Here is a 72,089-nt window from a genome sequence, read left to right as displayed (position 1 = left end):
CAGCATATTAGAATAACTGCAGGAATAAATTTCATTTTATTTAAACAGAAAACAGTTATTTTAAATTGTTGTAATATTTCACAAATGCATGAGATAAAAAAAAGAAAAGAAAAACTTATTGACCCCAAACTTTTGAACAGCTGTGGGAATTCTGTATACGGCCCTGTTGGTCTATACACAGTAGCCAGAGCAAGAGATACATTAGATTTCTTTTGCATGTCTGACAGTGTAACATTTAGCAGAGGTATTTCAAAAGAGTTAAACCTGTATCCTGTTTTCTGGGTAACATTGAGAATATCACTATATATTGTTGCAACACCTCCGCCACGACCATTCTGACAGGGCTCATGCTTACAAAGCTTTACAAAGCTTTCTCACTTCTCAAGACATCCACCGTCAATCACATATTGCACAGCACAAACCGCGCTCTAACTACGCACATCTTAACATGTTAGGCAAATAGGCTACCATGTTATGACATAAAATATTTTAATAAGACTAAATTTGTATTTAATTATAAGGCTGCATGTCCACCATTATTCAATCAATGAACAAATTATATAGCGAGCATTTAGCCTACATTATGAAAGAATGTCACTGAATTCAATCCAGCATAAGAGTAAGCACTCTAAAAAAGCTATAAGTTATAATCAATGATGTTGTCTGCAGTGTATAATGAATTCATCTCATATTAACATTGCATGCACATCTGCAGTTTGCTGTTTCTGATGAGAGAATTCGCCAAAGTGCACTGACCAAAACTTTTGCTTATCAGCTATGTTAAAGGGGTCATATGATGTTGCTAAACAGAACATTATTTTGTATATTTGGACTAATGCAATGTATTTATGCGGTTTAACGTAAAATAAATTACATTATTTTCCACATACTGTACATTATTGTATCTCTTCTTTCTAAAACACCTTGATTTTTGAAACAGGCGTATCGCGCTGCATAAACATAAAACCATGTCTGCATTTGTGATTGGAGAAACAACAAGCGCTACTCTACACTGCTCAAAACTTGTGTTTGAAACATCAGTGACAAATTCTTTACATATATATATAAAAAACTTACTTACAGGCTGTGAGTCAGAAATCCTAGACTGTCCTTGCAAAATTGCAACTGCCCCACTTTATAGAAACAGCCTTTGTGCCACAGACATTTTGTAGGCTACTGCTTCAGGAAACAGTTCTCATCCTCTATAAAATGCTCTGCACACATTTGTATATTTGGGTTGAACTGTTCTGGAACAGTGTTGTAAATACAACTTAACCACTGATTTCTAGTTGTGTACTCTTTTGGAAGGCCAAACAAAGTAGTTTTGCTTTCACAATAAAACACACGGTTCGTGAACAAATCATTCGATGTAACAGCTTAAGTCATTTGTGGATTAATGCGTATTGGAGACGAGAACCGTTTAAAACGATTCAGTTCGATTTGGTGAACTGGTTCAAAAAGATCCGGTTACAACGAATGATTCGTTTATATCACAAACTGCTTTGTTTTGAACTTCACTCACAACAGATACAGAAGAGAAGACAATGTTGAATAAAGTCATAATTTTTGCTATTTTTGGACCAAAATGTATTTTCGATGCTTCAAAAAATTCTAACTGACCCTCTGATGTCACATGGACTACTCTGATGATGTTTTTCTTACCTTTCTGGACATGGACAGTGTACCGTTCACACTGTCTAAATGGAAGGACTGAGAGTTCTCAGACTAAATCTAAAATATCTTAAACTCCAAAGATATCAAAGACTCCAAAGTTCCAAAGATAAACGGAGGTCTTACGGGTTTGGAACAACATGACATAATTTTGCTATTTGGGTGAACCAACCCTTTAACTTTTATAAAGAATATCTCTTTGGATTTGAGACTTTAGTCTTTGCAACTTTACAGATCTTCTTTATAAACCAAGAGCTGATATCACTTCAAGGAGAAAGGAAAAATTTCAAGGAGAAAGGAAAAATTTCAATCGCAGCAATTGAGTTTTACTGTTTCAAATTACATTCAGTCGATCTTTGGCAGTAGCTTTTTTAGCTTAGCTTAGCATAGATCATTGAATCTGATTAGACCGATTGCAATTTACTCAAAAAAGTTTCAATATTTTTTCCTATTTAAAACTTGACTCTTCTGTAGATACATCGTGTACTAAGAGTGACAGAAAATGAAAAGTTTTCTAGGCCGATATGGCTAGGAACTATACTCTCATTCCAGCGAAATGATCAAGGAACTTTTCTGCCGTACCATGGGTGTAGCAGGCGCAGTGATATTACGCAGCAACTCTGCTATTGCTACAACTACACAAACTAGTTGGGAACTATTTTCAGGTCCTGCGTAATATCACTGCGCCTACTGCACCTATGGCAGCAAAGTTACTTGATTATTACGCCATGCCAAGTTAAGATAAGGTTTAGGTAGAAGTAGTAGACTAATAGTGTGAGATTTATCTGGTTCAAGGTACAGTTAGTTACATGTGTTATATCCTCTACATTAGGCAGTACTCGATCATTGCAGGATAACAGCCCTCAGCCAGGAGAGGGTCCAGTCATTCAGGTCACCGAGAGTGTGAAGGAATGAAAATGCACTGTCCACACTCAAGGCACACGAAGCTAGATTTTCATCGAGCTCTTTGGTCCACAGTGAGGAGCCCATAATTATCTTCGACAAAACTCATTAGCAAGGTCCTTGTAGCATCATCGGCAACCAGGAATTCCATGAGGAGAGACATGTACAGAAACAAAGCCCTGAACTCATTTCACTGCGCCCTTTGACAAAATTTAATGAAGTGTGTTCATTGTCCCCTCATCAATATTTAAAACCTAAGCCATCATTACCGAGACCCTCTCTCATATGCCCTCTGTGTGGGACACTTCAAAAGGTGCCTTCGCTTTAGCTCTTTTGTCTGAATTTGGGCACATTGTTTAAAGAGATGTTGTTGTTGTTGTTGTTGTTGTTGTTGTTGTTATCATCATGGGTCCTATTAGTATACATTGACCATTGCTATTCTGTCAGAACCAGTTAGCTGGTTTAACATCACAATCATATGCTCTGCAAGCAAACAGTCTGAGGTGAGAGCAAAAATCATAACGTAATGTTCAATTGTTAACCCTCCTCTGACCTTTAACACAAATAATTGCGGTGTTGTCAATTATAGTCAGGTTCCTCACTGACTAGCAGAGAATATGATATATCAGTGGTTCTTGAGTACTGGGACTGGAAAGAAAAGTATATGTATCAAGGAATTAGTTTAGACTTATCTGTTCAATATGTTTATGGTTGGTTGCAATCTCCTGCTGCTTTGATTTTCTCAAACAAAAACAAACATTTCCCCCCCTTTTGCCTATTACATAGTATTAGTCAACAACCATAAGATACAAAAATAATGTCCCAAATATTATGTATAGTACCAAATCTAGCATTCATTTCAGTGAATTGATGTTGGCACTGACAGCTTATTTTGTATGTCACACATGTATGAAATGCTGTAGACTTTTAAATGGTTAGTTCACTCAAAACTGAAAATTCTGTCAGTAATTACTCACCGTCATGTCGTTCCAAACCTGTAAGACCTTCATTCATCTTCAGAACACAAATTAAGATTTTTTTTTTTTTCAGCAAGGAAACTATACAACGATCAAGGCCCAGAAAGTTAGTAAGGACATCATTAAAATACTCCATGTGACCTCAGTGGTTCAACCTTAATTTTATGAAACTACGAGGATAGTTTTAGAAAACTAAAATAATGATTTCATTCAATAATTTATTCTCTTCCATGTCAGGGAACCTGCTGGTTGATGTGGGAATGTAGCTGCATTAAAACGTAGCAGGTAGATAAAGTTGTGCCAGTTAAATCAGTGATTGAATCATTTGACAAGTCTTGCTCCTACATTAAACCAAAAAAATAATTCTGTGGGTCACAGCAGCTGTGCCCCTTAGTTACTAAATATTTTTCTTTTGGTCCTCTACATCAAAATACTTTGCTTCACATATGTTTCAAGATACAGTTATTTGCCAGATCCCATCTTGACTGTGGATATCACCTGCTCAATGCACTTTTAAATCGACTTTATTCCTTGAATTAAGGTTCGAAAGATTAATGTTGACTAATCAGTCATCTTTCAGAGTCATTCACGGGTCATACAATGAATACTGACAACCTTAAAATTATGTGCAAGTGACAATAAACGTTTAAAAAAACAAGTCTCAGTTGCAGTGTTGCTCTAAACGTAAGTTTGTGACTATAAAGGCTTATTGCAGATTTACAATTTGATTGGAATAGATTTTACACAGATTTGATCATTTGAATGTTTTATAAAAGGCCAATTAAAAACACTATGGTGGACTAATTGTTATGCATCTCTTAATTTCTCAACATTAAGTACGTAATGATGTAAACAAAGATTCCTTTTATGCTGCAGTGTTGAGCCTTTTTTTATTAGAATGGAAGCGTTGCTGTTTTGTCGCGTCGCTACACGATGCGAGCGGGACTGAGCTGGAACACAGCTGAAGAGCAGTAGAGCAGAAGAAAGACTGTCAGCGGGAGGTTTGACGTCACACTTGCGGATCAGAGCTGTGTGTATCAGGCCCGGTCATGACAAGAGGACGTGCCTCATCCACAAACTAAAGCGCTCGCCCATTCTCCTGTCACTGTCGGCCATTCCATTGACTTATTGTTTTGTAATGATCCACGGACATTTTTCTATTCCTTAACCTTTACACAAACCTTTCTGCAAGACATTAAGATGTTTTCCCCCTTAGGTTCTTAGACTGGTCTGATGCGTAGTAAAGCAAAACCTTACCCAAACATATTTCATCTCAACGATTCAAGTGACCAGATTTAGTGCCCCGTTAAAAATGACACTTGATGGCCTAGTCCTTCAGCTTTTTTGTTTATCCGTCATGCAGTGTTGTTTATTTCTTGCGTCTTTATTATTGGAGATTACCGGAAATCTGTTTTGGATTAGGCTGCTATCAACAGCCCGTGATTAAACTATAGCGCAACGCAGTGAGATGACATAGCCATGACACTGTTTATCTATCTATCTATCTATCTATCTATCTATCTATCTATCTATCTATCTATCTATCTATCTATCTATCTATCTATCTATCTATCTATCTATCTATCTATCTATCTATCTATCTATCTATCTATCTATCTATCTATCTATCTATCCTCCCTCAGATTAAAATATGATCAACAATTTAAATGTTTGGTGTATTCGGCGTTTTCAGGATCATTATTATAATGCCATTTACATTTAATGCACTCTGCATAATGCATAGCATGTGTCCCCATGCACCCATCCATTAGACTAATGCACAGTCTGAACAACAGACACGTAGGCTACTCACAGATTCAGGGATGCAGTTCTTTGAAGGGAATAACACATTGTATGACAGGACACATTTCCACTTTCCCCACTTTAAAGCGAAAGCACATTTTAGTCTTATTCTGTCCTCGTTGGTCTAGATTTAAATTGCTGTAAACCAGTTGTAAGACATGCTCTTAATTGATCTATTAGTTGCAGTATGAGCCTGATGCTTTGTGGCAGGAATCCATGCTATTATTTCCGGCTCCCTCAGGTATAGCGCTGCCGCACTAATCCCATTGCACATGCATCATTACCTTCAATAATGTTTGGCAGCTCTTCTTTACAGCTCCCTTTTTAATTACCTTTGCTTTAAATATTTAACACGCGGGAAGCGTCTTTATCCGGCCGGCGCACAAGCTGTGTGGCTCTTGTCAATTCAAAACCAGTGTATAATTCACTTTTTTTTCATGTGTGATTTTGTGTTGCAGGTAAAGTGATTGATCATATGTGGGATAGCAAGCTGAACTTTGCTATTACTATGCATTACACAATGGTTTTTCGAATCTTTCAAGTTTCTCTCATCATGCAAATCTCACTCCTTGTTTTTTTTTTTTTTTTCTTTTTTTTTAATCAAAACAGTATTCAGAATATGATTTTGAGAGATTATATTTAGGGAGATTTGTAGAAATAGATCTCGCCTGTTGGACAGATTGCTTGGTAGTGGAGATCCTGAGGGATAATCCAAACGATAGTCCATTGACCTTTAATAAACAAATATATTGGACTTAGAGGCAAAGCATGCCTGTGTCAGGCCTCTTGATATATATATTTTTTGTCTGTATTTTTTTTTTTTAGTAATACATCTGTTCTACAGCTTTAAATATCCCCCAAAATGTATTCTTACAAGGAATGAAATGTAAGCATTTATGTCACCATATTAAGACGTATTTGACGATTATTATTAATATCATTGTTGTTGTTGTGTAAATTTTAAAACGTATGGACTGGATCATTGTTTATAACTACATTGTTTAATGGCATTTGCTGACGCATTTTTTCCCCATAAGTAAAATCGTGTTAACTCTTATTAGCCTATTAATTATTGCGATATCATGACCCTCTTTGTCAACCTAAATTTCCACTGAGGAATTCTGCGCCGCAAAAAGTGACATCAACAGCCTGCTCGACCCCTTTTCAGTTCGACCACAAATTGACCACAGCGCCTTTGAATAAACCTAATACTCTTATTACATGCCTTAATCTTTCAATCCGTCCTGAAATAATGTCTCTTTCGACGGCTTAATTTAATGAACCCTGACCAGCAGGTAATCGCTTCAGTCTAGTTCTTTTTATTTTTTTTATTTTTTTTTTTTTACTTTTGCGTGATTGATCGCGTTTTTCTTTAACCAAAACGTTTGAAGAACATAGAGCTTCTTTAGCTACTTTTTCGCTAAAGCAACTACACGCCATCAATATTGACATATGAATTAGAAGCGTGATATTATGATTATTTATTTATTTTATTATTATTTTTTTTTTTTTCATGCGTTTAAATATTAAACATTCTGCCAAAGTAATTTGTCTGCTCCACAGGGAAATGGCCTAACACTGTAAATAAGTGAAACATGTTTTTCTCTGTGGTTTTGAACCAGCCCAGCCATTGCTTTACAAGTTTAATTGTGTGCTTAAAGATCTCCTGGGATGCCGGTTCGAGCAATTGACTGATCATCATCAAAACACCTGATGCGCGTTTCATGGAATGGATGCTCGCGTGTAACCTCGGTGTTAACGTCGATCTGGATGATGAAGAACCTGCTCGCCCGCGGTGGAGACAAAGCTGCATTCATAACTAGTTCCTTCTCTCTCTGAGCTTGAACAGTAACAGTGTTGAATGCCAATTCCGATTAAATAATGACAGTGTGGAACTGATGTACCCTTTCTTCAGACCCTTGCTGATTCCATTCACGTCGGTGTCTGAATGTATGACCTTCCAGCAATGCCCCGGTTTAAGGCATGGAGTCAAGAGGATAAACTGAACTGTATATAGCTATCTGATTGATTTGTAAACAGAAATCATTAAACAAAAATGTAAAAATTTGTTCTCAGAAAATATTTTATAAATAACAAAACATTTATTCACAGTTTCTTTATATAAACATAGCATACTCCTCAGGAGCACAGTATCGCACCGCATTTATTGTTAATAGGTAAATAAAAGTAAAAAGACTGACTGCAAAAAAGTAAATCACACAACAATAAGCACATGACCACAGAGAAATAAATGAAACACACAACAAAACCTTGAAAGGACACATGGTAACAGATAAATAAACCAGATGGATAACCAAACAATAAATAGATAAATAGAATTACTAAACTACGATTGCCAATGCAAACATACAAAATCACAATTTATTCCCAGACATACACAAAACATTGCATAAAGTTATTGACACCATCAAATCATATTGTGCAAAATTATGGCTGCCTCCAGTTTTCACAGTTCCAGAAAGAGCACACATTTTCGTTGCGCTATTATTTCAAGTGTCTGCTGCCATGGGCTTATAGTTCTTCATTGACTCTGTTCCATAGTGCATAATGATGTAGATCATAAAAATGTCCCCGTGTTTATTGGCATTTCCACAGTCCTAATTCAGAGAGAGAAGGACAATGTATTAGCACAAGGTGATATTGTGAAAGTTGGACTTGGTGAAAATGACAGGCATGATGAAATTGTTTGTTATACAAAATTACAGAACACAGAGGACATGCAAACCTCATTACCTCAAATCACACACACAAACAGATACTAAATGGAAAGATACATTTTGTGTGTGTGTGTGTGTGTGTGTGTGTGTGTGCAATAGCTGAATTAACCAAAACAATGAATGGCTGTTGGGTGACAGATATTATGTAATTCTTCATGATTAGATTTATTTTGAGATAACCTGTAACCATACACAATAACTTGGAGATACATTTACATGTTCTGTGCAGATCTTTCTTATTTTGTTTCATATTAAGTATGAAATGTGCATAATCAATGTTATTCTGTTCATAATGGGATCAATAAAATACTTTTGTGTGTGTGTGTGTGTGTGTGTGTGTTTGCTCATGCTCACCTGCCTCACCTCTTCATCACAGGTCTGAATGCAGTGGTTTTGACATCCTGGATTGTTGGACAATTGTCGTTGAGCTCACTGGATTCTGTCTCTGTCTTTCCTGCACTGGTGAAGCCTGTAATACATAAACACAAAAGTTCACAACTGTCAGTAAACTACACAAACAGCACTCAAAACAATTACAAAAGTTGCATTTAATATTTGTTATTTTGCATGTCTGTATGTAATTATTATTATTATTTTTTTAAATAAGGTATTTAGAAAAATTTAAATATAGCATTTAGAATTCCAAACAGGTTATAACTTAGCCTTGCATAACTGTGATTGCTACATGGTCCTGTTACAAAGCGCTGTAAACATGTATATGTATATGTACAGGCATTTATGCATTTTAAATTAATATTACAATAAGTAAAATAAGGTATAGGAACTTTTATTGTTTATTTAGTTATATATGTATATTTGTTGATATGTATATTGTCTGTTTGTTTTTTTTTGGTTTGTATTTGTTTATGTTTGGGACTACGGATGGAAATTAGCATTGTGCTAAATCCGGCGTATTTACGTTCAACTTTGATTGTACGTTCATGAATATGCACTGTCCCATTTAAATAAATAAATTGAAATTGAAACATAGAAAGGATGTACCTTCCATTGAGGAATACTGGCAGGATTCGGTCAGTCCAGGATAGGCGGAAGAGTGGAGTTGGAGGGACTTGTAGCTCCCACTACTGTATGCCTTGTGTAACCCCTGCAGTCCTTCTTGGTAAAGGCTTTCCATATTGCTTAGGCTGGTAGGGTCCTGAAGGCCCTTTAGCTGTCCACACTGCACTCCTACAACAGTTGGCAACCTGACTCCCTGCATCTGACAGTCCACAGGCCCAGTCCTTACATCCCCACCATGTTGCGTGCCTAATACAACCCCTGTAGCTGTACGTGCCAGCGACCAGATCCGGGGCTTCTCTGATGACTCAAAGTGAGAGAGTGCCACAGTGTTGATAGAGGTGGACTGAGGTGAGGGCTGATGTGGTTTGGAGCCCAGAGAATCCAGGTAGTCAGGGTTTAGAGCCCCCAAACTCTTTAGACCACAGGTAAAAGATGGAAAGTTCGAGTGGAGAGGAAGGTCAGAGTTACAGTCCCTCTTTGGAAGGGAGGAAGTCGAGAGGTCATCTTGACCTGATTTCTCACAGTCACTGTCCAGCTTGTCACAGTCCTCGTCCTCTATGTCATCCAGGTCACTGAACTGCAGGTCCCGCTCATCCTTACCGTCTTTGGAGTCTGTGCAAGAGCAGTAAAAGTTACTGAGTGTGCGTGCACATGCATTTACACACAACAAACACAGTCAAATACGTTTTTAATCTACAGAATTTAATTTAGCTGAGAAGCGTGATGACTTACCTTTGGTAATACTGTCTGGGTCACTCTTATTGAGATCTTCCTTTCTGTCATCGCCCACTTTGTTTTTGGGGGACCAGGTCATTTTGTTTTCTTTTTTTAGTCTCCTTCTAGCATTGGCAAACCAGGTAGACACTTGCGTGAGAGTCATTTTGGTGATAATGGCCAGCATGATCTTTTCACCCTTTGTAGGATATGGGTTCTTCCGATGTTCATAAAGCCATGTTTTAAGAGTACTTGTTGTCTCCCGCGTGGCATTTTTTCTCCGGGTTGACCCATTAAAATCAACGGTCCCATACCTGAATCAAATTAAAATATGACATCTTTAATATGGTTAACAGAATTTGTATTTAAAGCAATATATTTTATATATCAAAATATCATATTAGAGGTGGGACAGATACAAATCTGACCTGTCATACTGGTACTGGCCCAGTGAGTGGTCATATGGATAGAAGGCAGCAGGCTGGTTTATAGTGCCATGAAGACTGCTTGACCCCTCTTTGATTTCATATTGTGGGTTCTAAATAAAAAAGGAAGAAGAAAAAAATCACATTTTAAAATGCGATATAGCTGTCATAAATTACTGGCACTAAGCTAATGACATTTATTATTTACAGTGGAAACAACACTTTATCTCCTTAGCTCCTTAAGGCACTAACTTTATTTTAGACACACATTTGTCTTTATTTATTCCAAACTCAACCAAGTAGGGCTTTTTACAGCAAGCATATGACATACTGTATATGTCGCTTCATTCTCTGTTTATTTCTTCTGATTATTCAAAGTTATTACACCCGACAGCTAGACAGCATGGTCCTCTTAACAAGGCAAAATAATCAATAACAAGCCGTGACTTTAATGAGTCAGTCGATTGAACGGAGGACCCGCGCTAAATCTAATGAGAGGGCTACACGTACCAGGCTGGAGTAGATGGCAGAGGGCTCGGCGCTGTACGGAAAGTAATTGGCGTAGTTCTGACCGGCTGCGGCCGCTGCTGCTGCGTAGGGAGAGCCGTACATCCCGAGCGCGGCGTTGAGCTCGGTCCGCGTGCTAGCCAGCAGCCGGTTCTCATAGGAGGGACAGCAGAAGGAGGCTGCGGTCTGAGACGCGCTCGATCCTTCCGTCACCGACCTGGAAATCGTATCGCAGCAAGTCGTACTGGGGTTTGCCGACACGAAAAACTGCATGAAGGAAATAAACGATAGGCATGGCATTTTATATTTGCGTTACAACACATGCGCACAGTTTCCTTAGTAAAACAGAAAATGAAGGTAAGATTAAGTTAAGAAGCTTTATGTAGAACTGAACTCGCTTGAAACCGCTTGTATTTTATTCTCATCCATGCGTTTTATTCACAAAGATAAGAAGTGTAATTGAGACATTTATTGCAGCCTACAAATGATCGAAATATCCATAAACATTCACAAAAAAATTAGGAGACCATTATTTTTTTGTGAGTTGATTTATATGTTCGGTGTAAAAAAAAAAAAAAAAAAAAAAAAATCAAAGCTGAAAGTAGAACTTCTGTTAAGTTTTGAGTCAGTAACAAAGTAACCAGCAGCAAGCGCGGCTTCTTTGAACTATATATATATATATATATATATATATATATATATATATATATATATATATATATATATATATATATATATATATATATTAGGTATAACTATAATTGATTGGAAGTTATGTTGTCACCATTATCTATCCGTTATCTGTAATCAGAAGGCAAAGGCTACCGGCAAAGGGAGGAGTCTCGCGCTCACTCTAAACAATTACACCGTAAAGGTAATTTACACGTTTACAACAACACGTGAGGTCATTTATAATTCAAATAACCCATTACTATAAATATTGACAAACCCCACGATATCGCCTATAACTTTACTTTAGGATTTAGTGACAGAACAATCTGCTGCTACCAGTAGCCTAGTGTTAGTTACGGGAGTCCAGAGATCATGACAGAATGTGGGGGGAAAAGCACCCTATGGTGTGCACGCTCGTTAAGTATCTACTTGAGAAAAATATACAATTGTCATGCTTACCTGAGAAGTTGCATTGTAAGGATATCCAAACTGAGAGAAAGACATAGCTGCTTCTTTTGTTACCATAAGCAATATCCTTCTCCTGCTGATCGATTGAAACCAAATCTACTTCAAATCCACCGTCTTACACATATTTCCACACTCGGCCTTTCGCTCAATAATAGATGACTGCACTTATCTGGGAAGCACTGAGGATGTTTACGCCAGCCCTAGTTTTATATGTATAGATAATCTCCTTAAGGAAATGAAAAAATTAGAGTTAAGCTTCATCAAGTACAAAAACTGTTGTTGTTAAACAGCTGTAGAAAGCTTAAAGGATAACGTGAGACTTGCAAGATATGAACTTGTGGTTGTGCTATTATTTGTGCCTCTATAGTTCTTTAGAATTCATCCATGGACGGGTATCGGTGTGACGTCATTCTAATCCCGGGACGGCGAGGATAGAATGATGTCTTTGCCAATCACGTCATGCTTCGCGCTTTTCTTGAGGTGTGTTTTGCACACCCCTGTCCCCTCTGTGTTTTTTCCTTTTCTTTTTAAATAGTGTATTCCAAGGTTTAGAGCGCAAAATCTATTACTGGGCTTGCTAAAAGCGATAGAATGAATATAAACAATAAATCATTCTTCTTCTTTTTCATAATAGTGTGTGTGTGTGTGTATATGTATATATATATATATATATATATATATATATATATATATATATATATATATATATATATATATATATATATATATATAAATATATATATGTATATAATTGTAATAATTATTCTCCTTCTTTTGGAATGTTTTTAATATTCACATGAAAATGAGGCTATAATGTCAAATAACGTTTTATTAACTGTTAGATAGTATCTGTGCTCTCCTTAATGTCCCTGTCATTATGTTTATTATTGTACAATAATGTCAGGTTCATAAAGATGTAATCATATAATTTCTTTTCATCGATATATTCTTCTTATCTAACAATATCTTTCTTTCCTAGATAAGATTATGGTCTCGATTCCTCTCTCTTTTTTTAATACATATCAGACACTGTGAGCAAATGAACTGAGGAGGGATCTGCAGGACCCTTGCTCGCATCTGTGTGACCGATCAGAGGTCCGACCTGATGTTAATTGCGATGATGTTTCCATCTCTCTCTATTAGAGAGAGGGCCAGTCCCGGCAGACGTGAAGAGAACCTCTGGCAGGTCAACAGAAAACTGATTGATGCGTGTCTCGGGACCTACGCGACCATTACGAGCAATGCGTAATTGCATCAATTAACAAATGGATATGGCCTTGTTTAACCAGCGAGTTACACCGTAAAAATATGCCTTTGAGGTGAAATTAGACGATCAGAATGGAACTGAGAAACAGACAGAGAGAGAGAGAAATGAGCTGAATCTCTCAAGTCTAATTATATGGCAGCAGTGGGAGGCGACGGGAACAGCATTCTAATTGAAGGATGCATACTTGAAAGGGATGGAGGGAATAACGCTCCCTCACGCGGAATAAGTCTGTAAAGGGTAATACAATTCGTTTTATTAAATGTTTAAGACAATATAATTAGAAGAATCTCTCTCTCTCTCTCTCTCTCTCTCTCTCTCACACACACACACACACACACACACACAGGCACACACCTTTGTCTTGTAGGGGACATGGTTTCTAGTCTATTTTTTTTATTCTTGAGCGAATGATCAGATGGTTATTGTAGCACCAACCCTCACGTAAACCTTTTTAGCATTTTAGATTTTCATGAACACATAATTTATCATGTTTGTTTATCAGATTTCTAGTAGCCCAAATAAAGTTTGATTTTATTTCAACCTTACTGGGACATGTGGTTCTAACAGTGAAGGTAAATTAGCCAATTTCATGAACCAGTGAAAAACTAATTTAATTAACATCAGAACTAAAAGAAGCAAATAGTGCTCGCGCATCATCATCATCCCTCACGCGCAGCTGTCACAGCACTCACGCGGTCACTACAAAGCGCGTCTCAACCCGCGATGATCTACTCTCATTTTATAATTTTCAGGGATAATATAAGATGAATATTCCAATGACCTTGCTTAAAAAGGATGAGAGCCTTGTCCACGATGATATCTTTGCTATTACAAACACACTCTTCGAGAGGCGCCAGAGAGCTGTGATGACGGGAGCGAGCAGTGCAGGCCCTTCAAGTGCCACGTCCAAGTCACCGAAGTATTAACACGTTCTGTGTGGAGCATTTGGAAAATAAAGTAATATAAATAGGAACTTTTTTTTATTTTTGCAGATATGTTTTATTGTCACGAAGGAGATGTCAATGAACTGTCAATGGAAGGGATTATTCACCCAAAAATGACCCCCCAAAACATCTGTCATCATTTACTCTCTCTTATGTCGTCCCAAAACCTGTATGACTTTCTTTTTCTGTAGAAAATAAAAACACATAAGAAGATATTTTAAACAATTTGGGAGTCAGACAGTTTTGGTGAACATTGACTTCCATTGTATTGGGGGGAAACATTGAGACATAAATCAGAAAAAGTCATACAAATTTGGAATGGCATGAGGGTGAGTAAATGTTTAAAGAAATTTCATTTTTGGGCGATCTCTTTAACCTTCCTATAGGATATTTTGTGTCTTGAAATGATATACAGGTGGGATACTACTGTGAAATGATAGGCTATATACATTTATGTAGGTTAGTTGTAACAATTTTCTTTTAGAAATGTTTCTTTTCTTTTAGAGTACACCTTTTATTAGTTTAAAATAGATTATTTTGAATAGGGCATAAAGTCACTTTACATGATTAGGTTGACACAATGGAACCTGCCATAACAGTGTTTTGGCAAATTGAATGTTTTGACAAAAAGTAAAAACACACACTCATGAAACAGCAAAATGTAAAGGTTAATGCTTATAAAACTATTTTGCCCCAAAGTATTATAAGTAAATTTTTATAAACACACAAACCTGACACAGTAAAATTGTGACAGCTTTTCCTGACTGACATTTATTAAAATTACATTTATTTGAACCTTTTGGTTAAAAAAAAAAGTACCTTCATTTGTTTCATGCAAACCAATTGTTGTTGTGTTCACTCAGTAGTCAATGAAGAAAAAAAGAATATAATTTTTTTTATTGTCTGAAGATCTGAAAATAATTCTAATTTAAAATGTTTCTTGATGTTTGAAACCAACATATACAAATCCACTATTAGAGAAAACATGTGCAATTTAGTCAAAACCTTCCTTACTTTAATGCTGCCCATGTAACAACTAGCTTGGGTCTCTCATATACATGGTTAATACTGTACATTACCTTGCTGGTTAGTCATCAAAAAGGTAAACAAATATGTCTGATTATAGAAGATTTCCAAAAATCTCCACATCCCCATCTCAATATGTTATAGATCAGTGTTCCGTCCCACAAACTTCTCCTGTTACGAGAGCACAATTACAGAAAGAGGAACCAGTTGAGAGGAAGGTCAGAATATTCTATGCAATAGTTTACTGTGCTTTCTTTAAAGCCTTGTGCAAGGGCACGCATGATAGCCCAAGTGCATATGTGCAGCCTCATCCATAATGTGTGTGGATCAGCGCCTGCTGAGGGGTGGAGGGGGTTCGTAAGTTAAATCAACCTTAATTAAAGAGGTAGAGTGTGCTGACCACTCCTACACACCTATCACTTTTCATCCCTATCACTTTCAATGCTTTCAGGATCTTGTGAGCTACAGAGCTAGTTCCTGATGATACCATCACATCCATTCCTAGGAATGTGTATGTTCCGCAAATCTTCTAAAATGGGTAGATGGATGGAAAGATGGATAGATTTGATGTTTTCCAAACTTTGAATTCTAGCATTCTCTGTGACAAGGGAATTTGAATGGTCTCTTCGTTTACATTTGTGTCTGTGTGTGTGTGGGCCTCTGTTAGCCTTGGAGAGGAATTATGGAGACTCAAAGCCTCACAGCAGAAAGGTTAAACCAACAGCCAGCTTCACCTTCTCATTTAATACATTTCTCAGGCGGCTTTAATGAATTTCACAAAGCTTTTCTGCTTTTTCATAAGACAGATCAGAGCTTTTTTTATGAAATAATAATAAGGCACTGCTCAGAGAGGGGCAGAGCGAAGGGGAGGGGACACTCAGGATCGAAGCAGAGTGATATCTCATTAAACAAGCTGGATATTCCTGATATATTCAGATGAATCCCAGACATACGAGATCCTGAATTATTGCTCACTGTTTCTTCTCGCTTCATTTCTGGCCAGGTATTAACACTTCTAAATTATCCAAAAATTGAAAAGAAGGTAATAAATATTCTAATGAAAAAACCCTCACATTATAATGGATGTGGTCATAACAGTGCCCAGCAAAATCCAAAACAAACTTCATCTAAGTAGATGGATAAATTGACAATAGTCAGGAAGACTTTTTATTCTTCAATTATCTTTGTCTACTAGAGAAGTAATAAAGTTACCATTCTGGTTATGTTAATAAAAGCTTTGCATTTCATGCAATGAAATAGGAATGTTTTGGAATGCTTTGATGTCTGTTCCTCAATGTCAAGTCTGAAATCATATATAATGCTCCATCTTCTGTAAATGAATAATTACACATGTATTTGCTGATTAGATATATTGTTTTAAAAGACTGTCCATATGCCTAAACTACAGAGTTATTTTTCAGGAGTATTTTACATGAATCTTTTAATCAGTACCCTTGTGAAAAAGATGTGCCCTTAATTTGTATTGAATGTGCACTTGTATTGTACTTCAAATCAGTATATAAAAAAAAGAAGAAAAAAAAGATAATATCATTCTAATGTAATAAAATGCAATGCAAGTGTACTTGAGTATAGTTTCGTGACAGTTTCTTAGCACACATACAGTATTCTTTTAAAAATTGCACCTTGTAAAAATTATATCAAATTAAATTGTTGACTATCATTATAAAGCACATGCAAAATTCTTGCAATTTAACATAATAATCATAAATGATCATAATTTAATCATAATTTAACTGTAGTGTGTTATACGTTTAATATAGTTAAAATGTACTACGTTTTATAACTGCAGGTAGCATTCTTGCGGTCAGCACATACTGTATATGAGCTGTTGACTCATGGGGACCAGGGTTCGAAACTAGCATGGGTCTTGTCCTGATCTTCTTTTTTTCCATCTCTCTTCCTATATTGTATTATAAGAGGAAAAAAAATGATAAAATATTTTAGAAAATACATAAATTAATAGATGATTGGCAGTACCATTCAACCATTCTCCTATAATAGAAGTAATTAGTAATTTAATTATGTAATTGCATACAACGATGTATTCAAGTCTTACTTGTAAGTGGGTCAAAAAAGCACTCTTAAGTTCAACTTATTGTATTTAATATAAATTGAAACTATTATATACATTTTCATTTTATTGCAGTTAACAAGTGTCTGACAAAAATTACATTCAACTCCCATTTATTATTATTATTATTATTATTATTATTATTAATTAATAAATTTTTAATTTACAACACTGAAAACCTGCCATTTATTCTATTTGCTCAACTCAGCAAAAAAATGACTGAACACGGGTGAAATTGTGAGTTCATTCTAGTTTATAATGTACATTTAGATTAGTTCTTCACTGTTTTGTTGAGTTTGTGTGAACAGGACTGTTTAGCTGGCAGCAGCTCTAAATGCCCCAGTGTAATTGAATCAGTGTTTCTGTGCTGTCAGGGATTTGTAACTTGTTACACTAAGATTTAACTGGCAGGTACTGATGACTCAGTCTCTGTTTTTCTAAAAAGGCCCTCTAGTAAATTTGTTGAATCTTGAATTTGCTGCATACAGGTATGTGTGTGCACATGCATATTAGTTATCTTGGTATACTGTAGGTTAAATATGTGTTGAGTAGGGATCTAGAATTTAAAGGGATAGTTTACACAAAAATAAAAATTATGTAAAATTAAACAAAAAATGTGTTCTCTTATGCTCACCAAGGACAAAAATACAATACAATACAATAAAATAGCTAACTTTATTTGATTTGTATGTTATGTTATTTTTATCTATTTATTAACTTTTATTTTATTCTATTCCTGTGGTGAAAAAGCTGAATTTCACTTCTCAGAAATCACTCTAACATGCTAATTTGGTGCAGAAGAAACATTTCTTCTTCTTATTATCAATGTTGAAAGCAGTCATGCTGCTTAATAGTATCCTTGCTGAACAAAAATATGAATTTATTTAAAAACATCTTACCGAACTTTTATACTTTACTGTTCAAAAATTTGAAGTCAGTGAGATCAGCAGAAGAAAGTAAATCCTGCAAGGTTGGAATAACATGATGGTGCATAAATGACGACAAAATATATTTAATAGTGTGTATATGCATATGCAATGCTTAGAGTATGGCTTATAGTATTGTGACCCAGAGATGGGACCAAGTCACACATGTGCAAGTCTCAAGTAAGTCTCAAGTCTTAACCTTCAAGTCTCAAGTAAGTCCCAAGTATTTTTTTCTTGGGCAAGTCAAGTCAAGTCAAGTCACAAGCTATGTCAAGTCAAGTCCAAGTCAAGTCACCTTAATATTGTTATTTTACCTGCAGAATCTGATCTTAATAAAGTTAAAAGACAAGATATAAGTGACTGTCAGTAAATTAAAATAATTTGGATTTGCATTGTAAATACTCATGTTCAGTAAAATACATCATGGAATCAAACAAAATTGTAACTTCCTAAAATTATTTATTTTTCACTTCTGCCAACAGTGTTTGAAATGTTTTACATTTTCAACATTGAGTCCATAAAACTAAACATCCAACAGACTCCTCTCTGAACACCTCTCTCTCTCTCTCACACACACACACACACACACACTCTCTCTCTCTCTCTCTCTCTCTCTCTCTCTCTCTCAGAGTATAGAATATAAATATGACGTATTTTCAGTTGTTTCATACTTTTTTGTTATGTACAGTACAGACCAAAAGTTTGGACACACCTTCTCATTCAAAGAGTTTTCTTTATTTTCATGACTATGAAAATTGTAGATTCACACTGAAGGCATCAAGGGTTATTTGACCAAGAAGGAGAGTGATGGGGTATATATATATATATATATATATATATATATATATATATATATATATATATATATATATATATATATATATATATATATATATATACATATATATATACATATACATATATATATGTAATATGCACTTCTCATGATTGGGTAATCGCGGCAGCTACATTTGTTTTTCTGATTAATTGTTTTGCTCTATGAGAAAGACAAGGTAACAAAATATTCGGGGCTTATGCCCCCTTAGCCCAGCCCTAGCGCCGCCCCTTGAATGCGTTTTTTTGACGGCCTGCTAGCGGATCATTAGGGGCCGTTCACATCACATCTTTTGCGCGCGCAAGTTCGTTATTTCCAATGTAGGCGCGCGGTATGCGCGCTCATAATGGAAGCAACGCGCTCACGACGCGCACCGCATCGAGTTAAAAACATCTAAACTTTTCAGAATGCTGCAAGCGCACTGCAGGTCATGTGACAATAACTAACCAATCAGCTTCATCCTTTCCCGTATCAACGTTGAAAGCTCAGCTAACATGAAGGAACAGCTGTTCATAGCTGTATATGGATTGCCATTTTGAAATGAATTTAGTAGCAGAGATACTGCGAGCGATTTTTAGTGCTGCAAATACATTTATCCTTTGCTGAAATTTCTACGTCTTCATTGGGAGAGAGCGTGTCATGGATGCTTAGCAAGACAGATGCCCCAGGAGCACTTCTGCCCGAGCGCTTTGGAAAGAAGGAGAAAGCGGCGCGACTAGCGTTTTCCACGCGTTTTTAGTCGCGAACTATTGAAGACAAAAGCGATGACCCTCAGTACCTCTCAGGCTGACATGTTGATGTGATGTGATATCTGATTTAAGTGGGCGTGGTGTGTGTAAGGTAGAGAGGGCATGACTGATGATAGTGTCCTGATCCAGTCACGACGCTATTCTCAGGCTGCGCTCCAGCCGAGTAATCAACTTTATTTTAAAAAATAATGTATATATTTTATATTCAAACTGAAAACATGATTTGATTAACACTCAAGTCAATCAAGTCATCGTGTCTCAAGTCAAGTCAAGTCCCGAGTCTTTAACTTCCAAGTCCGAGTCAAGTCTCAAGTCCTAAAAATAGCGACTCGAGTCGACTCGAGTCCAAGTCACCAAGTCACAAGTCCCCATGTCTGTTGTGACCCCTCTCTCTTCCTCTCCCTCTCTCCACGCTTGTGGCCCCCTGGAAGAGGTCCCATCTGCAAATGCTTGTGGGTGGTTAACCAAACGCTGGTGCCGAGTCATACAAATAAGCAAGCTTGGTGTTTGTTTGCATAAACACTTCTGAGAGACTGCACTGTTTTGTAGCTGCTTCTTTACAGTTGGTTGGAGGTTGAAGAGCTGCGACAGAGACACGGTGGGGATAAGGTTCATTGCAAGGTCCCAATCTCCAATACTTCGGTCTGGATTCTGAGACTGCGGTGATTTTGGTGTGCAGTGCAGGAGAGTATGTTACGTCTAATTTTCTGCAAACATTAAAGCAATCCAGGCTGTTGTGATGTCAAATTTACTTTTCCACTTGCTCTTACATCAAAGCCTCATCTTGGGCACCATGCAGCATTAGTCAGGAGAAGTCCAACTAATTGAGAAGTTTTCTTTCACTTTTGATTTTACTCCTGGATTGAAAGAATGCCAGAGGAGGGAAAATGTTGATCCTTGTCGGGCGGGAGAATTCAAGATTAAGTTACATGTACAGGCAGAAAGGAACATTCATTTATCCCCCATCATGACCGCACATTTTAGTTTCAGGTTTTCATCCCTGGGATTTAGGAGCAACTGAAAGTGACCAATTGGTAGTCATCATCACGTACCTGTTGTTATTCTGTAGGTTTAAGAAAATTGACCTGACTGCTTTTATCTCCAGGTGAGAGTGTGCCGCTCTGGAGGTAAGTGGGAACAGACAGGGGCTGTTGAAAGCCGCTCTCATGCCCGTGAACAAAACGGCCTCTCCTGCAATGACAGTTCAATTGCTGAGGCCTCTGATCCTCATTTGCAGGCCAGGCACTGGAGAGGTTTTTCTTCTCAATGCTCACCCTCAAACGTAAGCCAGATGGCTCTAAAAATATTTCTTCCACACGTTTTATTTTCATCTTTCCCGTCGAGCCTTGTTGTGTCGGTGCTTAATGGTGCATTATTTCTGATGTGAAACCAATGTTCCCAACCAACTAAAAAAATCATTGTCCTAAACTAGCATTTCTTGTCATTTCATTTTCTTTTCTGTAGATAAACATTGGTCTTTACAAAGCCATTTCATCTGGGAATAAAAATGATTTGTGATTGCAAGAAAGAAGTGAAAAATATGAAAGAAGTGAAAGCGCCACACTGATGTATTGTTCATCATCATTTCTGTATTTCCTCTTTGATATAAACTTAAATTGAACAACAAAAGAACATGGCATAGTCTAACCAACTTCCTTTGGTTATAAAGACAGAGAGAGAGTATTGTTTTATCCCAGACACAGCTTGGATTCTCTCTCCTCTCATGTAACACTCTAGGAATGTCACCCCGTACTCTTTTTTACAATTTTGTGGATTTTCATTTCCAGGACAAAATACTGTTACTGTGGAGTACTATTCAGACATGGCTATTTCATTTTTTTTGTGTGGTATTTTTCATTCAAATCACATGCATTATATACCTCCAGAACTGACTGAGGTTATTTTCCCCAAACTGGAATCTGGACTTCACTATAGCAGGCCTATTGGAAAAAAAAAAAAATCCCTTTTGCGGAACATAAAAGCAGATGTTACATAGCTGCCAACATCAAACGCTCTTGTTAACTGTACAGAAAGTGAAATGAAATACCTTTGATTGCTAAAGTAGCTGGTTATTGTAAACTAGTTCTCGACATGGCTCTTGCATAGCCCTTGACCTTGGCTTTGGCTGCACATGCCTCATCATATTTCAAAACCAACTGCAGTTTTTGTTGTTACTGCTAATTCCTGATTAGCAGATTGTCAAGCTTACTTTGGGGACCTGAGAGTAGGTGTTTCCTTTATTGTTTTAGAGTCAGCTTCTCTAAGTAAACACAGATTAAAGCAAAGTGTTTGGTGCTTGAAATGCAATATAGTGCTTTTAAGAGTTTTTGCTGACCAGCAGTTTTCTCTAACATAAGGATATCAGGTTCAGTAGTCAACCGTGTTATCTTAAGAAATCAGTGCAGAACTGTTTGCAGTTACAGTTTGTATTTGTTTTTATTATCATTCATGTCATCAAACATTGCAGTTCAACCCAGAAGGATTTTGTATTTTAAAATCGGCTTCAAGTTAATTTCATAAGTATGAATTTGAATTAAATTTGCCACCCCCACAGGATGTGGGGGAATTTCCTGAATTAAACTAAATTCAACAGATAATGGCATTCTGCGAAATATAGTGTTATTCCACCCTATTTTAAATTAGTCTGTCTATAAGGCCCATAAAATTGTCAAACTAAAAAAGTAAATAAAATAAAAATTCTAAGAATTTGGTTTTTAAATGCATTAACTTTCTACATGTTTCTACAAATTCAGAATTTGAAATGGAATGTCAAATGCATTCCTGTTTCATGTTTTAACCCTGCAGGCCAAGCAAAAATTACACTTTTGTCTGATTTATTCCTTTGCCTGAACTAAATTGCCTCTTTAAAGATTACAAAAAATAAACATTATATTGTGTTGTATTATATGTTATTGCATTATGAAACAACATTAGAGCACGGTAAAGTATGTTTTTAGGCAGTTTATTTTAAGAAGGCATGGCATTACATGAATACTGGTGCCTGATGGTAAAATTATAGGAAGAAAAGATCATCTGAAACAAACTATACAAGCAGTTACAGAAATGAACGATGGAAATGTGTGAAAGAAGTGAGAGAATACTTCACACCTTGTCAAAAAAAAAAAATGTAACTCACTAGCAACTTTAGATGATAGAACAAATATATTTTTTTTGGTCTACTACTGTATTCTTGCCACTGCTGACACAGGGCTACATCTGGTGATTTCAGTGAGGAGAGATTGCAGTTGAAATCCTATTATATCCATCTGGTGTGCAGTGTGTATTGTGTGTGATTCTCTTTCTGGTTGGGGAGTAAGCATTTGGGCCCACAGAGGACAGGATGAGGATGAATAAGTGAACAGTGGAGCTATAGCAGAGATGTAAAGATTTTTTTAGAGGACTGCGTTTGAAATCTCAGATTATTGAGTAGCTCTTTGTTTGATGGACTGACACCCCAAATGAATGCACTCAGTCCCATACAGTGAATATTTTACGCTTTGGTGGATAGCATAAAACTCATCCAGCCTCAGGAAAAAAAAGAGAAAAGGAAAGAGTGTCGACTCTCAGTCCTTTTTAATTTATCAAAGCACCTTCTAAATGAGGGGCTCAGTTAAACTTTCATACCCAACGAACAAGGCAAATAGTAAAGACCAGTTTGCTTTCATATTTTTTTCTTTGGTATGCCCGTCTGAGATTCATTAAGGTTTTGAAGGCATGGGCTGAACGGGGTGAGAGGTAAAAAGGAGAGTAGACAGGAGAGAGAGAAAGAATGATGACTGTTGCTTCTTTTGACAGATGGTAAGTTAACCATAATTGCTTAGGTTATTGCCATTCACTGTATGATTTCATAATTATTATTATTATTTTTTTGTTAAATACTTTGCTGACAAACTCTCCTCCAAGGCCAATCAGATCCACCTCCAACAGACAGTTATTTCCCAGCCCCAAACATATTTTTATACTGATTGTGTAATAACATCAATCCATAGCTCATGTAACATTTATATTACAGTGTTTACAGGAAGTTTTGAAGCATCCACCGAACAATCCAGACAGGTATTTTTTGTCCAAAATAACATTTTTATCTCATCTATAGAGGCCTGTTTCTGCATCAAAGTAAAAATTAAAAAGGTGAATATTAGATTACTTTAAAATAAGAAATAAAACCTTGTTGTGAGATATAAAATTGCAATTGGAAGATAAAATGCAAATATGAGATATTGTGTTACAATTTGTGCAAATCCTCAAACAGTAGAGTATGGCACCACTAGCAATACCAGGACCATGGGTTCAATTCCCGGAGAATGCATAAACTGATAAACTATACACTATATTCTTGAATGCAACATAAGTTTCTTTTAGATAAAGGTGTCTGCCAAATACTTAAATGTAAACAATTCAGAGAACTAAAGTAGCAATTGTGAGATGTAAAGTCACATTTTAAGATATACAGTAATGTAGTTGATATAAATTCACAATTAACTTATTTTTGTTATTATATATATATATATATATATATATATATATATATATATATATATATATATATATATATATTTTTTTTTTTTTTTTTTTTTTTTTTTTTTTTTTTTTTACTCTGAGGCAGAATTTTTTTTCCTTACTCATGCATGTTTGCTGTTTATAGAGATATATTCATGACTCAAAGTTTCCTTTACAGTCAAGCAAACTTTGTACTGATTTGCACAGAATGCTTTATGTCTTAAACCAGATCAAGTTGTATTTTAAGAGAGGAGCTGTATCTGACCTGTTACAGGAATGTTACATCCAATAATGCCATTTTATATGGAAGTTTAATATTTTTTTACAAACCCATCAAACATATATCTGAAACATAAATACGATAAAAATGTGGTTGTTAACCACATATATAGTCCCATCTTCCTTTAGGTAGCCCTCACCGCTTTTTCCTCTTTTCTCGGTCGCTCTTCTTGTCACATTTCCTGCTGCTGTCTGCGTGTGAGCTGGGCGCAGGGGTCAGGTAGCTCAGCTCCATGATAACCTCTCATCTGCTGACACTCTCCATATGGCCCTCTGACCCTGTCTCCTTGGGAACAGGACATGGCACAGGAAGGAGAACACTGCTGGAGAGATTTGTACTCAGTGGAGAGGAATGGAAAAGATATGAATGGAAAACTTATGATGGCAAGCACTTTCGGAAAGCAATGTGGATTGTGTTTACGTAGTTCACAACTGCAACGCTTGTTGACTGATGATAAGGACTTTAAACATGACTAATCAAGGCACATGGAGCCGATGATGTTCAATGTGGGAATTAGTCTTTTATCTTTGAAACTTCGATCAATAGAAACACACGTGCACAAATGTTCACGCATGCAGACTATCTGGACGGTTCCCTGGGGTTGAGGGCGTGAGGAGGGGAATGTGCAGTCTGGGCTTATTAGAATGCTCCGTGTGTGATGAGAAGAGAGGAGCAGCAGCTTTCCCAATGCAGACCCCACGTCACATGCAGGCAGCACCAGTAGACAGGGGCCACTGCCCCCTAACCCCACCTACCTCATGGGAGATAGTCCAGGTCTGCTTTCTGTCACGGTGTCTTCCACACCACACCCCAGGGGGCCACATGGTATGGGAACCCAGTGTTTTAAACCCCCTCGTTCTGTGAGGAGAGAGTGATAATTTCCCTGAATCAGAGACTCTTTTATTTTGTCAGATTGCCATTGTCTATCTCAGCCTTCTCCGGGATGCTCCTCCTTTCCCTCTTTCCTTCAGATCAATAGTGTTAATTGGTCTGCTCTGTCAGTCCTGCATTGATTGTGACCACTAATAAAAGAGATATCGATTGGCAGTTTGTTTAACATTGGCCTGCGCACTGCACACTGCCCTTTAATGCTATTCCTACAGCAACCTTTTAATGTTTCCAGCACTTCTTAATGTCATAAATTATGCTGGTCGATTAGGGATAATTTTTCCTTGTGCTTTTTTTTTTTTTTCTTGAATGACAGCCTAATTTTTTATGATGAATGTTTTTCTTCCCTAAAATATTTATTTTATAATTGTAAAAGTGTTTTATAATTTTATAAAGTGTATTTTCAACTGTAAAAATGCTACAGTGAAAACATGCTAATTGGTCTTTTATAAAAAAAAAAATGTAATTTATTTTACCATATATGTTAGAAAAAAAACTAAAAACTTTCTTACATAATTTAAAATAAAACGGTGAAAAACAGTAAAATGTGATTCTTTCATGCGTGACACATATGATTATTTTGTGTGTGTGTGTGTGTGTGTGTGTCCAAGTATTTCCATGTTTTATGGACGTTGATGATTAGCTCTGATTCATTATGTGCCTTATTCTACTACCTATTTTGGTGATTTTTACTAAGGTAAAATGTTTTTGGTAGTTGGTATATTAACATTATATCACTTAATGAAATATATGGTTATAAGCTGTGAAATATACATGCACCAATATGCGGTTCTGTAATAAATGAAACATTGTCATCATTTTAATGTATTTTATAGTGTACTTGAACTGTACAGTATGTGTTAGTCTGCACCTCAGTTTCTTTTTTCAAATCATACTAACACTAATTTATCCTGCATGAGGGCATGGTGAAAGTGAAAGTCCTTTGTGTGTCCCCTGAGTCTGTGTGAGAACTTCAGAAACAGTCTTAAGTACTGTACTTCATAGATTTAATTATCCCCATTAACTATTCAGTGATCAATAGAGTTAGTTTTATCCAATCGATAGGTGCCCAACCACCAGAAGGACAATGTGCATAAGTTAATATTTGCATTTGAAAGTGGCTGATGTCACATGCCCCATTGGAAATCCATAGCGTTTTGTGCAGCTGTATCTTATGTGTCAGTGTTTATGGCTGGCCATTATTGATTCAGCCCGCTGTATTTACTGCCGGGACGTTGCTGAAGGTTTTAATTGTCAGAATGTTTTAGACTCATCGCACATTCTCTGCTCCTCTTACCTCACTCCTCACAACTCTGTCATCTACGTCCTCTTGCTTTATTTTTCACTTCTGCCGTACTTCATCATTCTCCCTCTTTTTTTTTGTATTATTCTCCCTGTCTGTTCTTATTTCTTTTTTTCCCTTCTTTTTGTACCTGTGGTATGGGAAAACTGATTTCTACATAAAATCTCTCTTAATTTGTTTCTCTCTCTCTCTCTCTCTCTCTCTCTCTCTCTCTCTCTCTCTCTCTCTGTGTGTGTGTGTGTGGAAGAAAATCATTGAGTTTTATTTAAATGGATACCTCTACGAACCCCAGGGAAACGCTCCAGTCACTTCTAAGTGTGTGCAGCTGCTTATTGAGGCCTGCTCCCAATGGATTTCTGTTGGTTTACTAACTCATTTTCTGATGTAATGTTTTTTTTTTTCTCCTGATTTCTCAGTCCGGCAGCCCTTCACATTTGACATTTCAACATATGTTCAGGCAAAGCTTTAGCTTTGATTTTATAACCCTACATCTATTTTGATATTTATACAGAGTTAATGTATGTACATTTATTTAACATTTCTTTTTTAATCCAATTTTAAAATATAATTCAGTGTTAGTATTTAAAATATTTTGGTTTCTATAATATTCAATACAATCAAACTGATTGCAAAGGTTACAATCAAAATAATTTTTAAGGGTCAGATCATGTCGAAATAGATCTTTTTGTTTTTTTTTCAGGATAATGCAGTACTTAAAGTAATAATTGTGGATGAAGCATTGTTATGTATTGATGTAGAAAATATCGATGTGTAGGTAATAGATTATATGATGTCATATATACTTTTGCCTTATTGAGTAATTACAGTTTATGATGGTGGCATCAACATGTATTGATTAGAAATGAAGTTAAATGATCCTCCACTGTAATTTTGTAAATTGTGTGTAATGATATTAAGGATAGAGATTGTGTTTGGCTTAGTCCTAAACTGATGCAGCTATTGATTGTCAAATTGGTATTGACATTTTTGTGGAAATGCTATAGAGACTATCTCTCACAGTCCCTTCAACTCAGCGTTTTGAAACGCATTATATTGGAAAATGTTTTCACACACGTAACGTCTCCCTGAACTACTTTTATAATGGCATACATATATATTTGTGTTGGTCAGACAGATTCTCAGATATGATTATGTTGCTGGAATAACATTAGCTGGAGTGGCTAAAGACACTTTGAAAAGTGAGTCTAGTTTAAATTGCTCCCTGCTGTGTTTTTAATCTGCTAAAAATCAATAGAGCTTTTACTGTCACTCTGAATGGGAGGCAATGTGTACTGATGTCCAGATGTCATTCGGAAAGGATTCAAAGCCTCTATACCTCCTTCTCTCACAAGGGACGGTGTGAAATATATCTCTTCAACCTGTTGTTTATTTTGAAGAGCGTTAGTAAAGCTTCCTGCTGTTGGGGCTTGATAGCATCTATTTAATGCGCTTGCTTTACACAACAGGGCTCATTTCAAAGCCTTTTTATTGATGTCTGTCTCAAAGAAAGCTATTTAAATGAATGCCGTCTTAATGTGTTCTCACTGTAAGCTCTTACACATAACTTGGCTCGCACAGGATGGAGGCAATTTATCTGCCAATTCAATCAGAGGAGAGTAAGTTTTACATGATTTAATAAGGCTTTCCTGCTGGCAAGTCTCTCCAAAGGAATGGTAAGGGAGAAAGACATGGAAAAGAGATGAATGAAGGACAGACGAGGATCAGTTAACGAGAAATAACCACATAAGCATAAGAAACACACATATAGAAACGTACATGCACTTTTAAGTTTGGTTTCAGTCTAAAGCAATAATTAAACTTAGTGATGAAAATCAAGTTTTAATAATTAAATTCAAATGTCAACACCACTCCTGAACATAATCTATTAAACTGCAGCTTCACCAAAGACAATCTCAAAAATGTGATTTGAAATTGCCTTTTTTACCGTCATAAACATGTAACCAATTCCGTCAACTTGTGGGGCAGGGCTGGTCATAGGTTTCTGTTAACAACCTGTTTTTGCAGCGGTGAGTAATGTAGCCAATCACTGACATATCTGTTGATTTCATGAACTCAGTCGCCAATCAGAGGTGTTTAAGTTAGTCAGAATCTATTCACTGCTAAAAAAAGCTGGAGTTCCTCAGTTATACATGTTAACAAATCCTCTCATTAGAACAAACAACGTGTAGATGTGATGTAAACAAGAGATTAATTGTGCACTGTAGAGCTTTGTTGACTAACGGAACTTTGTGAGATTGTAACGAACTAAAATAAGACAGCGTTTTAGTGATTATATTGGGAGTGCTCTTTGCATGCTTTCTAGGCTATAGTCTATTGAGAGAATTTGAATAAATTCACTTACGGATTCATTCTCCAATACTCATTTATCCAGCAGTCTCACTTGCTGTTGTGTAGCTTTTATTAGTTAAGATAACCCAGTGAAAGTGAAGCAGGTCCGAGCTGGTGTTATTGGGTGAGAAGGGGCGGGGACTAATGAGCATTTCCATGTTTCTTCGTATACAAAATTAGGTATTTTAAAGGAGGGGGGGGGGGGGGGGGTGAAATGCTATTTCATGCATACTGAGTTTTTTACACTGTTAAAGAGTTGGATTCCCATGCTAAACATGGACAAAGTTTCAAAAATTAAGTTGTACGTTTGAAGGAGTATTTTTGTTCCCAAAATACTCCTTCCGGTTTGTCACAAGTTTTGGAAAGTTTTTTTCGAGTATGGCTCTGTGTGACGTTAGATGGAGCGGAATTTCCTTATATGGGTCCTAAGGCACTTCTGCCGGAAGAAGTGTGTTTTTGGTTGCCAGGGCAAGACAACCCTGCACAGATTACCAAAAAAAAAAAAAACAGCATTAAGGGACCAGTGGATGGAGTTTATTTTTACAGAGCATCAACGGAGTTGTGCAAGTGTTTTTGTTTGTTCCCTGCATTTCGAAGATGCTTGTTCACAAGGCCCAGTTTGACGACAGATTTGCATATAGTTTATTTCTTAAGGATGATGCAATCCCAAGGAAAAAGGGTCACGATTGTGTGTTGGAACCACAGGCGGTGAGTAAAACTGCTTAAAATATCTCTGCCTCCTTGTTAGTGCATCCCCTCTCATGCCGGAGACCCGGGTTCGAGCCCCGCTCGGAGCGAGTCGTTGCTGCTGCTGCTTTCGTTCAGTTTCAGCCTCTGGATCTGATTCTGGATCATAAATAAACGGCTGAATCTGACTGTTAGCCATGGTTTGTTTTGGATGATGGGTTTTCCCTCACGGTAATGTCACAGCTTCCACATCCTCTCAACGCAAAAGCCTATTCGCGCTCGTGATTCTTTTGCTCCGCCCACACGTCACGCCTCCAGCAGGTCGTGTTTTTCCGGGAAAAATCAGTACAGACTATATTTCTCTTATGAATATAATACAACTAAAGACTTTTTGGATTTATGAAGGATGCAGTACTACTCTATATGTACTCAAGATTAACAGGATATTGAGTGAAAACGAGCATTTCACCCCCCCTTTAAAAGAAACTATTGGTGAATATGATTGTTTGCCTCCTCCAATGCGTTAAAACAACAGCCAAAATTTGCTTGCTTGAAAAAGACAGAGATAAGGTTTATACTGGAATAATAAAAAATAAATGAATAAATAAAATGGCGGAGAAACCATTTTCACAGACATATTCAGATATTTTTATAATAATTAATAATTACAAAGAAACAGTGACACATTTTAATTAAATGTAAAAGATCTGAAGTATCAAAATAGTATTTTCTTAGTATTTTTGTCAAATATACTCTAATATATATTTTTATTTATAACCTTATTATATACAAACATATTTGACAGACATTAATACAGACATAGATATAAATAAACTCCCACTTCCCTCATTTTTGACTCTTCCAGAGCACAGAGTATCATTGCAAGTCTGCCTGGATGGGCTTGGCCTGTGGGACTCTGCTGGTGGCCCTCTGTCTCTCTCTCTCTCTCTCTGCTCTGAACCTGCTGCCTTTGTCATTATTTATTCAGCTCTTAAGTGTTTAAAACGGAGAGGTCTGGGGGGACCAGGAATAGCTGATGATAATATTCCCAGATACACTGCAGGGCAAGAGGGAATCATTTATTTTCTGCTCTTACTTGAATCTCGGCAAACTAACCAATGTGGATGAAGCATGCATATAGATATAATAATGATGTGTATAAATTTAGCGATGTGGCATACAGAAGCTAATAAGACAGGAGGATGAGATGAGGGGTCAAGAGAGTATCATATTGTCTGAGTGTCTGCGTAATGGGAGATCCACATGAATGACTGATCTTTGAGTGGAGGGTCCCCAAAGGGGCATCACTGGCCTGAAGCCATTGGCCTTTGAGATAACATCGTCATCAGACACTGTCAGGTCAAAGTTCACCCCAGGGACCAGGGAATAGGCCGCTGCTTTTGTTAACCAGTTTGAGTCTGGATGTCTAAGAAAGGTCTTATCAATATCGTCAGAGCTGTGGAATGATTTATTGTCTGTTTAATTTGGAGCATCTAAGATCTAAGATTATTACTCTGTTACTAGCTCTGTGTTGTCAGTTACTGAATTGTGCTATTAAAAGTGTCATACCTTTAACATTTTATCACACCTTAGTTAATGCAATAGGTATTATGATCTAACAATGAACTACACTTTTTAAAGTATTTATTAATTAATTAATTATCATTTCTAAATATGCCACTTGTCATTGTTTTAGTGTTTACATATTCATACTGTTTTAATGTTATTTTATTCAAGTTAAATGTTAGAAATGTATTACTGTATTATATATGCAGGAATTAACATAAACATTAACCAAGATTAGTAAATGCTGCAAAATGGTCACCGTTAGTTCAGCAATTATACATAATGCAACTAATGTTAACATGTTGAACTTTGTTATGAAGTGTTGCTAATATTTAGCATCCTGTATGATTTTGGACTGTCACTACATAAACACTACCGTTTAAATATTTGGGGTTGGTAAGATTTTTTAAAGGATTAGTTCAATTACAGAATAAAAATGTACTCACCCCCATAACATCCAAGATGTTCATGTCCTTCTGTCTTTAGGTTTTTAAAGAAAAGATTCCAGGATTTTTCTCAATATAAAGAAGTTTAATTATGGCCGACAGGCTGAAGGTCCAAATTGCAGTATCAACGCAGCTTCAAAGTTCTCTACACGATCCCAGCCAAGTAATAAGGGTCTTATCTAGTGAAATTATTTGTCATTAAAAAAAATAATAATTGCACCTCTTTCACCAGATCCAGGATGCGCATCCACAAAATCACACATGACGTAATCACATTGTAAAGGTCACGTGTGCTGTTTGCTCTTCGTCTGTACTCTGGTTCAGAAAGGTAGGGTATAGGGTGAACAACTCCACCTCATTTTCTCCTCCAACTTCAAAATTGTCTGACGTCATTTGTTTTACCTTTTTGGTAAAGGGCATTTGACTTTCTTTGCATGTTCGCTTTGTAAACACTGGGTGGGTACTTCCCCCTACATCACGCGTGACCTTTCCAATGTGACAGCGCAATGTGTGAAGTCATGGACACAGAGCAATTGCAAAATAAGCATTTGTCGTTAGAAAGTATATATTGTAAAAAAATTTTTTTTTTAGATAATTACAGATCGTTTCACTACACTGTAAAACCCGACAAGTTCACATAACTCAAAAAAATTGTTGAAACAGATTACATCGAAAATTTTAAGTCAAATTAACTTAATCTTTTTAAGTTCAATGAAATATATATTTTTAAGTGTCCATTACCATATACTGTTATTGTTTGTAACTAGGTATTTTGAGTTTACAGTACATATTTATATTGGGTACAGATAACTTGAACATTTTCATTAGTTTTAAAATGAAATATTTGCATTCTTAAAATCAAATTGTTAATTTTTTTGTTAACTTATTTTTTTAAATTTTTTTTTTTTTTACATTAATTGGGGACTCTTACACAGTCCTAGAATTATAATCCTCCTATAATTTAAAACTATAAATTTTGAATAAGGCAAAATAACCACAGAGACACTTTGGTGCAAGTAACTTGTTTATTAACCAAATATGACGTTCTTGAAATATCTCATATTCTTGCAATGTAAACAAATACAAAATGCTCAAGACACATGAATGTGCCATGTGTAAACTTTCCAAATTGCCTCGACATTACTCAACATCCGGATCACTATACGTTTTCTAAAACAATTATTTAAAACATTTAACTGTAACAAATTGAAATTATAAAATAAAGATGAATGAAGTGTAACACGTATTACAAATATTATAAGTATAATAAAGCTTATCTTTAGTGTTTTGTTACGTACACAAAATAAAGCTGAAGTTTGTGCACTGCAATGTAAACAGATACAGAATCTCTCAGTCACACCCAATGTGCAAGTATCTTATGCGAACATTCAGTCCTTCAACAAGCATTTAACATTAAAACTACTATAATATAAAACAATTCTGTAAGAGGTTTAATATACAAAACAGCATGGCAGTGTGCAATTGCCTGCTGCAAGGAAGCCATCATTTAACTTGCAGTTAACCCTATGTGCAAATTCCTATTGCCACCACACCATTCCACAATTTCAAAATTACCTGAGTGTATTATATTTGTAAATATGTCCTATGGTGTGACATTGCAAAGATATAAAAAATAACAATTAAACAAATAGCATGAGAAAGTTACAAATACCATTAAAGAGATTAAACTATTTTAAATAATGTTTTTCCCCACATTGTTTGTTGTCACACCATAGGACACATTTAGAATATTTGTCAATACAAATATATGTATTAGATACACAAACATATTACACAAGTACAAAAATGTACAAAACAGGACTTCATTCAACTTTATGGCATTAAAACTTCAGCAACAATATCTATAAAACCCATCTGTTAGATGTTTACAGCAAGAAAAACAAATGTGCGTACACTACTGCTAACAGGTCATTTTTCAGACTCAAAACTCTAGGCCTCAACTTTCCATCCTCAAGACCCATCAAGACCTTTTGGACGAAGTCAAATGTGTTGAGCAATTGTTTTGGATAGTTAAGGTGCAGGGTGTATGTAAGTGCAAATAGAATGACGAATGCATCAGCCAGTGTGGAGGACTCAATAACAATGTTACCCTCAATCAGAACTGCAATCCTCTCTGGGCAGAAAAAATGGGCATCTGATGATGTCTGATTGCTTAGGAGGAGCCCAAGTGGTACATCACTGGTGTTCAGTTCTTCAGTCTGCTCCACCTAAAGAAAACAAGAGAAACAATTACCCATTACTAAAATTTTTCTTAAAGCTGACACCAAACCTGCAGTCAAATACCAGGACAGTCCAAAAAAGGCAAACACAATCACAACCTACATATCTATTAAATCACAATCAGATCATAGGTGGGTTCAAATGTGACGGCAATTATTTTAATAAACTATAGACACTGCTGAATATGAACACTTACGTCCCACATCTTGAAAAAGCTAACATCACTCTCATGCATATACGGAGGGAGAGCCCGGAGTACCACAGCACGTCTAACATGGACATCAACTTGATCCTTTCATCGTCATAAAAAAATAAAATAAATAATCATTCAGTACAGATGCTAATCAGTATAGCCTCACGACACTATTCATGAACCAACCATTAGAGTTCAACTAAAGATAATTAAGCACCTTTACCAGGCATTGAGAATTGAACCAACTGACCTGGAGGTCATAAATCCTGAAGAGCTCATCCAGGAGTTCAGAAGCTTTTCCTGTCCGAGAAGCTTTTTTCCGAAACAGGCTCTGAAGCCGGGGGGTATGTTGGTCCAGTTGAGCAAAGAAACGATTCTTTAGGTTGACATTCGTCACTCTGTGAAACTCAGCACAGATCTGTGAAAAAATTTGAACATTCAACACAACCACAACAAATAATTAAAATGTAAAGATCTTGAATAGTTATAATAAAGAAAATATTTGTACCTGCGACTCTAATTTAAGGGCAGGCCATCGTTTCAGGATTTCATCAACTGGTATCTCATTACAGACGATCTCTTTGCGCCGCAAAGCAAAAGTGCTGTCCATTAACTTTGTGATCAGGACAAGATTTTTGTCAGCCATCTGAACTTCATCTATAATTCTTTGCCTTTGTTGTTCGAGGCTTGAAGCATCTTCACCTCTTGGGAAATTTGGAAGGAAATTAATCTCTGCCCTTTTTGGTCTTTTGATGTTCGTGTGAGGGGCATCTTTTTGGGGGTAGTTTTTACTCCTCTTTCCAGAATTTACAGCAACTTCCTGAGATCCAGCACGACTTAATTTTGTGCGGTAGTTGCCCATCTTAAATGTTAGGCTGTTCTTCCATCCATACCAACCTGCACAAGAGCCTGGCTCTTTTAGACAGGGATGCTTGTTGACAAGGGCTTCTGCTACCATAGAAATTTCCTTAACATTAGGGTATGCTTTATAGCCATGCATTTGTTCTGCTAGGGTCTCAAGAATGTTGTGCTTTTGTCCTCTATTTAACTTCAAAGTCTTTCCTGTTGTCTCGTATGCAGCATTTCCCTCAGCAAGTACAAGTTCTACTTCAAAAGAAAAAGTGGGCACTTGAAAAATGCAAGGCCACATTTCAGTCCTCTCTGGAATCCTTGCATGTGGCAATATTACTGTGTCATCAGATGCTACAGAACTAGCATCATTCTCAGATCGCACCACTATAAGGACAGCCTTCTGTGGAAGTTCCTCAATGTCTAAAAGGGAACATAGTTGCCCATTGAAGTCAGGATCTTGGTATGATAGGGTAAAGTCAATGGTGAGATCAAATTTCTCTTTTATCTTTGTTTTTAGCTCTTCCACAGATGCTGGACGTGAAGATAAAGTCATCTTCCTCACAATGTCAGTGGATGTATGGACATGCAGGAAAAAGTTCTGCGCTTCCATTCCTGTAAAAAAAAAAAAAAAAAAAAGAAAAGAAAAGAAAAGAAAAAAAAAAGCTTGTCCTTGTTTTTCCCAACCTCATTTAACATGACTGTAAGTCAACATTTCTAAATGCATTTTAGACATCCAGGTGTTTGATCAAAATGAACCTTTTCGGTGTTAACACCAAATGTCCATCAATGTTGTATGCTGGGAGACTTACTGTGTCATTTAGTTCTGATAGCTCATGCACAGAGAAGTTGTCCAATGATGTCAGCTTAAATGATCTTAAATGTTCGATGTACCAGCACTCGTAGGACCTGCACAGAAATGACACCGAGTTATTTACAAGAAGTATACGTTCAATCTTGCAAAAATTAGGAAGTCCCCCTGACTGTCCTGCAGAAACAAACATTCCATTCGCATAATCTGTGCCATCTATGGAGACCACTGATGTGCTATATATATTTTGGCTGTCTGTCTTGGTCTTTATGAAGTCTGCCGCCACTTGAGGTAGAGTAGTAACCTGCACAGAAGTAACACTTCTGGTTTGTATTTGGGGTTTGAAAAAAGATGGGGCATTCATATGAAAAGCCATCATGGACTGATGTCTATCAGCAAGAGTCTTCAAGACATTTTTAAAATTTTGTGTGTCATGCATCACCCTTTTAAAAAAACGATGTTTCCCTTCGAACCTCATGGTCCACAGATGAACCAGAGGCCCAAAACGCTTGATCAGTTCCGGGTAATGTTCAATGTAATGGTGTTTTGGTCTGAGATTAAATTCTGGAAACACAGCTTTAAGAGCCTGTCTGTGATCACTTATTTTGGTCTGCAGGTACTGAAGGGATTCCTCTGTGAAAGAAGGAGATAACACAAGCTGGACAATTTCTTTAAGGTTCATTATTATGTCCCATGTTTCATTGCCTTCTGGGACCTTACTTCCTATCATCAAGGGTAATAATCTCAGCAAAGCAGAATTTTCATGTCCATTTCCTCCAATACTTAGTTTGGCAACAAAACTCTTTGGGATTGGCTGTGGCTTATCAATCTTGTCAAAATGCTGATACGGAAATGTGCGAATCTTTGTGTTCAGATATTCAAGCGTGAAATACTTCTGCCGAATCAATTCACGGATGCACAAAGCCAACTCAACAGGTACAACACCCTCAAACAAATCATGCAGTATATCTGGCGGGAAACCTGTAACGGTATGAAAATGCTGCAAAGCCTTGCTAAGAGGACACTCACCCACAACACCTAAATGAGCTACATTTTCTTCCTGCACAACTTTTTGGACATGTAGATCATGGGTTTCCTTCTTTCTCATGCTGAACTCTCCTTCAGAAACTTCGCTGATCTGTATTTGGTCTGTAGTACAGCAACAGAATCTGCAAACGTATTGTCCTCGAAAAGACTGCACAAAGCCTGCAAGACCATGAGCAGCCAAGTTATCAGCTGCAACGCACAACACAGTGCCCTGAACACGCTGACCAAGGGTTTCAATGAAAATGCCATCCTGTTCAAGAGTTTGCAAGTCTTTCAACAAAGGTGACAGGACACTTTCATAACCACACCTCTGCACGTCAGATACTTTGCATAGCAGCGCTAGCTGTATGACATGTAGGCTGGACCTATACTTACTGGGTAGGTTTGCAAGCAACCAATATACTGCACAAAGCTTGTGGATTTTTCTGGATGTGCCTAAAGGATTTGCTATTTCAAGGTCATCCATATACAAAATGAGTGACAATTTCAGCTCTCCTGCTTCTGCCAAAAACTGGTTCTCTTTAAAATAGGTTCCATCTTCATGAGACATGTACATTCCTGGTGATGACGGGTTGCCTTGAATTTTTCATTAAGATCAGTATTTTTAAACATAGCTTGAAGCATTTGTAGTACTGGAACATATACCACTGTGCATTCTCTCAAACCTACAGTATATTGTACTGGCATTACCAGAGGGTAGTTGCTTCTCACAAATGTTTTCCTTCGCTTAGAAGTAGACAGCTCTGCACCTTCCGCAGTTGCGCTGACAAAAACATTACTTTTCATGATAGCTTCAACTAAATCATTAAGAAGGACATCACTGATTGACTGTTCGTGTTCTTGAAGAACCGTCAGAATAGAGTCTCTCACAAGAGGTTTGGACAGTAAGAATATCTGCCCCAAATTCTCAACTATGTCTTGTATTGCCGTCTCTGAAACATGAAGAATACTGTGCATTTTTAAGAACAAAGACGACAAGTTGCTTTTTAGTTGAGCTTGCAATTCACAAGTATCATAAGTCGACTCAAGAGGAATATAGTCAGGACTTTCATGCTCAGGAGGACTCTGAGGAAAGTCAGCAGCTTCAACTTGACCCAGCATTGTGGGGCTGTCAGTTTCTGTTAAGATAATATCATTCTTAAAATTTGACAAATGAGCATCAGCATCTGGATGATGCCTACTTTTGTGGGCATTGAAAGAGGTATACACATTACTGCAATAGTGACAGTCTTTATATGGACAATCCACCATCTCATGTTGTTTTAAATGTGCCCTTAAATGACTGAGGATAGTTTTCCCATTAAATGGCTGCTTGAAACCACATTTAGGACAGATGAATGAAACCCTTTCCATTGGATTGACATCATGCTCCATCTGAGTATGTATTCGTGATAAGTGTATTTTTAATGCATTTACAGTCTGAAATGTGCTAACACAGTCATCATGGACACATGGTAATGGACTGACTGAGGAAACACTGCTATGATGTAAACGATAATGTTCCAGTACATATGTCCTTTTATCAAAGGCAGCAGCACAAAGTTTGCACGTCCAAGCCATTGGATTTTTGCTTAAATGGTTCTATGTACACTGTCCGCATTCACATTTTAGTCACTATATTGCAATGTTTCCATTGTTGTTAATAGTTTTTCAACATACCGTACTGAAAACGCTGTATGCTGGCCAGCTGCTTCAGTTTTAACCTAAAAAAATGAAGATTCAAAAGTTAGTTAGGTTGCAATGTTCACAAAAAACACTTATCAGTATACAGTCTGCTTTCTAAAGTGTTAAAAGCTAAATACCAGCATAGAAATGTGTAATAGATAATCTTAATAACACGCACTTCTGCATGGACATTGGTAAACTAACACAGTATGTAATGCATTTATCACTGTGGTACAATACAAGTTAAAGTAACAAACTCTGTAAAAAAAAAATAAACATGCATACAACTTGTTAAAGTAAAAAAACGTAATTAAGGTAGCTTGTTTTAATCTGTGCTTTAACATTGACACTCTGGTAAACACACCAAGCCAACGAATTCGTTCCAAAATATCTATATTTACCAAAAAAATAAAGGGACAACTGTGACCACCCACTTTTTCTAAGTAGGAAAACCCCTGCTCTAGCACATCACGTTTGTTGGTCGTCACCACAATTATTAATGATTTTTTATTTATTTTACCGCGAAACGCGAACCCCAACTGTGACTATGTTTAACAAGGATTATGTCATGTTAATTTCATGCCCGAATTCAATGATTACCGGTTTGCTAGTTTGCGATGGACATCATATATAATTGTAAAGGCATAAAATAAATCTACTTTCAAGACACCAAGTGTGCAGATAATTGTAAAACGACAGTCAAATATAGTGTTAATAGATTACTTACCAGATTAATGCTCCCAAAACCAAAATCGATATAACAGCAGACAGCGTGGTCAAAACGGAATAAAACTTTGTCCGATGATCTTCGTAAAATTGCTGCATGCTACAGCGCGTGTATTCACAGAATAATGCCACTGTGAAACCTGTTTCGCTATATTTTCTCAACTTTTCTCGACCAAAAAAAAAACGCACCCGAGCAAGCAGACCAAAATGGCGAACTCTCTCCCAGGCCCAGATGAGCATGTGCGTTGAATGCACATGGATGTGACGTCAGGCGGGATAGTGCTATGACAAAAATCAATTAAAGCGTTTGAGCACTGTAAACTTAAAAATAAAAAAATGTACACATGACACAGAAAATTTGAGACTAATGAACTTTTTTAAATTTTTAAGTTATTACAACCCATTTTATTTATCAAACCTTTACTGTTCGGTCTTACAGTGTAGATAACACTTATTCCTCGGCTAGGATCGTGTAGAGCCATTTGAAGCTGCATTGACACTGCAATTTGGACCTTCAGCCCATTGGGTCCCATTATATGGAGAAAAATCCTGCAATGTTTTCCTCAAAAATCTTAATTTCTTCATTTTTCTTATTGTCACTGCATTTATTTGATGCATTTATTTGATCAACAATACAGTAAACATCACTACTGTGCAATATTATTGTAATTTAAAATAACTGTTTTACATTTTAATATTTTTGTATGTACTTTATATATATTTCTTATTATTATCAGTTCTGAAGACAGTTGTGCCGATCAATGTTTTCATTGAAACCATAATATTTTTTTATTCAAGATTTGTTGATTAATAGAAAGTTCAAAGAACAGAATTAAAAAAAAAAAAAAAAAATCTGTTGTAACATTATACAGTAAATGTCTTTTACTTTTGCTTCGTTTGCTGAATAAAAACTACACACACACACACACACACACACAAATTTTGCACAGTAGTGCAGTTATTTTAAACTAAATCATTATTACAAATAAATTATGTATTTTTGTGGCTATGATTTTAGGATGTTGTGATGTACAGTAACACAGGTATAGACAAGAATTACATCAAACATGCATTAACTGCTCTGTTCACACGTAAACTAAACCATGTCAAGGAAGCACTCTTCAGAATTTTTAAGCATACTCACAAATGGGTCACAAACCTCAGGGATGCGGTTTCCCCTTTCACACTTTTTTTCAGTCTCATTTGTTTATTTTACTTTACATAGATTTTGTATGGTTTAATTTTGGTTCTCTTTGCCCTCTTTCTCTCATCTTTCTCTCTAGTTTCAAGTTTACAAAGCCTGGCCTCAGTTAGAGCATCTGTGAGAATAAAGTGCCCCGTCAGGGAATCACACTCACTCATGAACCACATCAAAAAATGATGACACAAACCTTACTGATCAAAAGAGTTTTGAAGTCATCTGGCCTTTGTGTGTGAATGGATGCCAACAGAGATTTGGTGCATTGCATCCACTCCGGTCAGACAGAAATAAAATGTGCTTAACAGTGATTTAAATTAATTTTTATTTCCTATTGCTTATGGCTTGGCATGCAAACAGACCAGTTATAGTAGACGAGTCAGTGAAACAATATTAACCACTGAGATCACTCACTTTTTATTGCATTCTAGAGCAGAGCTGACAACGTTGTACTTCTACTTCAGTGTCTCATGAAAGACACATCCAGTCAATAACCTTAAATCTGTGGAGAATTTAGGCTGAAAATTAAAGGAAGTCAATAAACTGCATTGCAGATGGGATATTTAGCTTAAACTGTATTTAATGCAATTTCCACGCAATACAGTGTTGTGGAGCCCCTTATGAATTGCCCATTTTTCCAGTTCTATATGCTAGGATAAATGCCTTCTGTCATATTCTGCTAAGCCTAACCTGGTAAAGGTTATTGATGGGAGCAATAAAGGGCAAATTATGCTGTGAAAGCAATAAATACATTTCTCAAGTCATAATGTGCATTTGTTTGTTTACCTTTAGTGGTTATTGCTTGTGCTTTGTGCCACTGATAGCTAACTGAGATGTGACAGCAATGTTGTTTTACTTTTTGAAAGGCAAAAGCTAATTCTCATGATCTTCGCTTACTTTTTACTGGCGGATGTATATTTGTGGACATCAGATGTGACTAGCCAAACATTATTTATGTCATCCATTATATCCTGTCATTCCTGCGTTGTTTTAGTCTTTTAAAAGTATAAGTTTTTTGTAAACTAACACTTTAAACTTCCCATCTGTCTCTCTCACACACACTCATGCAGTACAGTATACACTCTGGTCTTTTATCACATCCTCCCTCTCTCTTCTAGTGAATGAACCTTATCAACAGCCATTCTCCGGGGCAGACACAGACACAGCAGTGTGTGTTATTGATTCCCCTCCTTCTCCATAATGAACTACTCAGCACAGCTTTATCACAGGGCCTGTTCTGCCATTGGCTGGTGGTAATATGAAATTAGGCAGCATGCAACCAGCCTGTCAGTATCGATTTCCCCACCCAGATTACTTGTTACAAAAGAATAGAGCTGTCTGTGGCATAATTGAACAAGTTAACTTCTTGTCTCATAAAATGTAAGCCAGCATTGATTCACGGGGACCTGGTTTTCACACAGGATAAAAAGAAAACGGCTCTGTGTTTTATCTTGATGAGATGTTCATGGAATGTGTTTTCTTTTTCTCTGTCTTGTGTTCCTTGATGCTGGCTTTCTGTGTTTTTCTTGCTGAGTTGCAAAAAAAGTAAATGGGATTTTATTTGGTGCTGTCGGTCTTCTTTTGGTTTTCTCCTGAGCGAGTTTCTTTTTCAAGTTATTTACTAGTGTAACAATTAGCTTAACCAAGAAGACCCAGTGTGTGTAAGAGAAAAGAAATGCACAGATTAATGTTTAGACTCACATTCTCTTAAACACAGACCTCATCTATGCAAAACTCTCTCTCTCTCTCTCTATCTGTCTGTCTTTATCTAATCTATCTATCTATCTATCTATCTGTCTGTCTGTCTGTCCGTCCGTCCGTCCGTCCGTCCGTCCGTCTATATCTATCTGTCTGTCTGTCTGTCTGTCCGTCCGTCTATATCTGTCTGTCTGTCTGTCTGTCCGTCCGTCCGTCCATCCGTCCGTCTATATCTATCTATCTATCTATCTATCTATCTATCTATCTATCTATCTATCTATCTATCTATCTATCTATCTATCTATCTATCTATCTATCTATCTATCTATCTATCTCTGTCTGTCTGTCTGTCTGTTTTTCTGTCTATTCATTTCTTTGAATTCCAGTTCATTTTCATTCCACTTCCTTACATTTAAATTTAAAGTGTCTTTCTGCATTCTGTTTACTAGTTCAAAATCAATTCAATTTGGAATGGTCACACAACCCTGATTTGAAGAAAAGCAACAGAGGGAAGATGTGGAAACTAAAACAGAGGGAGAGAGAGAGAGAGAGAGAGAGAGAGAGAGAGAGATAGCTGCAACCCATAAAGCAGCTCTAAGCAGGTGAAGACTTTTTCCACACTGTTACTCCTGCTAATTACAGAACAAACTCACTCAAAAGGAAAATGCAGTCTATCTGAACAAGCACTCCAGAATCAGCACTTCAGACCTCACACTAAACCACTCCTTTTTGTACAGGGGGGTGTCAGCGGGCAGGTTGGGAGGGGTGATGTAAATTGTTTGATGAGCATATGTAGCTCTTGTCGCTAGTCCAGATGCAGGCTAGATACAGTGTTTTCCCTCAGCGGGGTTAAGGGTTAATGAAACGCTCCCTCGCTCCTTGATTCTCCTCTTCTCCTCCCGGCACAGTGATAAGTAGTTAACCAATGGTGCCTGTAATTACAATCTTACAGAAACTGGCCAGATCTGTATATAAATCTCACCATCCAATTACAATGTGTAATAACTTTGCACTCAAGCTGGTAATGAGCTCTAATGCTGCAGCATGTGATAATCCCCTCTGGATGCTGGCTTGATCAGATGTTGGCTTTGTAATTAGACTGGCAGAAAATCATTATTTCGTGTTCAGGAAAAAATGAGGTCGGTGGGAAGTTAATTTTGCTAGCGTTCTCTGAAGCGTAGACAAGAATTTAATGATTTAATCATGATTGTTAGCTATTTTGCAATCAATTTGTAATGATTGTGTCAAAACAGAGGGCTTTGCAGGGAGAAAGACCTGGAAAGTGTCGCTGATATGGCATGTTAGTGTGTGTGTGTGTGTGTGTGTGTGTGTGATCATATGCCAGTCATACATAAATGAGGCTCTCTGTGATTTTTAAATAATACAGAAAAATGTGTTGTTAGTAAATACATATTTGACCTTTAGAATTTTAAATGAATTTGAAATAAAAAAGGTGAAAATAAAGTGAAATAAAAATCAAGGGAAAAAAATCTATTAAAGGGTTAAAAGGGCTAAAGGGTTAAATAATATAATAAAACATGAATACAAATAAAATAAATAAATTACAATGCTTTCCAACACAAAACACATTTAAAATGTCTCTTATTGTGTTTCTAACTGATATTATTTAAGCTGATCTGTAATTTTCAGACAGTACTGTAGCACGAGATTCCTAGGAGCATGTGATTTCTGTGTTCTTTGAAGCAGTGTGACGTGAGCTGCTTGAAAATATCTTCACTCACTCAGTGCTTCTTCTGAGGGGGCTGAGTGTATGTGTATGTGTGTGTGTGTGTGTGTGTGTGTGTGTGTGTGTGTGTGTGAGTGTATCGCTGTGAGATAGCACTAGATTAAACTATCCACTGCTGTTATACTCTCCCGTTATCCTGATAATCTCGGGTGATTTGCACTGAAAAGCGTATCGATGCAGGACTGGTTGCTCTCCTCAGAGGCTCTACTCCATAATTGATACTGTTTTGAAGTTTTCTCAAGAGTCCCATATTTTTTCAGCGAGTTGGTGCTTTTTGATCAATTATTATAAAGCGCTATCCTCAAATATTTGAGTTCACCCAAAATGTTATCCTGTCCATTAAGAGTGCTCCATATTCAGAAAAACACTGTCTGCATTGACCAAACTTGCATCGAATCACATTCCAGGTGGACTGATTTAGTTGAAACACATTTGAATTTGGTTTACGTGGCTGTTTATGCCTGTATGTGTGCATTAAATGTTAAAAAACAGATCATAGGGCATCCGTTTTGAGATCAGGTAGCTGCTCCATCTTCTTCCCAGGACAGACTCTCCTAAGAAAGCAGGAACCAAACAGGCAGTAGAAGCGAGAGGCCCTTGGGTCTTTCCAGTGAACTGAGAGCGATCTAGAACTCAGCGCGCTCCTCCTCTCCACCTCCTCACACCCCACTGCCCCCCTGCTCAATACCTCAGAACAGCTTTCAAGTGTTCTTTGAAAAAAATAAATAAAAAGAGTTTGTCTTCCTCTCATTTCTCGATAGTTTCATCCTCTCTAAAGCTCTTTTGCTTTACAGAAGCAAAAACACATCCTGGTTGTGAGTCTTGAGGTATTTAAAGTTCAGCATTAGATTAATCATCAGGCTATAGCCTCTACTCTCATGTCACCGTTGGTTTCTTGTATTTGGCTATTCCAACACAATGAATAAATAATATCTCTGTTAGTTCTGTCAGTCTAGAGACAGGAGAATTGGCAGTGGGCACATCACCTGGCACAGATCTGCTCCTCATAAATCTCTCCAAATCATACCCGCAAGGCACACTGGCATGGGCCCTCACCCAATGTACATGAAATATTACTGTCAACCTATAAAGATAATTAGGCAGGTCTCATCTTCTCCCCCTTTACAATTAAATATGACCCACTTGTGTTTTATGAGCTTTTGAATAAATCTCATAACCTCCCAGAATGTACTAGGGACAGCTTTGTGCCAGAGAAAAAATACATTACAAAATACAGTAAATGATACAGTATTATGTATTTTGGGGGCCGTTTTATATGCTTAAATAATGTAGCTAGCAGGAATTCATTATCTGCATCTTTTTGATATGACAGGTTTCACGTACATTTGTGTCTTAGTAGAAAATCCTTACACAATACACACACACGCACACATCAATGACACCTCTTGTGTTTGACCAAGCATGATCTTACAGCAACTCATTTGCCATTATAATACATATTATAAAGACACATCTATTAGTAAAGTGATTTGGATTTTCTGCTGTGTTTAAGTTTGTGCCATTCTGGGTTTAGAAGGCCTTTGGAAAGCACTGATTCATCTCTGTAGCCTGAGGCCTCTAATACTCTGATTTAGCTCACACATTCTGCTCTCCTCACTCTCACCATGACATATCAGACTGTCATTTCTGTTTTAGACTCTTTTATCTACTAGCACATTATCAGGGCAGAAGTAGGTCAATACTCAACTTCCCCTTGATCCCCATTATTTACCCTTGTATAAAACATATGCCTACTCTGCAATGATAGAAAGGCTTATTATAGGCTTGTAAAATGAGATAAATGTGATGAAATGACTGTATTGGCCCAATACAATGTGACAGAGCGAACATCGGATAACCGCATCTTCTCACCAGTTTTTCAAAAGTATATAACTTTCATGTAGTTGACAAGAGTGGCATGAAGCAATACCTAAGTCACACAATATACAACAGTCTGTTTGTGTGTGGCCAGGGAAGTAAATATGGTTATTCCCTTGCAGAGAAGTATAAAACAGAACAACATAAGTATGTTGTGGGATGTCTTGACAGCATCAACAACAGGACCAGGTCTATTTCTGCTCTCAGACCTCTTATTTACTTCAAGCTGCACATTAGTGTTGGGTGTGCACCATTAAATGCTTCCAGTTTGCTGTTTATGATGGTGCAGACACACATTGGAGTTGTCTTGTCTGAATGTGTCTGGATTTATAAATGTATATGCAATTTTGCCATTTCTGTAGCATTTGCTCCGTTGTGTATTTCTTTGGTTTTTATTTTACTGAATGTCTAACATAGTCTGTATGTGTACGTTGTTGTTGCGATGATATAAACATAGTCCACTTAAACTTCGGTTTGAGGCTTTATTGATCAATCATGCAAGAAGAGAGATAAAAAGAGATTTAAATAAAGGCGAGACTTGAGAATGACAGAGTGATTTTGAATGAGGAGCAGAAAAAGGACAGAAGAGTAAAGAGAGCACGACTGAGACTGAGCGAGAAAGAGAGAGCAGAGGAGAGATCAGTTGAAGGTCAGAAGCAGGCAGTCTTCCATTAGCAGAGTCTATGTTTACTCTCTGCTAGACCTCACCAGGGATTCTGTGGCATATGCTTGTGCCCCCGGCATCCCAGAAACGGCCCATTTAGCCAGGCAAAGGCAGGGGGGCAGGATGGGGCCATGTCCCAGGGCACTGCTCCTGGGCAGCGTCATTTATCTAAAACCCACCCTCACCACCAAACACCTAGGATAGCCTGCAGGATTCCCCTCTGCCCTCTGCTTAAGTACCATTAACATCTGAATATGTGTGTGTGTGTGTGTGTTTGCGTGGCATCAGTTTATTCATTCAATCTGTTTGTTTTCTTGTTTTTAAGCAGCATTTGTCTGTTTCCAATTTGTTGCAAATTTATTTTCAATTACATTTTCCAATCGAAATGACAGAATAATGCAAAACCGATGGGCTGGTTTTCAATTAAAAGCAAGTGATGCACATCGCTGGGGGAGAGGGTTACATTTCTCTTGTGGATGTTTTGGTCTGCTTTTCGCATCAAAATCATATTGTTGCATAAATATTTTCCTTTTATGCAAGAACGTGTTCTCGAGAGAGTTCTTGAAGTTATCTTTTATGATATGGTCTCATTCATGTGTCTTGAATCATTCTGTAAATGACTTCTTATGAGTACAGTGTATCCATCCTGTCATTTATTGGACTATTCGTTGTTAGGGAACAGAACAAGCTGTTTGAAGTCATATCAGAGGGATCTTCATTAGCTTGCTAGCGATTTCTATCTGATTTAGTGCTTCCGGTCTATCTGAGCCCCTGGAGAACGCATACGAAGACTGAATGCAGTGAAGACTGGTGCTCAAGACTTCATGACAGCACAACAAGGATTCTCAGATGTTACCCTAAAGGGAAAAGCTATTTCTGTGTTTACCGTATTTTTGCTGAGGCTGTTCGCTGCAACTAGGTTGTTTATTGCTACTGTCTGGCCAGTAACGCTGTCACTTTTTTATTAAGACCTTTAATGGACATGTTTTGTTGACATGTTTGTTCAGCTGTGCAGCTTTCATAGCCTTTGTTGGCAATAGTGTGTGTGTAATACACATATCCCCTTTGTTATCTACTCTTAGAAGCTGATACAAACAAACAAGTAAACAATGCACTTGTCACGAGGCGTAACTTAGCGGCTATATTGTGCACCAAGTGAACATGCCATTTTTATCATATTTTCTACATATGCACTACATACACTACAGTCTGTTCTACATATATATTATGTTTTAATTGGGTAGTTGAAAAAAAAAAAGTTTACCGTCATGTTCTAAAACGTCTAAGGTTACGTACGTAACCCTGGTTCCTCGAAGGAACGAGACGCTTCATCGAGAACGTTTGGGGAACACGTCCAGCGTGACGTCTCTCAATAATGTATATAATCAGTCCAAAGGAAGGGTGAGACGTCATAGGCGGGTGACGTGAGAGACCAGGAAGCATAAAAGCATGAGCGGCGAAGCCGGTAATCAGCCTCAAGGATGAAGCAAGCGCCAGCAAGAGATGCCGGAAGTGTGGCACAGCGATGCAGCATCTCGTTCCTTCGAGGAACCAGGGTATATACGTAACCATAGACATTCCTCTTCAGGAAATCGAGCTGCCTCGAGAACATTTGGGGAACGAGAATGCCCATGCCGCCAGACTTTCAAATCTCTGCCTAGTGTGGAAGAGCACAGCTAAAGCAAGAGAAGGAGAAGGAGCCTGACAGAAATCGGGGACAACCCGTCCAATGGCCAAACTTCAGAAGGAGTGAGTCTTGACCCCCAGGAGAGGGGACATCAGAGGACTCGAGGCTTAGGATAGCATCCTGATCACCGCTTAGCATAAGCTTCTTCTGGCCGGAGGCCTCAGCCTCAGCGCACCATGGAGGAAACATGAAACCAGAGAGATTCTGCTCACTGACTGGCCACCGAGAGGGGAGCGGTAGGCCACCATGGCCACCACGTAGACCTTCAGGGTGGAGTGTGTCAACCCTGCGGAGAGCCTGCAGGAACTCTAGCACTGTACCATCCGGGCAGTTAACTGGGTCGAGCTGGCGGTCTCCGCACCAAGAAGTGAAAAGCTTCCACTTCAAGCCATAAAGTTTCCTCATTGAGGGAGCTCTGGATTGGAGAACGGTCTTACCACCTCGGTTGCGAGACCGGAAGCTAAGAGTTGTGCCTCCTCAGAGACCCCACCTACTGCCTCTAAGCTCCATGCGGGGGTGAACCCTCTGCCTGCGAGAGGAGATCTCTCCTGACGGGAACCTACCATGGAGTGCCGTCAAAAAGAGAAATCAGGCCCAGGAACCATTCCCGGCCCGGCCAGAACGGGGCTACTAATAGCAGCCGGACTCCTTCCCGGAGCACTCTCTCCAGAACTCCCGAGAGCAGGGCAATTGGGGGAAAAGTGTACAGATGAAGCCTCGGCCACGTCTATACCATGGCGTCCAGCACCAGTGGAGCTGGATGAGTCAGAGGAAGCCAGAGGGGACAGTGCAATGTCTCTGGAGTCGCAAACAGATCCACCCAAGTATGGCCAAACTCTCCAACTCTGCTTCATCACCTCGGTGTGAAGCCGCCATTCCTCGGGTCTTGGCCCCTGCCTTAACAGGATGTCTGCTCCCATATTAAGATGCCCAGGAATGTGAACTGCTCTGAGCGAGAGGAATTCGTCCTGGGCCCACACAAGGATCTGGTACGCTAGTTGTATAAACGGCGTGAGTGCAGACCTCCTTGGTGGTTGATGTAAGAGACCACCGCTGTGTTGTCGGTGCACACCAAAACATGGTGACCTCTTAGGTTTAGGAGAAAATAACGAAGTGCACGAAGCATGGCCAGCATCTCCATGCAGTTGATGTGCCATGTCAGATGGTGACCACTCCACAGACCGCGGGCAGGGTGGCCACTCATGACCGCATGCCAGCCGGTGAGGGACAAGTCTGCGCTAGCATCCCACAGGCGACAAGGAGCTCCCAGCACCGGGCCCTGAGACCAGAACCAAGGCTTCCTCCACATATCCAAGGCATGTAGGCAGCGCAGCGTGACATTTAGCATGTGAAGTGAGTTTCCCCTCAGGGAGAACCCCTTGGTCTTGAGCCACCACTGTAGGGGTCTCATGTACAGCAGGCCAATAGTATTCACGTTGGACGCAGCTGCCATCAGACCCAGCAATCTCCGTGACTGCTTTACAGTGAGTGACCGGCCTTCTCTCACTCTCGCGACTGCAGTGAGGATCGACTCGATCCGAGCAGGTGACATACGTGCCTGCATCGTGGTCGAATCCCACACCATGCCCAGATAAGTGTTTCTCTGAACTGGAGAAAGCACACTTTCCTTGACGTTAAGTCTTAACCCCAGCTCTTTCATGTGAGCGAGAATGACACCTCGGTGCCGAACCATCATCTGCTCAGATTGAGCTGATATCAACCAATCGTCAATGTGGTTGAGTCATGAAAGTGTGGGGTGAGAGTACAAAAGGCCAGTGGAAGATCTGTATTGGTAGGCTTTTGCCCCCAAAAGCAAACCTCAGGAACTTCCGATGAAGAAGATAAGTGTCTCTTTTGATAGATCGTGACACACCAGTCCTCGGACTTGGCCTGTGCAGAGGTGCTAAACTTCAGTCCCTTGACTGAGAGGTTCAAAAAGCACAGATCTAGAAAAGGACACAACACCTCATCCTTCCTCGGAACAGTGAAGTACCGGCTGTAGGACCCGGACTCTGCAGCCCAAGGAGGGACCATCTCGATGGTCTCCGTCCTCATCGAGAGTCTACTTCTGTTCCATTACCAGAGCCTGCTTGGGGCCCACCAGAACTGGATTCTGTGGCCTCTCACTACAGTGTGCGGGACCCACTGAGACACATTTGGCAGTAGTTTCACGCTTCAAAATAGTCTACTAAGGGAATCAGCCTCTCAAGACTGATCTCTGGTGGCATCAGAACAATTAGCTCGTAGCCCTGAAGCTGCGCACCGGCAGGAGACGGCCGAACTAGCTGCTCTGGCAGAGCGATCTCCTGAGGGCACTGAGGAGAGACAGGCACCGTGTAATGCGTTGTACACCACTCTTCCCCAGAGGGAGCTGGCCCTCAAATCTTCCTAGGCCAAGGCGTCAGGACGTTATGATGAAGGCTATCCAGTGAAAACAACGGTCTGTAGAACTGCTTTCCACTAGAAGCCTTGGGCCTGGGAGCCCCACTTTGACTCTAGCATCTGCGGAGTACAAAAGTGACACCCCCGGCACGAGGGGCTGGTACACGTTTGGGCCTGCTCTGCCCAGCGGCCCCTGACCGCCTCAACCTTCTCAGAGGAAGAGCGGTTACACACGTGTTCTCACACAAGAAATTACATCCCTAGAGCCCTGTACATCTAACTTCACATAGTCAGATAAATGTCATTTTATTCCTTAGAATTAAATGTAGTCAGCAACCAGACTAGTCAACATGGTCTGGTGTAGAAAAAACTCACATAGAAATGAAACAATGAAATACACGCATTGCCTCGACAGCGCGCATGTCTTTTATATATATATATATATATATATATAATATATAAAATAGCGCCCCTGCCCATGAGTATTACATGCTCACACAATGTTGCCTTGCGCTTGCGCACTAGTGACAGAAACAAAGAGACAGCTAGCTTCCCTGCTGGAGTTATGTCGTTGGACACCGGTTGAGCTATGTGGCAACATATAAAAGGTGTAACAAACCCATTGAGCAGACAACACACAAGAGAAAACCTGACAATGAAACCAAAAAGGAAGAAGAGACAAAAAAACAACAAAATGCTTTTCAACGAAAAGTGGAAGTCAGGTCGAGAATGGCTGGTATATGTTAAAAAGTTAATGTCAAGCCCTGGTTACCCATATTCATCAAATTATCTTGTTTTGTGTTCAGCAGAATCACGCAATATGGCACAACATGAGGGTGAATAAATGATGACAGAATGTTCATTTTTAGGTAAACTATCCCTTTAGGAACATAGGAATCATTCCAGACTGTGTTCTCCTCATTCGTTTGGGTGTTAGACATTTGACCAAACTTGCGCACAAACATACACACACCATGAAAAGGTTTGATTGAATTCTTTGGTATCATCTATTTCACGGCAGACACATCGTCTCTTTTGACATATACAATAAGTTAGACTGCATTATGTCAGTCGAGTGTAATATAAAACACAGTCTTTGGCTGTTTCCATCATTTACCTGTGCAATACATCATTCTCTTTCTCTTACACCTGTTGTATATCGGATGAAACTTCCAAAATGTACTGTAGGTTGTTTGAAATGAACACTTTGACATTGTGTGGTATTACTGCGTTTCTGTTTGAATATTTTACTGAGAAGTGTAAATGCAATAATAGTGAAATGTCAGGAGGATAATGGCTGAGCACTGTGAAGATATTTGAGAGAAAGTATTTTAACTGATTTTCACAGCTTAGTGTCCTTAGAGCTGGAATATGTGGGCAATCAATATCCATGATGCCTTACTTTGGTTCCTTGATCCTCTCTTGAGAGTGTAGTGTTGTAAAGAGGTTACTGGGCAGCATATGCCGGACTGGCAGGCACAGATGAATCTGTGTGTTTCTGCAGGATGTCTGATGTTGAGGGGGATTGGATCCCAAGTCTCAGTTCAGCCTCTCTAGAGGAAGAATTTGAGACATAACCCTCAATTCTCAATTTAGAGTGATGCACACTGCGAAACAGCTAGGCCCCTCTCTTCCTCTCAGAACCCTTTCTTTCTGTCAGAAAATCTGTGCTTTTTACAGCCCTCATCAAATAAAAGTTTTCAAATTGACAGAAAATTTGTCTTTCCCATCAGAGAAATAAATTACACTTTACAATATGTTTAAATGGAGAGCGATTATTTTAAACTGTAATAATGTTTTACAATTTTTACTGCATTTTTTAAAATAAAATAAATGCATCTTTGGTGACCATGGAGACAATAATACTCACAAATGCCACACAATTGCTTTCAGGTTCAAGAGACAAGTTGACTTTTAATAGCACTGAAGTTCTTATTATTTCTTAAGCATTAAATGGCCTAGTCCCAAATGACAGTTGAGGACTTGTAGTCTTTGCTTATGTGTCCATGAAGCCCACAAGACAGCAGGATGTCAGTTCTGTCATTTTCTGAGTCAGAGAGGTGCTCAGGAGCATTCCCTTTGTCTACCCAACAGTCTGAGCGACATTACATCATCGAAGTCTAGACTTTGACGATGATCACCAGGGCTGAGGGTGTCATTTGGGACAAGGCATATCTGATTTTCACAAGATTCTCCGTAATTAAACTCGACTAACTGTTGTTGTTTTTTTGTTTTTTTTTTTTTTGCTAAACAATGATGTTTTAAAACAATGACTGTTTCATTGTCTTTCTAGACAAACTGGGCTTTAAAAGTCTCTTCCCTGTTCTTTAAACCCATGTCTTTTTTTTATTTATTTTTTATAAATAACTTCATTCTTTTTCCTTATGGCTGCCTTCCATTTGAATGTACATATGTCAGCTAAAATGTAATTTAAGTTGGCCTCTTGGACAGTTCATCTTCCTGTTCAAGGCTCTTTTAGTCTGCATGAAAGAGGAAGAGATGGTCCCAGTGAGATTGTGAATGTGAGGCCGACTCATTTGCCTGCTTATGTGCCTGAGTTTTGCCTCTGGCCTTTTCTGGAACCTTTATACTAACATCTCTTCTCCTTGACACCATAGGATTTTATGTGTTAAGGTAGAAGTCAATGTTTGGTCTTGGTGTGCATAACTGCAGTTTTCTGGAGGCCTTTACGTAACTGTCATTTTCTCTGGCATACAAATAAAAGGCTGTCTATCATGTGTAATTCAATACAGCCATAACTCAAGTCTTTTATTGCATTAAAAAATTTCAAAAGTTTGCATTTCCAGCTTTCCAGCTTATTGTTGTTACCCCAGGCAAAACAAATGATACATTACTGATCTAAGACACTTTAACACTTCTTTGAGTTGAGCTACTGTAGAAAAACAACTTATTGACAATATCGATGTCTTTGAGCACCATGTGCGAATACTGCAAAAAATGTCTGAATTATGAATTCTTGTTTTGACTTGTTTCTGATCATCACTTCAGAGTCTGAAGAACATGCTCGAACTTGAGCCAAGGTTGAATGTACTACCGCAACATAAAACAGTGGAGTGTTCCCTGAGTTACTGCGGTATCACTCGCCTTTGTTTTTACTGAGTTTGCTTTTGTCAGGCCCTTCTAGAGTTTCACCGGAGAGAATCAGCATGATCAAAAACGGAATCCATTTATACTTACATCTGCTTCTCGAAAACTAGAGGCCTGTCAGTCAGACACAGTCAGAGAAAGAAAGAAAGAAAGAAAGAAAGAAAGAAAGAAAGAAAGAAAGAAAGAAAGAAAGAGAAAGGAGATGGTTTGAGGCCTGTTGAACAGATCAGCTCTCTCTGGCTGTGTTACCACAGGTTTGATGTTGTCAGGACTCTCTCTCTGTTCTGTCTGGCTCAGTAACACACAGTACCCCTGTTTATAGGGATATGATCATGTGTGATGCGTTAGGATGTTGGAACTGAATTCGGGTGGGCCTGTGGAAGTGTTTTACCGCTGTGGTGATTTCTGCCCTGCAGTATGACCCTCAATCTGTGGATCTAAGCTGAACAGAAAAACAATCAAATATAAGTGCAGGCAGAGTATGAAAGTGAGAATGAGAGGGAAATATAGTATCAAGATACACAAAGAAATGTAAGAATTTGTCTCGCCTTTTCTGTGTTCTCCCTCTGGGACTTAGCAGATTTATTCACGCACCCCCTTGTGGTAGACAGAGTCATTACACTCTCCTCCCCTCTCCTTACATTGTTCCCTTCTCTGGCTAGAACACATTATGTTCAGAAACTGTGCCAAATTATTGCTTCTGGAGTCTTGTCTGGCTATAAATCATGCAGCTATCAGTGTTTAAAAAGAGCACAGGCCAAAGAGATGCAGGCTGTGAGGGCATCTGTACTGACTGGCACACTCATTTTTAGATGGTCAACTTCACCAGATCCATAAAATACGTCACTTTGACAGGGAATTCAGGCAAATCATCTGGTTGAGTAATTTATAAAATATTTATGTGTGGACCAAATAGTGAACTGGTAAAAAAACAAAAAAAACTAACAAACATTTATATATATATAAGAAAAATGGTAATAAACAATATATATATATATATATATATATATATATATATATATATATTGTTTATTACCATTTTTCTTATATATTGCATTGGATATTTTGGCCATTTGTAGTTTGAAGATATGTATAACAAAGCAATACGAGTTAAATTATTATTTGTTAGCATCTTCATACATTCCAATGGATCTTATAATTCAGTTTACTTTTAAACTTGTATATAATTTTAGGCAGACAGTTTTATTTAAAACATATTGGGTTATTTTAAGCAACTTACACTGCATTCAAGGTAAACATTTCATTGTGTTCATGCATCCCCTGAGAATTGGTTTCATGTTAAAAAAAAAAAAGAAAAGAAAACAAGTTTGAGTTGTAATTATTCCTCCAGTAATAGAACTTTCTATGTGACAGTTTTTGAAAAGGCAAATCTTCATAAGACAATCTTATTGTATGCAGAAAGATTGAATTGAAGGAAGGACACTTTTGCAGCAACATCTACAAAGATTGTTGGGTTGAAATCTTATGACAAAGAAAAGCCTGCAGGTGAAAAATATAAATAGCTTTTTGGTGTATTACTCTTTTGCATTCAATTGAATACATATACAGAATAGAAAATGCACCCAGAACAGTCACTGTTTGAAATGCACATTTTTGTACGTTCATTTACTATAGATATGATTAACTAGTCCAATAGTCCAAAAATGTATATTTAAACCCTATAGACACCGAGTTTGAGTAGCTTCATATTGTTCTAATGCAATTCAGGTACTTTTGCTCCACGAGGGCCATGTTCATTTCAGCCTATTAAAAGCATATTAGAAAAAAAATAAATAAATCACAGATGTTTTGAGTTGGCTAGCAGCACATGTCTGCATCTGTAGAACTGTATTTGACAGTGTTTGATTCATCCGTTCACCGTATAGGTCAGAGCGAACGGATATCTATGTATGTCAGTGTAGGGAAATGTTAGCAGTGTGCAGCAAGATCTGCACACTGTGCTTCCTGATGTGGACTGCCCTGTCAAAAGTTAAAAGGTAGCATCAGTTTTTGCTTGGACTTTGTATGTGGATTTCTGCTTCTACTGTATTTTTATTTTTTCAGACTCAGACTCTTTTCTTCTTCCTTTATCACTCCTACCTTTATCTCTATAAAATGTCTAATCCATCTGGGTCTAATGCTTGGCCAGAGCATCAGTATTCATCTTGCTCTCTCTTCTCTTTCCACCTCTTCCCCTTGTGTTTGTTTTTATACTATGGGGGTATGATATCCGTTTAATAATTCATTTTTAGAGTGTATACCCATGCAATGAGAAATTCTGATTCATCCTCAGAGTTGCCGGCTGCCCGCTTCTTGCATCATTTAGGCTTGAGTGTAAGCTGTAGCTCGCTAGCGCTCTTTGGAGTTTAGCAGTCTCCTTTTTGTTTGTTGGAAAGTTTGCTGTGGACAAGCATCTAGCAGAGTCAGGGGTTTTCCTTCCTTTCTCTGACGACATGCCATTTTAAAAACAGACGAGACCACAACGGCCTCTTTGATCTGAAAGAAGAGAGAGGGAGAGACGGAGCGAAAGAAAAAGAGAGCTCACTGACCAATACCAGCCTTCTCCCAACTGTGGTCTTAAAGATTAAAGGGGAAATATTCTGTGAAGGCATGTGTGTGACTTTGTGTGTGTGTTTGAGGTTGACTTGTGGAGTATGGCTAAATGTGGCTGTGTAATTGAACAGTTTTCCTGGTTGTGCTGTGCTGTGGTCGCAGTAGCTCTTTTGAAGCATTGGTTAGCTTATTTCCTACTTGTTTCATTCCCCTAATCCTAAACCTTAAACATCACACATAACCAGCTTCACTCAGCAAACACTCATGAATTGCCACAGTCCATCATCTTTACATATTACCCTGCTCGGTTTCCAACAGTGAAACAATTAGCAAGACACACACATTTTTAATATGTTAGTAACAGTGGAAGGTATAGGACTATGAATCAGAAAAAAATAAATAAAATAATTCTCATGTCTTTTAACAATGATTTATAGTTTAAAAGGGCCATTTCAGATTTAATAAAAATTTAAGCTCAATTAGCAGTATTTGTGGGAGGTTGTTGATTAACACTAACTAAATAAATACATTTGACTCATCCCTGCATTTCTTTAAAAGAAAAGGCAAAAATTGAGGTTACATTAGGGTTATGGTGATGTATTTGCAATAAAATTGAGGTAAATTGGGCCAATGTTTTGAAGGTTTAAATTTATAAATCTACTTTTTGATTTGAAATATTAATATTTTACAAAATGCTGACAATATTTCTTCTGTTAAAACAAGTTTATTATTTAAGCTGTAAAGTTGTTCTTTTGTTGTCATGAAAATTAAGTAAATTATTTGTTAATTGCAAACATTATTTTACTACATTTTTATGTCTTGTGGCTATACTATTGTAAAAGCGAATATTTAATAATTTACATATTGGACCTTTTAACTTCCATAAGTGTAACTTAGATTTGTCCTTTAAAAAAGAAAAAGAAAATAAGGAATTAGTTGAAATTCATTTTTGTGGATAATTAAGATTACTGCACACGGGTTGCTTTAACTTAACCTAAATTAAACCCAAATTATGCAATATATTTTTATATTTAAGTAATATATTTTGATTCTGTTTACATTGTTGGGAGATGCATATTCCTTATTCTTTATTTATAAATATATCTGTGTTTAGCATCTGGGCATATTTTAATGGCAGGAACAAAGGCAGTGCAATTTTGAATCCTGAAACTGTTGTTTGTATTGTCCACCTCTTTTAGTTTTGGTGTGATCAGTCCATGTTTCTTGGGTGGCTTCTGTCAAAGAGGGAGAGTAAATATAGTCCTGGAATAAACCATGAATACATGGTTGGGCTCAGAAAATCACAGTGGCCCAACGCCACAGAGAGGGACATAGCCTTGTGTGGGTCTCTGACAAACAGCATATGCCTCAGGGTGGAAACAGCAGCTCACACACAAACATACACTGTTGCATGAGCGTGTTACCCAAACAGCCTAGAAAATAGCTGCTCCCTGCTTCCACTGAGGGAAAACTTGCTTACTCACCCTCCCACACGCCTCATTTCCTGTTCTTATTATGGAAAGTAACAGTGGAAGTGGGCCTCTGCTGGTTTAACTGTGATCAGTGTTGTTTTTTATGTCTTATGCCTGAATGCTGATTGAAATGAGGAGGTGTGTTCCAAGAACAGCACAAAATTATATTTAAATTATGACCTCAAATGGATGAATTTAGTGATTCGGCACATGCATAAAACACGTTAATCTTTATAGCATTAAATTCAATATTCAGTAGTTTTTTTATGTGCTTGTTGCATGTTTCTGAATATGTTACCATGGGTGTTGGATCAGGACGTCCATGCTTCACTGTGTAATGAAGCCACCTCAGCCTGTGTCCAGGGCTCCAAGGGGCCTCTTTATGCTTACTTGACAAACCCTTACTACCTGGATCAGTCCCTCTGCTCTTTCCCAGCTGGGTCCCAGCTTCAAGAGGACATCACGACTCCTTTTATTCCTGCACTATAAACCATCCAACACTTTATTTCCCAAATGTAATCTAAACAATGATATGCAAAGTTTGGGGACAGTGAATTATTTTGTGTGGCATGGAGTCTCTTAGTAGAGTAAGAGCACTGGTGGAGTGGTGCGGCAGATGTTTTAGCCTCTGCACTGACAGCATGTGTGCATGAGCTCAGTGCTTAAAGGAGTATCAATGGGAGATTGGCACCCTAACATCTCATAACACACAGCTTTGACCTCTGCCCTCTCTCTCACACACACACACCACTGGGCCAAACTGTAGTCTTTCAACAGGTCAGAACGATGTGTTTGCTGGCATGGAGTCCTCTGTGTGTATGGGTAACAGCGATATTTCTGTGTGTGTACACAAATGTTCATAATCTGTGAAGTGTGTGTGGACTGGATGTCAGTGAGGATATTCTGTGTGTGTGTGTGTGCACATTTCACTTTGCTTTGTGCCGAGCTCTCAGTGAAGCACCTGGTTGCTGACAGCTGATGTCTTTCACTTTCCCCTGTGAATGTTTATGCGTCAGCTGACAAAATTCCAGTCCTCATGGAAACTCCTCGAGTGTTGGTGCTCTGAATGGCTCCTTTGTTTTTGCATTCCCGTGTTGTGTGAACAGTGTTTTGGTTTCTCGAGCTGATAATTGCTGAAGCGACAGCAGGCTCTGCTGCTTTCCCGCGCCGGCTGCTGTGCTTCACCCTCTCAGCCGCAGACCAGACACTGATGTTAACTCCTCATGACAAACACTTAAACACACTTCAAACACACTTTTAGTACAATTTGTCAAACTTTTAACTACTTTGATTGCAAGAGGGGAGCAGAAAAACAAAATCTGTAGACGTTTTTCTTTGTTTTGTTTTTAGATAATTTGATACGTGCTGGATTACTGAAGGTGTCCACGTGCGTTTTGGAAGGCCTTGGATTTTGAGGTTGTTATTTTACCATCCGCAGACAGTTTGATGGGGTCATATGAGATATTTACACAGTGTGAAGTTCAGCCAAAGTGTGAGTCTTTCATGCTAAATTTGAGTAATTAGCATGGTTGTTATTTTTGCGTTCGGCCATAATGGGGAATGTTTGAGATTCTTACTGAAGGCTGCTAATATCAGCATATTGTGGTCAAAATTCAAACATAATTACAATCTTAGATTTCGTGTGCTTTTTCTAACTGCACACAAAATGATCTATTCAAGAACTGTTTTATACACTAACTGGACATGTAACATGCATCCTGAACTTATACTGAAAAAAATGTAAGGCAGTCAGTTGGCTTAATTTGTTTCGAGTTCTGGTAGCTGACATTAACATTATGGTATAAAACGTATAATTATGATTCAGATTTTTCTGTTATTTATTCATCTGATTTATTCATCTGAGGCCCTTATGTACATAAACACCACTGATCCTTATAAACTTTTTCAGTGAGCATCCATTATAAAACCCTGTTGTACAATGCTTTTGACAACAATGTGAATATACTGAACTGTTTTCAAGCAGAAAAATGTTTTAGTAATCAGTGAGCCGACAGCACGCATACACCATTTGTTAGCTCATCAAACAAACCATGCTAAATTTACACATGCATGCTTAATGTACAACTTCTGTATGCCACTCTAAATGTCTTTACCTTGATTACAATCTTCATCCATCAAAATTTTACTAGCACGACAATGGCACGTTTCATATACTCATGCAGCGGTCAGGTGTTTTAAGCCGCCATTCAGTCGGTAAAAAAAAAAGAAAAAAAAAAAGAAAAGAACTTTTGACAGTTTGGAACAGCGAGCCCAGATTTTTCTGTTTCCATTTCAAACCAGCATTTTTATTTCGGTGCATCAATAGTAAAACTCAAAATACCACTTAATGTGTAGATCACAGGTTGTCCTGTGTTTCCTTTGTGTTAGCTAATATTTTTATTATTCATCTTCTACACAATTTTTCTTTAAACCATAAATATAGCCAGAAAGACAGAACTGTCATCATTGCACCCATGAGAACCCAATGAATGGTGTGAGTGTGTGTGAGAGTTCGTAGCAGATCCTGGGATTGTTGAGCTGCACAGTGAGAACTGATCCCCTGTCTTTGATGTCTGTAAGGGCAGGCTTAGCCACCCTCTCCCAGTGTTTGCTTTGGCCCGTGCACCAGCACAGCAGCATTGGGCCCTGGTAGTTCCCTTTAATATGATCAGTGGGCCAGTTCTTTTCATCAGTCTGGAGGTCTAATGCCTTTAACTGGCTTACGTTGACCTCTTCTATCCCCCCTTAACACAAACACTCACACACATAAACCCACCCACCAACACATACACAGAGCATCACTTCATCCCCAATCCTCTGTTCCTGCCCTAAAGGCCTCTGGGAGTCACTGTGTCACTGGGGCGTGACGGTGGCAGAGGCTTCTGGGTAACAGATGCATGGATCACCAAAGGGCTTGTGCTGTACATGTCAATGCACCTGCCATGAAATGACTACATGGGAAAACATGAGCATTAAGAATGAGATTATATTTTGCAAATTATTATTCATGCTATAGGAACAAGGGTAAATGAATTGCTCTCGTAATGAAATGTCCATCAGTTTAGATGTTGCAGCGGCCTGTGAGGTGCTCCTAGGGCAAATCAAATATGAATTTAGTGATCAACAGCAATGAATCGTTTGAGTAGTTTAAAACTATAGCTGAAAGCTTGTGGTGACAAGTGTGAAAGACAAGAGAGGTGGAGGAAAACGTTCACATAAACTAAAGAAATGGATCCAGAAGTCAGAGGAGTGCTCTACTCCGTTAATGTTTTTAGGGAGTTGGATGTGAAAAGAGTGTGTTATTTTAGTCAAGCTTTTATCACAGCTGTCAGACTGGAAAGGACCAGTGAATATCGCAGAAAGCAGTCTCTCTCTCTCTCTCTCTCTCTCTCTCTCTCTCTATCTATCTATCTATCTATAATCTATTGTGGCGGGGTGGAAGGAATACGCAGGAGCAAACTCAAGTGTAAAGCCCCACTAAAGAGTGTGGACCCTGGCTGATGAGAGGCAGATGCGGGTGATCAGCCCGTGATGAGCCTCGAGCCGGTGCACCTCGTGAATTACCAGGGCGACGCTGATGTGGAATCGGGACGATCGTCACTCTATCTATCTATCATCTGTCTGTCTGTTTTTTCTCTCTAATGCTCTATCTATCATTCTGTCTGTACTCTCTATTATTCTATTCTCTCTATCTACCATTCTGTTCTTTCTATAATTTTACCTGTCATTCTATAGTTCTATCATGCTACAGTATATCTAATATTCTATGTATTGTTCTATAATTCTATCTATCATGCCTGTTATTCTTTCATTCTTTCTATTTTTCTATAGTTTTAGCTATTGTTCCATCTATTATGCTATCCATGATTATATCTGTTGTTCAATACCAAAAGGGCACTACATGAAAAAATAATATTCATTTCCCACACAGTTAAAACCGCTGTTTGGGGTGATTAGATATCATTCTATCTATTACAGTTTTTCTCAGTCACTTTGGCATTTCTCGAATCATCCTTGAGATTTGCAAACGGTAAGTGCATTTCTCAAAACAACTCGTACAAATAGCAAAACAATGGACTACCTGCAAAAGCCAATCTATTGTTCAAAATCTTTAGTTCATCTCTCAAAAATAAATATATGTGTCAATGAACATGTCAGTGCCATCAGAATGACAAGTCCTTGTGTCATAGTTTATGGACATGCTTAGTCATGTTGTCAATCCAACAGTGTACTCTGGAGGAATGTTCTGATGTAAACTATGGCAACATTTTGGATGACAGTTACTGTATTGAACAATATTCCATATGCTTATGTATGCCATATATCCATTTTAAAAGTACAAATTTACACATTGCTGTATGTGGGATATTGATTGAAAGAGACAGGATAAAATTCCCGTTTACACTTTTACTAGTGGTCTGACCCAAAAAATATAAAAAAAATAAAAATAAGAAAAAGGAAAACGAAATATAGGCACAAAAATGAAAATAAGTCAATTTTCAGAATTTGTAACTCTTGTGTTGTCCTTTGTCTATACAGTATAAGCTTTCCAGCTGAAGATTCATGAGATGAACCTTTGAGCTATTTCAGAGAAACGGTTTATCATTGGTTTATCATCTACTTTCACAACTTGTTCAACAGAATGAGAAACGTCTCGGTTACGTATGGTAACCCTCGTTACCTGAAGGAGGGAACGGAGACGCCACGTCGGTGACCGACGAATATGGGATATCGCTTCGATAGACCAATCTACTTCGAGTGTAAACGAAACGAGCCAATGCAGATTGGCATGCAATTATTGCATCCAGCTGCCGCTGATCACTGCGTGAGTATAAGAGGGCAGCAGGTGCAATGCATACCAGTTTTTCGCTGAGGAGCCGAGCCGGGGACCCGGCAGCTCAGCAGCGGTACAGCAACCATGGCGATGGGACGTGGCGTCTCCGTTCCCTCCTTCAGGGAACGAGGTTTACCATACGTAACCGAGACGTTGAATATGGGATCCATACCAAAGCGCCATGGGTGCTGCCCCTTCCAGTGCCCTGTCCGAGCTGCCTGCGCCCCTATTAGGTGTAGCCCTCTTGATGGAGGCCAGTGCAAGCAGGAGCAGAGTTTTCAATGATAGAAACTTTGGCTTGACTGAGTGCAAAGGCTCGAATGGGCCTGCTGTAGTGATTTAAGCACTAGAGACAGGTCCCAAGAAGGTATACAGGGGGGCCGGGATGGATTGAACCTCCTGGCCCCTCTAAGGAACCTAAAGATGAGATCATGCTTACCCAAAGACTTCCTATTCACAGGGTCATGGTACGCAGCAATAGCAGCAACCTGGACTTTGAGGGTGGAGGGAGACAGCCTTCGCTCCAGCCCTTGCTGCAGAAAGGACAGCACGACTGCAATCGGGAATCTTCGCGAGTTTTCTCGGCGAGAAGAACACCACTCGACGAACACTGAGCTCGCAACCTGAATGGGCAGGGCACACCCTGTGCCTGATAAGCCAGGGTTATGGCATCCACAATCCAGTGGGCCATGCTCTGCTTAGAGACGGCATTCCCCTTCTGCACCGGGTCTCCACGCCAGGAGGAGGTGGACTTAGGACACAATTGCATCGCTACCGGCGATCGCTACCAGTGGTTAGGGAGGAGGAGCCCACCGGCCAGTTTCTGGCAGTAAAAGGGAGGTGAAAGAGGAGTGGTGGTCCCCAGAGGGTTGGTTCCCTGCGGGGTTTGTTGGCCGCCAGAATGAGCCTCAGATCACGGCCGCGGCAACGGGACTCCACCCCCTGAAGGTAGCGGAGCCTGGTTCGCAGCTCCGAGATGGTAATGTTACCGCAGTGAGAACATGACTCATCCACGAAAGTCACCTCAGCATGCTCGACGCCCAGACACGTGAGGCAGCGATCGTGACCATCACCTGTTGCCAGGTAACGACCGCACCCAGAAACGCAAGGACAGTCGGTCGTCTTTACAAAGACCCAAGTAGGGAGTGAAGCTCTTTTAGAGAAATTTGCTCTTTAGGAAATGCTCTTTTAGTGCTGAGGCGCACAGGGTAATTGGCTGTTTGCAACACGACAGGGGACGTGCAGCCTGAAGTGTGCAATCCACTCGACACAGGAACGACCACCGCTGAAGCGCCGTCTCGCCAACACACAAAGCTTCCGAGAGCATGCTGAACTCATAGTTCACAGCAGACACAGTTGAGCAGAGCGATACTAATGCTCGGCTCCAAAGCGAAAAGCTGGTAGGCATTGCACCTGCTGCCCTCTTATACTCACGCAGTGATCAGCGGCAGCTGGATGCAATAATTTCATGCCAATATGCCTTGGCTCGTTTAGTTTACACTCAAAGTAGATTGGTCTATCGAAGCGATATCCCATATTCGTCGGTCACCGACGTGACGTCGAGAGTGTCCGACTGAAAGTGAACTGGTTTTATGATGTGTATAAATGACTAGATGATATGGAGGTTGTACAAGTAGTTTTGAGAATTCCATTTCTGATTTGAGAAATGCACCAAATTGACTGAGAAATGCTAATGGCGTTGCAATGTCATGTTGCTCAAAATTTATTATACAGTTTTCTGTGCAACAGTCTTACCGCTCAAAACATCTAGGCCCGTATTCATAAAGATTCTAAGAATCCTTTCAGAAAACTCTTAATTTAGCTTAAAAACTTTTACGTAGGAGTCTTAGCTTAAGAGCGATTCGGGACCGATCTGAGAGCAATTCTGAGTAAGGAAAAGACAAAAACTCTCATCTTAGTGAGGAGGCGGGGTTGACCCCGTTGCTATGTATTACACAATCTTTTGAAGACTGTGATTGGTTGGTTGTCCAAGAAGGAAAAAAAGAGTGATTTTAAGTATAGGGTCTATTCTAATTCTCACTTTGAATTTACATGCGTGATTTTTCCTATTGACCGTTCTCTCTCTCTCTCTCTCTCTCTCACACACACACACACACACACACAAACACACATTATATGTGTGTATCTAAATCCTTTTTTTTATTTACCATGCTTTTAATTTCCTATAAGGTATTTGATTGGCTTAGAATGATAAAATTGTTCCACTCTTTCCAATTAGAGTGATTGCTGTCCTATTGAAGTGGCGGTTTGAATGTTGGTTTTAATGTATCAAACATGGTTTCAAAACCAAGAAGGTCGAGAAAGCCCAACTGGACAGAGGAATAACTTTTACTGTTGGCCCAGTTAGTGGATGAACACAAGGCCATTCTTAAAGGAAAATTTGAGCCGGGTGTCACAGCAAGGGACAAGACACAGAAATGGGAGTGTATAGCACAAACTATTAACTGTTCATTCCCCCTGCTTGTGCGCACCTAAAGCCTGCTATATTCATAAATGCAGTTTTTTGAGCCTGCAAGGTGGGAATGTCCAGTGGAAACGAAATGAACTGTGACACAATAGGATATTCTGAAAGTGCTGTAATTGTGTAATTGTGTAACAATTCACTATTGCATTGTTGCATTTTCCCAGTTGCCAAATATCTTAATGTAGTGATTACTTTATATATTAAATTATAAATTATTATATAATCTATTCCGTCTTATTAACTCTCTGTCATCCATTGTCTCCCAGCAGGCACACAACGTCATATGACGTTAATATTAGATTAGATTTAGGTCGCGACGTCTGGTAACCAAAATTCAATGTCAAGCCAACGTCTAATGACAACGTTAAATTGACGTCCAAGACCAACATCATCTGACGATGATATTAGGTTGTTTTTAGGTTGTGTTATAAAATAACCAAAATCCAACGTCTAGCCAACGTCTCAAGCCAACGTCACATTGACATCGAATACTGATATTTAGTCGTCAGGTATGGCAACCAAAATCCAACGTTACCTAGACGTCATAATGGCAACGTCCAAACAACGTCAAATTAAAACATCATTTGACGTTGATCTGTAGTTAGTTTTAGGTTGTGGCATTAACTAACCTAAACCCAACGTCGAGCCAACGTCTCAAGCCAACGTCACATTGACATCAAATACTGATATTAAGTCGTCAGGTATGGCAACCAAAATCCAACGTTTTCTAGACGTCCTAATGGCAACGTCCAAACAACGTCAAATTAAAACATCATTTGACGTTGATCTGTAGTTAGTTTTGGTTGTGGCATTAACTAACCAAAATCCAACGTCGAGCCAACGTCTCAAGCCAATGTCACACTGACATCAAAAACTGATGTTTAGTCGTCAGGTATGGCAACCATAATCCAACGTTTTCTAGACGTCATAATGGCAACGTCCAAACAACGTCAAATTAAAACATCATTTGACGTTGATCTGTAGTTAGTTTTAGGTTGTGGCATTAACTAACCAAAATCCAACGTCGAGCCAACGTCTCAAGCCAACGTCACATTGACATCAAATACTGATATTAAGTCATCAGGTATGGCAACCAAAATCCAACATTTTCTAGACGTCCTAATGGCAACGTCCAAACAACGTCAAATTAAAACATCATTTGACGTTGATCTGTAGTTAGTTTTGGTTGTGGCATTAACTAACCAAAATCCAACGTCGAGCCAACGTCTCAATCCAATGTCACACTGACATCAAAAACTGATGTTTAGTCGTCAGGTATGGCAACCATAATCCAACGTTTTCTAGACGTCATAATGGCAACGTCCAAACAACGTCAAATTAAAACATCATTTGACGTTGATCTGTAGTTAGTTTTAGGTTGTGGCATTAACTAACCAAAATCCAACGTCGAGCCAACGTCTCAAGCCAATGTCACACTGACATCAAATACTGATCTTAAGTCGTCAGGTATGGCAACCAAAATCCAACGTTTTCTAGACGTCATAACGGCAACGTCCAAACAACGTCAAATTAAAACATCATTTGACGTTGATCTGTAGTTATTTTTAGGTTGTGGCATTAACTAACCAAAATCCAACGTCGAGCCAACGTCTCAAGCCAACGTCACACTGACATCAAATACTGATATTAAGATGTCAGGTATGGCAACCAAAATCCAACGTTATCTAGACGTCATAATGGCAACGTCCAAACAACGTCAAATTAAAACATCATTTGACGTTGATCTGTAGTTTTTTTTAGGTTGTGGCATTAACTAACCTAAACCCAACGTCGAGCCAACGTCTCAAGCCAACGTCACATTGACATCAAATACTGATGTTTAGTCGTCAGGTATGGCAACCATAATCCAACGTTTTCTAGACGTCATAATGGCAACGTCCAAACAACGTCAAATTAAAACATCATTTGACGTTGATTTGTAGTTAGTTTTAGGTTGTGGCATTAACTAACCAAAATCCAACGTCGAGCCAACGTCTCAAGCCAATGTCACACTGACATCAAATACTGATCTTAAGTCGTCAGGTATGGCAACCAAAATCCAACATTTTCTAGACGTCATAACGGCAACGTCGAAACAACGTCAAATTAAAACATCATTTGACGTTGATCTGTAGTTAGTTTTAGGTTGTGGCATTAACTAACCAAAATCCAACGTCGAGCCAACGTCTTAAGCCAATGTCACATTGACATCAAAAACTGATGTTTAGTCGTCAGGTATGGCAACCAAAATCCAACGTTTTCTAGCAGTCATAATGGCAACGTCCAAACAACGTCAAATTAAAACATCATTTGACGTTGATCTGTAGTTAGTTTTAGGTTGTGGCATTAACTAACTAAAATCCAACGTCGAGCCAACGTCTCAAGCCAACGTCACATTGACATCAAATACTGATGTTTAGTCGTCAGGTATGGCAACCATAATCCAACGTTTTCTAGACGTCATAATGGCAACGTCCAAACAACGTCAAATTAAAACATCATTTGACGTTGATTTGTAGTTAGTTTTAGGTTGTGGCATTAACTAACCAAAATCCAACGTCGAGCCAACGTCTCAAGCCAATGTCACACTGACATCAAATACTGATCTTAAGTCGTCAGGTATGGCAACCAAAATCCAACATTTTCTAGACGTCATAACGGCAACGTCGAAACAACGTCAAATTAAAACATCATTTGACGTTGATCTGTAGTTAGTTTTAGGTTGTGGCATTAACTAACCAAAATCCAACGTCGAGCCAACGTCTTAAGCCAATGTCACATTGACATCAAAAACTGATGTTTAGTCGTCAGGTATGGCAACCAAAATCCAACGTTTTCTAGCAGTCATAATGGCAACGTCCAAACAACGTCAAATTAAAACATCATTTGACGTTGATCTGTAGTTAGTTTTAGGTTGTGGCATTAACTAACTAAAATCCAACGTCGAGCCAACGTCTCAAGCCAACGTCACACTGACATCAAATACTGATATTAAGTCGTCAGGTATGGCAACCACAATCCAAAATTTTCCAGACGTCATAATTGCAACGTCCAAACAACGTCAAATTAAAACATCATTTGACGTTGATCTGTAGTTAGTTTTAGGTTGTGGCATTAACTAACCAAAATCCAACGTCGAGCCAACGTCTCAAGCCAACGTCACACTGACATCAAATACTGATATTAAGATGTCAGGTATGGCAACCAAAATCCAACGTTTTCTAGCAGTCATAATGGCAACGTCCAAACAACGTCAAATTAAAACATCATTTGACGTTGATCTGTAGTTAGTTTTAGGTTGTGGCATTAACTAACTAAAATCCAACGTCGAGCCAACGTCTCAAGCCAACGTCACACTGACATCAAATACTGATATGAAGTCGTCAGGTATGGCAACCAAAATCCAACATTTTCTATACGTCATAATGGCAACGTCCAAACAACGTCAAATTAAAACATCATTTGACGTTGATCTGTAGTTAGTTTTAGGTTGTGGCATTAACTAACCAAAATCCAACGTCGAGCCAACGTCTCAAGCCAATGTCACACTGACATCAAAAACTGATGTTTAGTCGTCTGGTATGGCAACCAAAATCCAATGTTTTCTAGACGTCATAATGGCAACGTCCAAACAACGTCAAATTAAAACATCATTTGACGTTGATCTGTAGTTAGTTTTAGGTTGTGGCATTAACTAACCAAAATCCAACGTCTAGCCAACGTCTCAAGCCAATGTCACACTGACATCAAATACTGATTTTAAGTCGTCAGGTATGGCAACCAAAATCCAACGTTTTCTAGACGTCATAATGGCAACGTCCAAACAACGTCAAGTTAAAACATCATTTGACGTTGATCTGTAGTTAGTTTTGGTTGTGGCATTAACTAACCAAAATCCAACGTCGAGCCAACGTCTCAAGCCAATGTCACACTGACATCAAAAACTGATGTTTAGTCGTCAGGTATGGCAACCATAATCCAACGTTTTCTAGACGTCATAATGGCAACGTCCAAACAACGTCAAATTAAAACATCATTTGACGTTGATCTGTAGTTAGTTTTAGGTTGTGGCATTAACTAACCAAAATCCAACGTCGAGCCAACGTCTCAAGCCAACGTCACATTGACATCAAATACTGATATTAAGTCATCAGGTATGGCAACCAAAATCCAACGTTATCTAGACGTCATAATGGCAACGTCCAAACAACGTCAAATTAAAACATCATTTGACGTTGATTTGTAGTTAGTTTTAGGTTGTGGCATTAACTAACCAAAATCCAACGTCGAGCCAACGTCTCAAGCCAATGTCACACTGACATCAAATACTGATCTTAAGTCGTCAGGTATGGCAACCAAAATCCAACATTTTCTAGACGTCATAACGGCAACGTCGAAACAACGTCAAATTAAAACATCATTTGACGTTGATCTGTAGTTAGTTTTAGGTTGTGGCATTAACTAACCAAAATCCAACGTCGAGCCAACGTCTTAAGCCAATGTCACATTGACATCAAAAACTGATGTTTAGTCGTCAGGTATGGCAACCAAAATCCAACGTTTTTCTAGCAGTCATAATGGCAACGTCCAAACAACGTCAAATTAAAACATCATTTGACGTTGATCTGTAGTTAGTTTTAGGTTGTGGCATTAACTAACTAAAATCCAACGTCGAGCCAACGTCTCAAGCCAACGTCACACTGACATCAAATACTGATATTAAGTCGTCAGGTATGGCAACCACAATCCAAAATTTTCCAGACGTCATAATTGCAACGTCCAAACAACGTCAAATTAAAACATCATTTGACGTTGATCTGTAGTTAGTTTTAGGTTGTGGCATTAACTAACCAAAATCCAACGTCGAGCCAACGTCTCAAGCCAACGTCACACTGACATCAAATACTGATATTAAGATGTCAGGTATGGCAACCAAAATCCAACGTTTTCTAGCAGTCATAATGGCAACGTCCAAACAACGTCAAATTAAAACATCATTTGACGTTGATCTGTAGTTAGTTTTAGGTTGTGGCATTAACTAACTAAAATCCAACGTCGAGCCAACGTCTCAAGCCAACGTCACACTGACATCAAATACTGATATGAAGTCGTCAGGTATGGCAACCAAAATCCAACATTTTCTATACGTCATAATGGCAACGTCCAAACAACGTCAAATTAAAACATCATTTGACGTTGATCTGTAGTTAGTTTTAGGTTGTGGCATTAACTAACCAAAATCCAACGTCGAGCCAACGTCTCAAGCCAATGTCACACTGACATCAAAAACTGATGTTTAGTCGTCTGGTATGGCAACCAAAATCCAATGTTTTCTAGACGTCATAATGGCAACGTCCAAACAACGTCAAATTAAAACATCATTTGACGTTGATCTGTAGTTAGTTTTAGGTTGTGGCATTAACTAACCAAAATCCAACGTCTAGCCAACGTCTCAAGCCAATGTCACACTGACATCAAATACTGATTTTAAGTCGTCAGGTATGGCAACCAAAATCCAACGTTTTCTAGACGTCATAATGGCAACGTCCAAACAACGTCAAGTTAAAACATCATTTGACGTTGATCTGTAGTTAGTTTTGGTTGTGGCATTAACTAACCAAAATCCAACGTCGAGCCAACGTCTCAAGCCAATGTCACACTGACATCAAAAACTGATGTTTAGTCGTCAGGTATGGCAACCATAATCCAACGTTTTCTAGACGTCATAATGGCAACGTCCAAACAACGTCAAATTAAAACATCATTTGACGTTGATCTGTAGTTAGTTTTAGGTTGTGGCATTAACTAACCAAAATCCAACGTCGAGCCAACGTCTCAAGCCAACGTCACATTGACATCAAATACTGATATTAAGTCATCAGGTATGGCAACCAAAATCCAACGTTATCTAGACGTCATAATGGCAACGTCCAAACAACGTCAAATTAAAACATCATTTGACGTTGATTTGTAGTTAGTTTTAGGTTGTGGCATTAACTAACCAAAATCCAACGTCGAGCCAACGTCTCAAGCCAATGTCACACTGACATCAAATACTGATCTTAAGTCGTCAGGTATGGCAACCAAAATCCAACATTTTCTAGACGTCATAACGGCAACGTCGAAACAACGTCAAATTAAAACATCATTTGACGTTGATCTGTAGTTAGTTTTAGGTTGTGGCATTAACTAACCAAAATCCAACGTCGAGCCAACGTCTTAAGCCAATGTCACATTGACATCAAAAACTGATGTTTAGTCGTCAGGTATGGCAACCAAAATCCAACGTTTTCTAGCAGTCATAATGGCAACGTCCAAACAACGTCAAATTAAAACATCATTTGACGTTGATCTGTAGTTAGTTTTAGGTTGTGGCATTAACTCACTAAAATCCAACGTCGAGCCAACGTCTCAAGCCAACGTCACATTGACATCAAATACTGATGTTTAGTCGTCAGGTATGGCAACCATAATCCAACGTTTTCTAGACGTCATAATGGCAACGTCCAAACAACGTCAAATTAAAACATCATTTGACGTTGATTTGTAGTTAGTTTTAGGTTGTGGCATTAACTAACCAAAATCCAACGTCGAGCCAACGTCTCAAGCCAATGTCACACTGACATCAAATACTGATCTTAAGTCGTCAGGTATGGCAACCAAAATCCAACATTTTCTAGACGTCATAACGGCAACGTCGAAACAACGTCAAATTAAAACATCATTTGAACGTTGATCTGTAGTTAGTTTTAGGTTGTGGCATTAACCTAACAAAATCCAACGTCGAGCCAACGTCTCAAGCCAACGTCACTTGACATCAAAACTGATGTTAGTCGTCAGGTATGGCAACCAAATCCAACGTTTTCTAGCGTCATAATGGCAACGTCCAAACAACGTCAAATTAAAACATCATTTGACGTTGATCTGTAGTTAGTTTTAGGTTGTGGCATTAACTAACCAAAATCCAACGTCGAGCCAACGTCTCAAGCCAACGTCACACTGACATCAAATACTGATATTAAGTCGTCAGGTATGGCAACAAAATCCCGTTTTCTAGACGTCATAATGGCAACGTCCAAACAACGTCAAGTTAAA

The 72,089-nt window shown here is 38.5% G+C and overlaps 3 protein-coding genes across 5 annotated transcripts; all 3 read right to left on the bottom strand.

The window, feature by feature from the left end:
* Positions 1–7,519: 7,519 nt before the first annotated feature.
* LOC113052479 (iroquois-class homeodomain protein IRX-6-like) lies at positions 7,520–12,390 on the bottom strand. 2 transcript variants are annotated; one of them, XM_026216906.1, is made up of 7 exons: positions 11,890–12,390; positions 10,762–11,025; positions 10,255–10,364; positions 9,845–10,140; positions 9,095–9,724; positions 8,447–8,561; positions 7,520–7,972 (listed from the first exon to the last, which is right to left on the bottom strand). In XM_026216906.1, exons 1-6 carry the CDS (start codon positions 11,953–11,955, stop codon positions 8,452–8,454), a joined length of 1,476 nt encoding a protein of 491 aa, XP_026072691.1. In that variant the 5' UTR covers positions 11,956–12,390; the 3' UTR covers positions 7,520–7,972; positions 8,447–8,451. The 2 variants fall into 2 exon arrangements, with proteins under 2 accessions (XP_026072691.1, XP_026072690.1); XM_026216905.1 differs by having other exon boundaries at positions 8,456–8,561.
* A 21,101-nt stretch (positions 12,391–33,491) lies between these two features.
* On the bottom strand, positions 33,492–34,832 carry LOC113051471 (uncharacterized). The gene is made up of 4 exons (XM_026215244.1): positions 34,699–34,832; positions 34,441–34,608; positions 34,194–34,289; positions 33,492–33,984 (listed from the first exon to the last, which is right to left on the bottom strand). The coding sequence occupies exons 1-4, from the start codon at positions 34,798–34,800 to the stop codon at positions 33,643–33,645; spliced, it is 708 nt and encodes a 235-aa protein (XP_026071029.1). The 5' UTR covers positions 34,801–34,832; the 3' UTR covers positions 33,492–33,642.
* A 555-nt stretch (positions 34,833–35,387) lies between these two features.
* LOC113051470 (uncharacterized) lies at positions 35,388–39,707 on the bottom strand. Of its 2 annotated transcripts, XR_003276898.1 has the most exons (4): positions 39,290–39,707; positions 38,557–38,600; positions 35,852–35,948; positions 35,388–35,654 (listed from the first exon to the last, which is right to left on the bottom strand). XR_003276898.1 is itself a non-coding variant. In XM_026215242.1 (2 exons), exons 1-2 carry the CDS (start codon positions 37,451–37,453, stop codon positions 35,601–35,603), a joined length of 1,656 nt encoding a protein of 551 aa, XP_026071027.1. In that variant the 5' UTR covers positions 37,454–37,471; the 3' UTR covers positions 35,388–35,600. The 2 variants fall into 2 exon arrangements, 1 of the variants encoding a protein (XP_026071027.1); XM_026215242.1 differs by lacking the exons at positions 38,557–38,600; positions 39,290–39,707 and having other exon boundaries at positions 35,852–37,471.
* Positions 39,708–72,089: the final 32,382 nt, after the last annotated feature.

The sequence above is a fragment of the Carassius auratus genome, chromosome 32 (genome assembly GCF_003368295.1).
Source record: "Carassius auratus strain Wakin chromosome 32, ASM336829v1, whole genome shotgun sequence".
NCBI classification, from domain to species: Eukaryota; Metazoa; Chordata; class Actinopteri; order Cypriniformes; family Cyprinidae; genus Carassius; species Carassius auratus.
This window is presented reverse-complemented; position numbering and strand designations above follow the sequence as displayed.

Excerpts from the sequence above, each read along its gene's own strand:
- LOC113052479 (XM_026216905.1), bottom strand. The coding sequence starts at position 11,955 with ATGGTAACAAAAGAAGCAGCTATGTCTTTCTCTCAGTTTGGATATCCT. Across the intron at positions 11,026-11,889 it reads CTTACAATGCAACTTCTCAG|TTTTTCGTGTCGGCAAACCC; the intron begins GTAAGCATGACA and ends TCCTTCATGCAG. Across the intron at positions 10,365-10,761 it reads CTGCCATCTACTCCAGCCTG|AACCCACAATATGAAATCAA; the intron begins GTACGTGTAGCC and ends TTTTTTATTTAG.
- LOC113051471 (XM_026215244.1), bottom strand. The coding sequence starts at position 34,800 with ATGGACAGCACTTTTGCTTTGCGGCGCAAAGAGATCGTCTGTAATGAG. Across the intron at positions 34,609-34,698 it reads CCCTTAAATTAGAGTCGCAG|ATCTGTGCTGAGTTTCACAG; the intron begins GTACAAATATTT and ends ATTTTTTCACAG. Across the intron at positions 34,290-34,440 it reads TCAGGATTTATGACCTCCAG|GATCAAGTTGATGTCCATGT; the intron begins GTCAGTTGGTTC and ends TGACGATGAAAG.
- LOC113051470 (XM_026215242.1), bottom strand. The coding sequence starts at position 37,453 with ATGTACATGTCTCATGAAGATGGAACCTATTTTAAAGAGAACCAGTTT. Across the intron at positions 35,655-35,851 it reads TATCAGAACTAAATGACACA|GAATGGAAGCGCAGAACTTT; the intron begins GTAAGTCTCCCA and ends TTTTTTTTACAG.